General features: G+C 38.8%; 1 protein-coding gene across 1 annotated transcript; it reads right to left on the bottom strand.

The window, feature by feature from the left end:
• Positions 1 to 44,588: 44,588 nt before the first annotated feature.
• Positions 44,589 to 66,880, bottom strand: LOC113915911 (cell surface glycoprotein CD200 receptor 2-like). The gene is made up of 7 exons (XM_027581823.2): positions 66,814 to 66,880; positions 63,502 to 63,561; positions 58,945 to 59,259; positions 58,576 to 58,827; positions 53,332 to 53,431; positions 50,081 to 50,162; positions 44,589 to 44,786 (listed from the first exon to the last, which is right to left on the bottom strand). The coding sequence occupies exons 1-7, from the start codon at positions 66,878 to 66,880 to the stop codon at positions 44,589 to 44,591; spliced, it is 1,074 nt and encodes a 357-aa protein (XP_027437624.2).
• Positions 66,881 to 72,089: the final 5,209 nt, after the last annotated feature.

Genomic DNA, 72,089 nt, shown 5'->3' with positions numbered 1-72,089 from the left:
CACTACTCTGCACCTCCTACCTTGCAGAAAGTGTTCGCTTTTCTATTCATAGAGTTGCAGCTATTCTTTGATCTCCAGTTGAGTTCACAGGTGTTCAGAATGATTTGAGAGCTATCTAGCTGAATTCCTGGGACCAGATGAAATTAAGGTCTCCTAATCCTCTGCCATCTTAGACACTTCCCCCTGCTCTGAAACTTTAAAGCCAGAAGCAAGTCAGTAACAAGTGGGAGTCCAGAAGATCTTTGACTCTGGCAGACACTACACACTTTCCATTCCCCACTCTTAATTTGCCATCTGAAATCTTGCTTTGTTTATACTGGCATTATGCACAACTTCAGAGGGTGAACCATAGTTGGTCTAAGCCAATTATGACCACCCTTTTCCCAGTTTCTCAGTCTTTCAGTCTGATCAGTGAGAACTCAAGTGGAAGTCAACCAGGCATATTCTAGAAAATGAAAATTAATTTTTCTGATAGAGACATAAATGATTGCATGGCCCTTCCCTCTCCTTCCTGTCTTGCACATAGGACATAAGAAATGGAGCTGCACCAGCCATCTCAAGTGACTAAGGGAAGGTCAGGAGAATTTCAGGTTCATCTGCTTTTACCTTATAGACACTGAACCAACACTAACAAGTATCTATCTCAGGATCTCTTATTAAATAGGAAAAATAAATTGTCCCTATTTAATCCATTATATTAGTCATTTACCTTTTATTCTCAAATTTATTTTATATCCTTCTCTTTAAGTGGTATTTCCAAACTCTCTTGCCAGGTGATGTCCAACTAGATATAGTCCATAGGCAGACTAGCAGGGGATTGGAAAATGAGAAGACAAGAGAAGCCAGAGAATTTCTCCTCCTGTTCCTCTGCTTTAGGCTTTATCTCCAATCTCCAGCACTGGCTGTATCTCCTCCATAATATTAGCTCCTGATGATCATTCCTCTTCCACGGTCCCATCTTCTATCCAGCAGCCATCTTGTAGATCCAGCTCCAGGTGGCAATGACTCCTAAGTTATAGTAAGCATCATCGACTTCTTTTGCCCCTGCATCGCTGTTAGTGTTGGCATCTTCCCCCTTTTACCAATCTTTGAGTTGTTACTCTTTGAAACACCTTATTTGGTTTCTTAGCTTTTCCAGCCCCTTTGAAACTAGTTCTCTGTATTAAATTATTATGATTGTATTACCTTTTTTATTGAAGTATAATTAATATATAATATCATATTAGTTTCAAGTGTACAACACAGTGATTTGTCACTTACATACACATTATGAAATGTTCACTATGCTAAGTGTAATTACCAGCTATCACCATGCAAAGTTATTATAATATTATTGACTATATTCCCTATGCTGTATATTACATCCCCATGACTTATTTATCTTATAACTGGAAGTTTGTACCTCTCAATCTTATTCACCAGTTTCATCCATCTTCCCACCCTCCATCCCTCTGGAGACTACCAGTTTGATCTTTGTATTTATGAGTCTGTTTCTATTTTGTTTTGTTTGTTCTTTTGTTGTTTTTTTGTTTTATTTTGTTTAGATTGTTGTTGTTTTTTTTTAAATTCCACATTTATAAGTGAAATCATGCAATAGTTGCCTTTCTCTGTCTGACTTATTTCACTTAGCATAATATCCTTCAGGTCCAACCATGTTTTGCAAATGGTTAGATTTCATTTATTTTTATGGCTGAGTAATATTCCTGTGTGTGTGTGTGTGTGTGTGTGTGTGTGTGTGTGTGTGTATCACATCTCTTCTACCTATTCATATAAATTATTAATATTGGATTACCTGGCATGGACTGGGCTTTCCTGACTGGATCCTGACTGATATAGAGCCTTAGTTAGATTTTCCCTTACCTGAAAAATCACCTTCTGAATTGATTCAAACCTTAAGAAATAATTAGAGCCCCTTTACCTTGAAGATGTGTATATTTTAGTAAAGAGCACCTTCCTTTTTAATATATCTAACCATACCAGATCATTGTCTTTACTGTCTCCTCACCCACACTGAGGTCACAGTCACCTTTTAAAAGTCATGTTGCTCCCTGCCTGGAATCTGAGAATTACTCCAAAATTTGACTTTCCTACACCATTTTTGGAACATTCTTTCTTATTTGATCTTTAACTCACTCTATCCCAGTGGCTCTACCCTGATTCACCCTCTCTACCAAGACACTTAAGATTGATAACATATATACATATATAATCTCCCCAATTGCTTTCTTGGGTATGCTCACCTTCAGCCATTAAGCAAATGAGGTGCTGCTCTGGATCCAACCAATGGTCTGCAGGAATCAAAAGCAGTCTGGACCTAAAAGCCTCCGGCCTGCTACCCCCGCAGAGAAAGATCCAAACTCTGTACTCTGTGTGTGTGTGTGTGCATGTACGCATGCATATACATGTATGTGTGTGTGTGCATATGTACTACGGGATGAATTTAGAAATCTCTTCTTCCAGTGGGTGGTGGTCAGGATAAGAAGTTTGGACCATAAATAAATTCATTATTCCAACCAATATATATTGAGCCATTTTTTGTGCTCAGCCTTATTCTATACGCAAGTGATATGGCAGGTAACATAGCAGAAAAGTCCCTACTCTCTGTCCTCCTAGAGTTGTTTCTGACTCTCCAGAATAGCAAAGAGAGCCACTTACAGCCAGCAGATCATGTTATTAAGGTTATTAAAGTAACGTTTTCACAAAAGGCATAGTCAAAGCCTTGATATCAAAAGGAATATTTTCATCCTATGAGATTAGGTTATGTTTGCTGTCATCTCCTAAAATGAATGTTTATCCTGGCAAGGTATGTTTACTTCCAGGGAAAATCAGCAAGAAAATAAACCAGAACTCTAGATGATAGGTGGACCAAAATCAAATAGAGCCCCCACTTTTGCTCTCTCACTGACTAGAATCCAAATCTTCCCCCAACGATAGTCAGCAATACCTAAGTTGAAGAGTCCCCATCAGCAACCAATCCAGACTGAGGCACCTAGAGCATGCAGGATGCAAAAAGGATTTAAGTGGTAGGGAGGGCAGAGACCGAATCTCTTCTTTTGGAAGTGTGGAATTGTCAGAGGAGAGAGAGACAGAGACAGAGAGAGAGAGAAGGACAGGGATTGAGGGTGGTGGCAAGAGAGATCAAGTCTTCATGGGTCTTCTTCTTTTTGAAGACTTAAATATGTCAGATTCTGCAGCACACCTGAAAAAAAATGTTTTTTAAGTTTCCATTTAGCATTAATACTCCAGGATTCTAAGATCTAAAGCAAGATTAAAAAAAATTCATTAGTTGGATTATATCGCAGTTGATAATACTCAATTTTTCTTAAGGAAGATGTGTTATATTTTTATTAGTGCTCACAAAGAAATAAACAGTAAATTCTAATTTTCAAAATCAGTTGTACATAATACTCCATTGTGTGTGTGTATATATATATATATATATATATATATATATATATATACCACATCTTCTTTATCCATTCATCTGTTGATGTAAGACTGATGAATCACAGACCTGTACCTCTGAAACAAATAATACATTATATGTTTAAAAAAAAAAAGAAGATAGTAGGAAGGGATAAATGAAGGGGGGGAATCAGAGGGGGAGATGAACCATGAGAGACTACGGACTCTGAGAAACAAACTGAGGGTTCTAGAGGGGAGGGGGATGGGGGAATGGGTTAGCCTGGTGATGGGTATTAAAGAGGGCACGTATTGGGAAAAAAAAAAAGCAGTTGTACCTTTTAATGTATTATGCTCCTCAAGAAAAATCTAAGTTCAGCTAACACCACACCGGTCTATATAATCAAGATCAAAATTCTTTCTAAAAGTAAAAAGTATTTCTGCATTAAACTGAAGTGAGATTCTCAAACTATTCTAACAATACTAACTTAATTTTATGATCTGGTTTAAACTTCACATCCACCCTATCAGGTAAGTACTATTTTAAATCCGACTTACAGATGTGGAGATTGGGATGTGGAAAAGCTGAGTAACCTGTTCAAAGTCACCTGGCCAGTTAAATGACAGAGCCAGGAGTGGAACATTCAAATCTTATAGCTATTTAGTTCACTATCCTATAGTGCATCAGATTGACTAGCAGATGTTACAGGAACAAAAGACTAAGAAAAATCTTGAACTCTCCTTTCTTAAAAATCTTCCCTAAGAAATTTCAAACAAAAAATACTTTGTGACTTTTTTCTTAATAAATATATATTTCCCTCCTTTGTAAAATTCATACTTGTGATATAGATCCCAATCCATTTTCATCAAATGATTGAAATCATTTTGCATAAGAAACTGTTTTCCTAAACACACAAAAACTAAATTTGAGCAGTTATAAAGCTAAGCACAACTCAAGAAATTGTTTCCCTAAACAGACGTCACACCCTACATATGCCTCAACCATATACAAAAACAGCTATGTGTATAAGTTTTCCAAAAACAGGATCACAGTTTTGTGCTTTTAGCACTATCTTTGGGAGAGGTTAAAAACAGGGTGGAATACCTTCTCCAGGCTTCTGAGGAGAGGCAAGAATCTTAGCAATTACTTCCATTTGAAACTTCTGCCTAGCTAGCTTAGCATAGGATTTTCAGCATGTGTGGTATATAAACTTTTTGGATCTTGAGTTGTTTACTGTTTCTCCCTCTGTAAGTGAAAAAGATGGTTTCCTGGGTGAAATAGATGGAAAGATAACAGATGTGTTCCAGGACCTACAGCAAAGGCACTTGAAGACTGGAGTTCTGTCCGTTATTTAGTTTATCAGGGGCCAGACTCAAGGAACTAGTCTAACAGGACACCAAAGAGCTTCCAACTCTAAAGGCCCTTGTTTTCCAAGCTCTTTATCTTTGATGTAGGAGACAAATAGCAACAAAACTGTGTATATCACTTCCTCCAGCATCCTTTCTCCCTTTCTTCACATCCCTTTATCCAGTTCCAAAAAGAAATACAATGGACTTTATCACTCTCACTCAGTGGCCTCTTTACAGCTCAAAACATGATTGTCCTCATTGATTATTGGAACAGATCCGCCTTCCACATCTTTGTGAACACAACTGCTGACTGCCTTATCAGAGGGACAAAGAATAGTCAGCACAGCCCACAAATTTATTTTTCTTAGTTAAAAATAAGAGCATAGCCAAACAGCAATCTGGGGTTGGGCAGTGAATGGAAAGATGTAGAACACCACAATGGAAAGGGAGGAGAAAAATGGCAACATTCAGCTCTTTGGAGCCTGGCCTTTTTAATGTCTGTGCACTGATAGCTATTGATGGAGTTTGTGAGTTCAGCTGATTCCAGCTGTATTGAATTTATAGTGAGGATCAGTCCTATCCTAAGTTCCCAAACTCCTATGTATAGTACATTACCCCAGACCTTACCAGGGCCCTCCAAAAAAGTCCACCTGCCAACAGGTTAGGAGACTGAGAGTGTTGATTCTCCAGCATTGAATGTAGAACTTGAAAACGGTGTTCTCAACTTGAATTGCCTATTGGAACCCCTTGACAGCTTTAAAAACTACTAATGCCTGAGCCCTGGTCCTCAGCATTTCTGATTTAATCGAGTTAGGTAAGCCTAGGCATGGGAATTTTCTCATTCATCGGTTTTTCTCATTGTAGACAAGACTGAGACCCACTGCTGTGGAATGACACATTTGAGGTTCTGCCTGCACACCAGAAGATTCCGGAGGATGGGGAAGCAGGATTTGACAGAGTGCCAGTGAATATCGTCTTGGCCATGTGAGGCTGTCTGTGGCCCTGCCAATCACTTCTTTAAATGATGACTAGAGCTCAAGGATGGAAGTCTACCCTAGCACACCCACATGCCTCACTTTCCAACAATACAAACCCTCACAGATTTGAGTCAAAAGTACAAAGACTCATCAAAGCCTCTCTTTCCTCCTACTGACCACCAATACGTAGGATTAGTGGGCCAAGGATGAATTCTTCTAATCTGCTATTTGCTTCCTGGGTATGATTTTCAGTCCAACTGAACTTAAACTCAGAACTAAATCATGAGAGTACATCTTTGCCCCATAAGTCAGATATATTGGAAGATATACTACCTCTTCCCTTATTGCTATGCCAACCACATGTATTTGTCCCTCAGAGGACTAGGAAAAGGGCAAGGTCTTCAGAATTCTCAGAATTAGAGGTATATCCAATTTGACTTTAAAGATTGGCTGTAATCATGCATTGAACAAAGGCCTTAACATCTCTCCCTCTGGTGCCCTTCTGAATATGTGAGTAATAAATTTATTACCCATGTTACATGAAAGTCCTTTGTGGACTTTTCCAGAGTCTCAAATCTAATCATGGTTAAGCCAACAAAGGGATTACAGCCTTATCAAGAACTTATTTTGCAAAACTGCCACATAGCTTTGCCAGAGAGAGTATCCTGTTGTTCCCACTATGCTGAGCTCAAAGATCCCATTAAATAAAGTCGAACTCTTCAGTTATGCAGAAATATAAACAGACTGCTCAGTGTGATTTGGAGTTATATTTTCATTTAGGAAAAAATAATGTCCAAATACTAAACAGTGTTGACCTCCATAATTCAGAAATCTGGATATGATAGAAGAAGAAGTTCTAAAATTTCTCCACTGGAAAAAAGGCATTACATATTCAAAGCACGCACACACACACACACATTTTGCCATTCTCTGCATCCTAACCATGGAATCTACTTGATAATTAATGATGCCTAAAGAGTTTTTCAATGGATAAACTATTAAGAACAGTGTATATTCCTTTGTATCATGGGACAAACTGGGTAGAAACTTTGTAAAATCAAGTCTTAATCTTTCTTTTTTTTAAAGATTTTATTTATTTATTTGAGAGATAGGGAAAGTTCGAGAGAGGAGAGGGTCAGAGGGAGAAACAGACTCCCCACTGAGCAGGGGACCTGAAGCAGAACTTGATCCTGGGACTCCAGGATCATGACTTGAGCCAAAGGTAGATGCTTAACCGATTGAGCCACCCAGGAGCCCTAAGCCATTCTTCTGATATACAGTTAGTTTAGCCTAATCTGAGCATATGGTATTTTGTGGGCTTGGTGACAGGTAGCTTGAGAAAAATATTATAGATAGGGTGAGGTGGCTGTATTGTGTAGATTTCTATAGACTAAAGACCTAATACTGCCTTAGTTGTAAGTAGGACAAACTAGTGGAATACAAGGTCCATGCCCACATAGGACTAGATCCAATCACTTTAACTAAAACAAAATAATTCCCATTTGTATGTAAAATTATGAACTTAAATTGCAAGGAAGAAATCAACTGTATATCCTCAGATGTCTATACTGTTTTTCTACTGACAGATGAAACTCAAGCCACATCTCCTCAGGTGCATTTCTGACAGTGCAGTGATGAATGATTTAGTACAAGATGGTGGCAATGAAGAGGGTTGTGGAATTCACTCTTCTGAAAGGACATTGATAACCCAATTCCACATTGCATTTTTGTCCACTCACATTGTGGCTATAAAAGCAGCATGGTTGAGCCTCTGGCTGTGACCCCCATGTAATCAGAGAGATTGATTGCACTTTCAAAAATGGTTGCAACAATATCCCCCATTCTTCTTGCTCTTCTAGTATATGACCTTGCCACTCCCCTATCAAGAAGGGAGTCTAATTCCTCCTGGTGTGAATCTGGGCAGGGCTTGTGGCTGCTTCTACTAGTAAAGTATGGTAGAAGTGATGCTGTGTGAGTTCCAAGATGGGTCATAAAAGATAATGTAGCTTTGTCTTGTTCACTAGAATACTTATACTTGGAGCCTGGAACTGTCATGTAAGAAGTCCCAGCTCCCATGAGGTAACCATGCTGCCAGGAAACCAAACCACATGGAAAAGTCACGAGTAGGTGCTGCACCCAGCAATCCCAGTGACACTCCCAGCAAACAGTCAAAACCAACTGTCAACGCTATGAGCGAGTCATCTTGAACATCGAGCCCCATTTAGCCTTCAGATGATAACAGCCCAAAGGACATCTGATTCCAACTGTTTGAGAGACCCCAAGCCAGAACCATCTATCCAACCCCTTCCCAAAATCCTGACTCAAAAAAAAAAAAAAAAAAAAAGAGCAAAATAAAATTGCTGCTTTAAGCCACTAAGGTTTGGGGGTAATTTTTAATGCAACAATAGCGGCCAGAACAGAATCATTTCAGAATTACCTTACTTTCTACTATTCAGACTATTTTAGAATGTAAGAAAATCAGAAGTTTCTGGCCACCTTCAAGAAAGGAGCATCTTTTTGAGACACTTGACCCTGAACTTCCCAACACCCTGCTGTTCCTAGAATTTTCTAACAGCTAATGGCCCTGACAGGCAGTCACAATCAGGTAGAGAAAACTCTATTTATCACAACTCTTCTAAGAGAAATTGCTCTATATATTTGGGAAAATACACTTTGATCACTGAATTGTGGGAATGAGATGAGAGTAAGGCAGAGAGAGACATTTAAGTTCATGTTCAAGTAGTAATAAATAGTTGCTAACTTCCTTTTATGGGGGTGGAGAGTCCTATTCACTGTAGTAGACCTTTTTGCTTTGTTAAGCACCTAGCTGAGAAGAGATTTCAAGTTTAGGAAAAGAACTGAATTGCTCAGCAAAATAGAGGAAACTGGACCATGTTTGGGAAAATGAAAAAGAGAACACCCTGTTTGCTGAGTAACCAAAATGAGAACTTTGGGGAACAGAGATATTTAACAATGTGTTAAAGGAGTTTGCTATTGAATGTATAAGGAAAATTTATCCCCTTTCAACCTTACCAGAATTTTTGTAAACAATATGTTGCTCAATAATTCTCTCATTGCTAGTGGTTTAGAGAATTAAAGAAATGTTCAGATTAGCAAGAGGTTGAAAAATAGAGTCCATATAGCACCAGCTGGTGGCTAGGGTACCCACATACTGGTAAGGATGTAGCAGGGAAAAATTATTTTTTGAAAAGGGAAAGAAAACTGCCAAAAAATAATTTACCCTAGCTATCACCCAGTCATGGAAGGCCCATTTTTTTTAAAGATTTTATTTATTTATTTGAGAGAGAGACAGCACTAGTAGGAATAGGGGAAGGGGGAGGGGAAGAAGCAGACTCCCCACTGAGCAGGGAGACTGACAGGGTGTTTGATCCCAGGACCCCTGGGACCCTGGAATCATGACCTGAGCCAAAGGCAGATCCTTAACCTACTAAGCCAACCAGGTGCCCCGGAAGGTCCATTTTAAAGGAAGAGTTTTACACACACTCTTGTTCCCTAAAGATTGAGAAAAAGGACAGGTACACAAAGGAATTCCTGAGCACTGTTCAGTGTTTGTTTTGCTTTGTTTCTTCCCCAGTGCTAACAGTTGTTTAGTTTTGAAGAAGAACTTGTGGGAAAATTTGAGCTGTGGATATACGAGCAGACCTCGTACTTGCTTCACACAGGGTCAAGTGTCTCAAAAAGATGCTCCTTTCTTGAAGGTGGCCAGAAACAACAATATGGGTCATTTACCCAAGTCCCATAAAAATGGCCCAATGCTTTTACCAACTGCTGGCAAGTGAGGTTTGTCTCTTGCTATCAATTTCAATCCTTTAAAAATTTTCCTCTCATCTGTCCCATCTGTTCCTCTCATCTGTTCTATTTTTAGAACAAGTTCTAATGTGTTTTATTCTGATTAACAAATTTGTACTGATTATTAATAACTGGCAATAAACGAGTGTATTTAATGTAATTTAATTCCCTGAGTCATTTGCATTTGTAACCTATTTGAAATTTGCCCCACAAACTTGGGCATGAGGAAAGGGTACCATTTCTTTACTTTCTTCAAATTAAAACCAAGTTTGAGTCTCTTCCCTCCTGAAATTGTAGAAAAATTCTACTTCTGTCATTATTGTTATTGGTGGAGAATTTTTTCCTTCTTAGGCTCCAATTACAATCTAGGAGCTTGATGTGTTTCCTTAAAATAGAGGGAAAAGTATGAGCCTTCCATCCCTCCTAACCTGCTGATACACACTGTTCAGGTCCTGTTGCTCTCTGCAGTCTGGTGACCCCACAGTTTCCTCCACTGTGTATGGATAATGTAGCTAAGGCAAGAGCCCTGTACTAAGGTCCAGCCTCCTCGGGTGCAGCAGTCCTGCCTCGAGCCTGAGTTTCTTTCATGGGGCAAGATTCTCCATGGAGAGTTTCATTCCCTCCAGTCTTGGGAAGTCTCCTTTCCCAAAGGAAATTCACTTCACTCCCATCACCCTAGCATAATCCTCTCAAGGATTGGTCCCTGGGGACATAAAAGCCAGGAAGCTCTTCTGCTACTGTCCATACGTCATTTTTCCTTCTTGCGCCCATATCACAAACCTCCCAGAGGCAAAGGAGGGGCTCAGAGGGTAAAACTACCTTCTTGGGAGAGGGAGAGGAAAACATACTGCAAAAAGAAAACACAAATTGATGTTTCAATAAAACACTCCAACATGTATTTAACAAGACACTGCAGAAGCAGTAATATTTTTACTCAAAGGAAGGGAACTTTTTAAATGGGTCCTCTAGTACTCCTCAGGGCTGGGCAGTGGTCCCCCTCCAGACAGGGTCTACTAAAGTTCAAAGCACAATGCATTTGAGAAAATCCTGAGTTTAAGGATATTGTTCTTGGGGTTGCCCCTTGGGAGAAGAGACATGCCTAAAAGGACACAGTCCTTAGGAAGACATTTTCCTGTCCCAGCCCCTGCCCTTCAGGAGAGCATCAGCAATAATTCTGGGTTAGTTAGCCAAAAGGCAGACTCTGCACTACGTGACTCCTGCCAGAAACAACTCTCTTTGAAAATAGCTTTCTGTGTCAGGAGGAAGCAATAGGACTCTGGCACTGAGCAGACCTCGTACTTGCTTCACACCACTTGTTTACAGGCAGCACAGAGAAGGGAAAATGAGGTCACGGAGTTGTTGCTATTTCCCTCTTTACTGGGGAGGGGCCCCGGTGACCTGGCAGATGATCCTCAGCGGCAGATACCTTGATCCACTGCCTTGGTGCCCATGAGACTGTTTAACCTGACATGTGACTTCGAAGAAGTTCTACTGAAACTCCCTGTTATTCTTCTGAGAATGGCAAACTTAGAAGTCTAAAGGGATATAGATCTTCATATCCAAACTAAGAGAGGTATTCCAGAAAATCACAGGTTATATTTTTCATAGGACATTTTTTTCTTTTGCCTTTCACTTTGATTAGGCAACCATCAGCCCAAGCCCTTATTCTCCATTTTCTTATTTCTTTTAGCAGCCTCACTTTACAGATCAGATAAACTGAGGCTCAGCAGGATTAGATGACTCATTTCTGGTCCCACACCTAGTAAATAATATAGTGCAGGACTGCAAGCTAAGAATTCTGGTTGTTTTTACCCATTTGTGGTCTTTTTGGGTGAATATTTCACAAAAACATTTTTAGGTTTATTTGTTCTTAAAAGTTAGATGCTTGAAGAAGACTGAAACTTCCTAACTTTAAGAGAGGTTGAATCCCTGTTAGGAAAACCAGACAAGTATTTATGAAATTTTAAGTAAATTGTTTGTCTCTGGCAGACACCAGTAGATCACAGATGGCAAGGGAAGTCTAAACAGTTTTATCAATTACTTTACAAAAAGTTCCTTTCTGTTCATGAACTGTTAGCTCAATTTAAGCATTAGTGTGTATATTGGGTGTGTGTGTGTGTGTGTGTGTGTGTGTGTGTGTGTGTGTATTAGAAGTATCCAGGGGGTAGACAAATAAGCTTTAATATAGAGCTGGAAAAAGCCAAATAATAAGCACCTTGTATATAACAGAACAACTAGAGTGCTCTGTAGCTTTGAAAAACATTGTGGCCAAAAAAATGTTCTGCCAGGGGCAACATGGTTAGCTTTCTATCATTTCAATATGAACAGGTTATATTTTCAGGTTCTATTGACCTTCAAGGCCCAGCCTAATTAACTCTGTTCTTTGGTTGTTCAGTAAGACCAACAGTTACATTTGGGGAGCTGAGAAAGGAGGAGCTAATGTTCAGTTCCCTACATAGAACTGTACCTTTTCCAGAAAGATTCTTAGTCCTCAAAATACCTTCTAAAGAGGAGGGAAAGAAAGATGTTTCCTTTAAGAAATTATAACATTTTAAAGCACTTTTTCAATTGAATGAGGGTTTCATTAGGACCATGTAATAGTAACTTAAATGAGCATTAATTAGTAAAGATTAATTGAATGTTTACTACACACAAGTACTATACTAACATGATCTCATTTAATCTCCAAGAAGGCTCAGGACAAAGGTAGCATTTGTCACACTTTCAGACACAGAAACTGGGGTTCAGAGATTTTAAATAATTTGTTTACAAAAGTGCTGTAGAAAGTGATGAAACTGGAGAAGGAAAGATGGCGGAGGAGTAGGGGACGCTATTTCAACTGGTCCTCGGAATTGAGCTGGATATCTACCAGACCACTCTGAGCACCCACGAAACCAGCCTGAGATGTAAGATCTGGATCTCTAAAAACAGAATATTGCAGGAGGTTGGTTTTGAGGTATGAACTGGGGAGCCATGAGTCCGTGGGCAGATATCGGAGGATAAATGGCAGTGGGAGGGAGCCTGGCTGTGGGGATCCTACACCGCCGGTGAGCAACAGCGTCACACGCTGGGGACGGGTCACAGACTCACAGACCTGTACCAGCGGGGAAAGGACTTTAGGGCAGCCCCCCGGGGCGGAAACCCAGAGCGTCGGGGTCACGCGTGTGAACTGGGGGCGGCAGGCGGTTTTAGAAGCACAAAGGGCAGAGACGTGCCCCAACCTGGAGGCAGGACTGGGGGCACTGCGGAGGGGCGCACAACCCAGGTCGCTGCAGTTTATAGCAGCACAGACAGAAATGGAGACAGTGTGGCCTGGAGAGCTTACTGAAGAACAGACTACGATCTCTCTGCTCTGAGGCAGAGGGTTGGAAATGGTCTCTTCTGCTCTGACTCGCAGAAAAGACACGGAAAGCCACCAGGGAAAGCCACCAGAGAACAAAAGCCCCCAAAACGGATTCCGGCTGAGCCCATTCCCCCACCACAGGGGTGCAGGGCAAGTCCGCCCAAACAGGGTTGCCTGAGTAACAGCATGGCAGGCCCCTCCCCCAGAAGACAGGCTGGGAAAACAAGAGGCCAGCAACCCTAAGGTCCCAAGAAAACAGTTGCATCTTGCTTGAGTTCTGGTCAATTATTTGGACTCTATACATTCCCTCAAACACCCATCAACAGAATGACTAGGAGGAGTAACCCACAAAATGGAAAAGACTCAGAGATTATGACTTACGCTGCAGATTTACAAATGGATGCAGATATAACCAAGATGTTGGAGACAGAATTCAGGCTAGGAATTGTGAAGACAATGGCTAGAATGGAGAAATCAATTAATGGCAACATAGAGTCTCTGAGGGCAGAAATGAAAGCTGAATTGGCAGGACATAAAAATGCTATCAGTGAGAGCCAATCCAATCTAGATAATCTAACAGCTAGGGTAACTGAGGCAGAAGAACGAATTAGTGACCCGGAAGACAATATAATAGATAAAAAGGGAAAAGAGGAGGCCAGGGAAAAACAACTCAGAATTCATGAAAAAAGAATCAGAGAAATAAGTGACACCATGAAGCATTCCAATGTCAGAATAATTGGAATCCCAGAGGGAGTGGAGAGAGAGAGAGAGAGGACTAGAAGATATATTTGAGAAAATTGTAGCTGAGAACTTCCCTAATCTGGGGAATGAAACAAACATTCGCGTCCTAGAGGCAGAAAGGTCCCCTCCCAAGATCAAGGAAAACAGGCCAACAACCCGGCATATAATAGTAAAACTTGCAAATCTTAGAGCCAAGGAAACCATCTTAAGGGCAGTTAGTGGGAAGAGATTCCTTACGTACAGAGGGAGGAACATCAGAATAATGTCAGACCTATCCATAGAGACCTAGCAAGCCAGAAAGGCCTGGCAAGACATATTCAGGGTACTAAATGAGAAGAACATGCAGCCAAGAATACTTTATCTGGCAAGGCTATCATTTAGGATGGATGGAGAGATGCAGAGCTTCCATGACCGGCAGAAACTGAAAGAACATGTGACCACTAAGCCGGCCCTGAAAGAAATATTAAGGGGGATTCTATAAAAGGAGAAAGACCCCAAGAGTGATTCACAACAGAAATTTACAGGGACAATCTATAAAAACAACATCCTCACAGGCAACATGATGACAATTAATTCATATCTTTCAATAATCGCTCTCAATGTGAATGGCCTAAATGCTCCCATAAAATGGCACAGGGTCGCAGATTGGATAAAAAGACAGGATCCATCCATATGCTGCCTATAAGAGACTCATTTTGAACCTAAAGATACGTCCAGACTGAAAGTGAAGGGATGGAGATCCATCTTCCATGCCAGCGGACCTCAAAAGAAAGCTGGGGTAGCAATTCTTATATCAGACAAATTAGATTTTAAACCAAAGTCTGTAGTTAGAGACACAGAAGGACACTATATCATTCTTAAAGGGTCTATCCAACAAGAAGATCTAACAATTGTAAATATCTATGCCCCCAACATGGGAGCAGCCATCTACATAAGCAAACTGTTAACCAAAATAAAGAGTCATATTGATAACAATACGTTAATCGTAGGAGACCTCAATACTCCACTCTCAGCAATGGACAGATCATCTAAGCAGAAAATCAAAAGGAAACAAGAGCTTTGAATGATACACTGGACCTCATAGATATTTACAGAACATTCCACCCTAAAACAACAGAATACTCATTCTTCTCGAGCGCACATAGAACTTTCTCCAGAATAGACCACATACTGGGTCACAAATCAGGTCTCAATCAATAGCAAAAGACTGAGATTGTTCCCTGCATATTCTCAGACCACAGTGCTTTAAAACTGGAACTCAATCACAAGAAAAAATTTGGCAGAAATTCAAACACTTGGAAGCTAAAGACCACTCTGCTCAAGAATGTTTAGGTCAATCAGGAAATCAAAGAACTTAAACAATTCATGGAAATCAATGAGAATGAAAACAGGTCGGTCCAAAACCTATGGGATACTGCAAAGGCGGTCCTAAGGGGGAAATACATAGCCATCCAAGCCTACTCAAAAAAAAAAAAAAAAAAAAAGAAAAATCCCGAATTCACCAACTAGCTCTACATCTTAAAGAACTAGAGAAAAAGCAACAAATGATGCCTAAGCCACGCATTAGAAAAGAAATAATTAAAATTAGAGCAGAAATCAATGAATTAGAAACCAGAAGCACAGAAGATAAGATCAATAAAACTAGAAGTTGGTTCTTTGAAAGAATTAATAAGATCGATAAACCACTGGCCAGACTTATCCAAAAGAAAAGAGAAAGGACCCAAATTAATAAAATTATGAATGAAAGGGGAGAGATCACGTCTAACACCAAGGAAATACAAACAATTATTAGAAATTATTATCAACAACTATATGCCAATAAACTGAGCAATCTGGATGAAATGGAGGCCTTCCTGGAAACTTATAAGCTGCCAAGATTGAAACAGGAAGAAATTGACAAGCTGAATAGGCCAATAACCAGTAACGAGATTGAAGCAGTGATTAAAAACCTCCCAAAAAACAAGAGTCCAGGGCCTGATCGATTCCCTGGGGAATTCTACCAAACATTCAAAGAAGAAATAATACCTATCCTCCTGAAGCTGTTTCAAAAAATAGAAACAGAAGGAAAACTTCCAAACTGATTCTATGAGGCCAGCATTACCTGAATCCCTAAACCAGGCAAAGACCCCATCAAAAAGGAGAATTTCAGACCGATATCCCTGATGAATATGGATTCCAAAATCCTCAACAAAATCCTAGCTAATAGGATCCAACAATACATTAAAAGGATCATCCACCACGACCAAGTGGGATTTATTCCCGGGATGCAAGGGTGGTTCAACATTCGCAAATCAATCAATGTGATAGAACACATTAACAAGAGGAGAGAGAACAATATGGTCCTCTCAATTGATGCAGAAAAAGCATTTGACAAAATACAGCATCCTTTCCTGATTAAAACTCTTCAGAGTATAGGGATAGAGGGAACATTCCTCAAGTTCATAAAATCCATCTATGAAAAACGCAGGCGAATATCATCCTTAATGGGGAAAAGCTGAGAGCCTTTCCCTTAAGATCAAGAACACGTCAAGGATGCCCACTCTCGCCACTATTGTTCAACATAGTACTAGAAGTCTAGCAACAGCAATCAGACAACAAAAAGAAATAAAAGGTGTTCAAATTGGCAAAGAAGAAGTCAAACTCTCTCTTTTCGCAGATGACATGATACTTTATGTGGAAAACCCAAAGACTCCATCCCCAAGTTACTAGAACTCATACAGCAAATCAGTAATCTGGCAGGATACAAAATCAATACACAGAAATCAGTTGCTTTCTTATACACTAACAATGCAACTGTAGATAGAGAAATTAGAGAAATGATTCCATTTACAATAGCACCAAAAACCATAAGATACCTCGGAATAAACCTAACCAAAGAGGTAAAGGATCTATACTCTAGGAACTACAGAACACTCATGAAAGAAATTGAGAAAGACACAAAAAGATGGAAAAATATTCCATGCTCATGGATCAGAAGAATAAACATTGCTGAAATGTCTATGCTACCCAGAGCAATTTATACCTTCAATGCCATCCCGATAAAAATTCCAATGACATTCTTCAAAGTGCTGGAACAAACAATCCTAAAATTTGTATGGAATCAGAAAAGACCCCGAATCACCAAGGAAATGCTGAAAAAGGAAAACAAAGCTGGGGGCATCACGTTGCCCAATTTCAAGCTCTATTACAAAGCTGTGATCACCAAGACAGCATGGTACTGGCACAAAAACAGACATATAGACCAATGGAACAGAATAGAGAACCCAGATATGGAACCTCAACTCTATGGTCAAATAATCTTTGACAAAGCAGGAAAAAACATGCAATGGAAAAAAGACAGTCTCTTCAATAAATGGTGCTGGGAAATTGGACAGCCACATGCAGAAGAATGAAACTCGACCATTCTCTAACACCATACACAGATAAACTCAAAGTGGATGAAAGACCTCAATGTGAGACAGGAATCCATCAAAATCCTCTTTGACATTGGCCACAGCAACTTCTTTCAAGATACATCTCCAAAAGCTAGTGAAACAAAAGCAAAAATGAACTTTTGGGACTTCATTAAGATAAAAAGCTTATGCACAGCAAAAGAAAGAGTCAAAAAACAAAAAGGCAACCCACAGAATGGGAGAAGATATTTGCAAATGACACTACAGATAAAGGGCTGGTATCCAAGATCTATAAAGAACTTCTCAAACTCAACACCCAAAAAACAAATAATCAAATCAAAAAGTGGGCAGAAGATATTAAAAGACACTTCTCTGAGGAAGACATACAAATGGCTAACAGACACATAAAAAAATGTTCATCATCATTAGCCATCAGGGAAATTCAAATCAAAACCACATTGAGATACCACCTTACACCAATTAGAACGGCAAAAATGGACAGGGAAATAACAAATGTTGGAGAGGTTGTGGAGAAAGGGGAACCCTCTTACACTGTTGGTGGAAATGCAAGTGGCAACAGCCACTTGGGAAAACAGTGTGGAGGTTCCTCAAAAATTTAAAAATAGACGTACCCTATGACCCAGCAATTGCACTCCTGGGTATTTACCCCAAAGACACAGATGTAGTGAAAAGAAGGGCCATATGCACCCCAATGTTCATAGCAGCAATGTCCGCAATAGCCAAACTGTGGAAGAGCTGAGATGCCCTTCAAGAGATGAATGGATAAACAATATGTGGTCCATACATACAATGGAATATTACTCAGCCATCAGAAAGGATGAATACCCAACATTTACATCAACGTGGATGGGACTGGAGGAGATGATGCTAAGTGAAATAAGTCAAGCAGAGAAAGTCATTTGTCATATGGTTTCACTTATTTGTGGAACATCAGGAATAGCATGGAGGACATTAGGAGAAGGAAGGGAAAAATGAAGTGGGGGAATCGGAGGGAGAGATGAACCATGAGAGACTATGGACTCTGAGAAACAAACAGGGTTTTAGAGGGGAGGGGGGTAGGGGTAAGGGTTAGCCCGGTGATGGGTATTAAGGAGGGCACGTACTGCATGGAGCACTGGGTGTTATACGAAAACAATGGGTCGTGGATCACCACATCAAAAACTAATGATGTACTGTATGGTGACCTACATAACATAATAGAATTTAAATTTTTTTTAAATAAATAATTTTTTTAAAAGAAAAAAAAAGAGAGTGATGAAACTTTCTGATCTCAACTCAAGTCTTTCTGACCCCAAAGTCCTAACCACTAAGCACATTGCCCCCTAACTTTATACAAGGGAAATTATATCCTCATGGGAGAGGTAGGTGTAGGTACTAGATAACCAAGAACCAATCTGTGAGCAGGTGTCCTTCCAAATTAGAGGACACTTGTAATCTTGGTGTTCACTTTGAAGGGAACTCCCTTCCGTAAACACAGTCTGTTCTTTTCCAGTTTTCAGCTGGGTCTATTGGGGGAAGAAAAGATACTAAAATTAATTGCCTTTCAGGAAATACTACTTTTTTCATCTTCTGGGGCATTAAAAAGAACAATCCAGCCACATAAAATTAGATCAAAATTATGCACATGTAAAAACTTCTGAGCTAATCACATAAATATTATTTTCTCCTAAAGGAAAATTACATGGAAGTTAAATTGTGTCTAAAAGAAAGGTCAATATAGAAAATTTTGATAAAGTACCAGTGACATCGATGGCTTTAAATCACAGTAGTCTTCATAGAAAGCTCATTTGAAAGTTCTTGGAAAGTAAAAATGGTAGCACCAAAAATTGTGAAATTGTGATTGGTTTTGTCTGCTTGGTATTACCAATGCTAAGGTCAAGTAGACAAATCACAGATAGGAGAAATTATTTGCAATGCATTGACAGACAAAAATAATGTATATCCATAATATACAGAAAATACCTATAAATTGATAGGAAAAAACAATAATGCAATAGAAATATAATCATAAATATGAACAAGCAGAGAAACAAATGGCTTACGAACATATGAAAAGCCATTCAAACTCACTAATAATCAAAGATATGCATTTTAAAATCATGAAATACTTCTTCAAACATTTAGATTAGCAGAAGGTAAAAAGCAACGATTGCAAACATTGGAGATAATTTATAAAAATAAAACTCTTGGTGTGTAAGTTGGCACAACCAGTTAGAACAATTGGTTGTATTTTACTAAAATTAAATATGTAAACCTATTGCCTAACAATTTCATTTTGAAGATTATCCCCAGAAGAACTCTCAACATACACATGATGAGACACATGGAAGAATTAGCAGCATAATTTGTCATAGTCAAAACGTGGGGAAATACATCAATTGTAGAATGTCTAAATAATTGTGATATATTCATATGATGGAATACTATATAGCAGTGAAAATGAATGAACTAGAGCTAAACACATTAACATGGATGAATACTGTGGACATAATGAGAAGTAAAACAGAAATTTCATGAGAATACATAAATATGAGTCCATTTACATAAAATTCAAAATATGTAAAATTAAATAATATATTTTATAAGGATACAAACATTTGAAAGCTATAGAGAATTTCATGACAATGATACACCCCAAATTCAGGACAGTGATTATCTCTGGAGGGGAGGGGAGGGAAGGAAATGAAATCAGGGTGGGTACATAGAAGGCTTTAAGTGGGTTTCTCAGGTTTTATTTCTTAAGCTGAGAGATGGCTGAGTTGTTTCTTTTATACTGTTTACATCTTTTGGTTTTTTGAAACGTTTCATACTTTTAAAAGCTCCTCAGTGATCAACATTTCACTCCAGATGAGCAGAGCAAAGGCCTGCTCATCACCTTTAGAACACATTGCCTTCTTTTGATCATGGCTGTGACTGAGTTTCTGAGAACTTACATTTCAGATGAAATAATGAACACAGCTCAGAAGATCCCATTCTGGAAGAATGTGAAGCTGTCCCAAATTTACAATCTGGGGCCTATTCAACAACACTCAAAAACTCACTTAGTATGGATTCCATGCCCTCTCCCTCTGCCTGGAGCCAGTATAGCAGGGACTCTGACTTTCAAAACAGAGCTAGATTTGGGTTTGAATTCCACCCTTGCCACTTTCTGGCCTTAGTTTCCTCACCTGTAAAATGGAACTAATAAACTATCTCATTGAACTTTTATAAGGATGAAATCAATTACCACGTGCAAAGTGCCCATTGTGCAATAAACACTCATAAATAATGTCATCATGGTTTACAGAAATTGCCAGGCTAGGAAATTCTGTTCTGGTTCTCTTTCTTGCTCTCACTTTCTCCCAGATGTCTGCCATTTTGAAATTTGCCATGTAAGTAAATATTTTCAGTCAAATCACTTTCCTGAGGCTTATAGTAACATGCATCCTAATTCATTGTTTGGAAAGTCAATTTTCTAGGTATTTCTGAACTTAAAATTAAAATGTTCTATTTATTCACATTTCTTTCTTCCTTAAAAGCCCTGGTTGAGATCATGGGACCATTACCCCAGAGAGCTCAGACATTATTAAAACACATCACTCTGGGTCAGTGTAAGGGAAACTCTAACACTCACTTCTACAGAGGAGGCTGGGAGGTCCCTTGAGAAGGAGTGAAAGAATGGATCTCTTGTTGGTTCACACATGACATTATTAAGAAATAGCTTGTTTTGTTAATATCAGCAGATGGTTCCCAGCCATATATAAAAACATTCTAACCCACAGTGATTTGCTTGACAAGTGTCCCACAACAAAAGTAGTTAAATGGACTGAAAAGCATGTGTCTATTTAGGGGCAAACCCTGTTCAAGGTTCATGTCTGCTGATGAGAGCTCTTTCTAAAATCCTAATGCTAATGAGAAAAGTACTTGCTTGAGCCAGAAATTATGCATTTGAGATTTTATTCTACTACTTCCCGGTGATGTGGCATGAGTACACTGTCTAATTTCTAGGCTGCCATTTCTACATTTGTAAAGCAGAGATAATAATATGTATCTCACAAAGTTCTAGTAAGATTTAAGTGATTATTATGAAAGAATCTTGAACAGAGATGGATCCACAGCAAGCATCCAACAAATGCTAGGTGAAATATTAGTTGACTCAGTAGATCAATCTGAATATGTGTCTTCAAATTTCAGAACCTAGTTTCAAGAAAGTGAGATGATAATGGAGTGGAAAAAGTGTTAAACTTTGAGTCAAGAAAAAAAAAAAACTGTACCTACTACTTGTTGTGTGGCTTTGGGCAAATTGCTCGACTTTCCTGGGTCTTATTTTTTTTTAAAGATTTATTTATTTTAGAGACAGAGAGAGCACTTTTGCATGAGTGAGGGAGGGGCAGAAGGAGAGAGAATCTCAAGCAGACTCCTCACCAAGCACGGCGCCCAACATGGGGCTTGATCCCATGTCTCTGAGATCATGAGCAGAAACCTGAGCAGAAACCAAGAGTCAGACTCTTAACTAACTGAGCCACCCAGGCACCCCTTATTTTTTTTTTCTTTTTTAGAGAAGGGGGGCAGACGGAGAAGGAGAGAAAGAATTTTAAGCAGACTCCGGGGGAGGGGGCCTCCGTCGGCCACTTCTGGCAAGTGATAGAGCCACGGAGCACAAAATTGGAAATTTTAGAAGTCTGCTCCACTGAGGGACATTGCTCCAGTGGCTAAGTGGGGGTGGAACCCTCGCGGGACAGTGTGGTCTCAGGACCCTCGGGGTCAAAGACCGGTGGTGCCTGAGTGCGGCAGAGCTCCCAGGTATTGGAGCGGGGAAGCGGCCTGCAGAGACAGAGCTGAAACGTGGGCTCTCAGCTCGGGGTTGCCATAAACTGTGGTCTGCAGCACAGTCGGGCCACTGCTCCTCCAGCAGGGACCCAACAAGCGGCAGATCCGGGGAGACTCCCCTTCCTCCCCCGGGGGGAGCGGTGCAGGAGCGCACCACTGGGATCTGCTGGGTTTGAAGACTCCACGCGGGGTTGTGTACCAGAGAGAGAAACACTCAGTCACAGGCCAGGTGAGCATGGAGTGCAGCAGGAGACCGGGAAGAGGGGAGAGATTGACTGCTTTTCTCTGGGGGCTCACTGAGGAGCAGGGCCCAGAGTTGTCAGCTCCTTCGGGTGGAGATTGGGAGGCCACCATTTTCACTCTCATCCTCCAAAGCTATATGGAAAGCTTGCAGGGAACAAAAGCTCCCGAGAGCAAACCCAAGCAGATTACTTAGCCCAGACCAGGCAAGGGTGGGGCAATTTCACCTCCAGCAAAGACATTTGGGAACGACGGCAACAGGCCCCGCCCCCAGAAGATCAGCAAGAACAGCCAGCAAGCCAAGACCAAGTTTACCGATCAATGAGAATGGCAGAACTCCAGCGCTAGGGGAATACTTCACATAAAATTCATGACTTTTTTACCATGATTCTTTAGTCTTTCAAAGTTAATTTTTTTTAATTTCTTTTTTTTTTGGAATTTTTCTTTTTCCCTTTTTCAACCAATATCTTATCAATCCCTTTTTTTAAAAACCTTTTTTATTTTTCATTTTTAGAGTCATATTCTATCCCTTCAGAGTAGTTAACCTTATTTTTGGTATATATATAAGTTGTTCTCTCTTTTAAAATTTTGGGATTACAGTTTCTTCTAACAAAACAAAATATACCCAAAACCTCTAGTGTATGGCTTTGTTCTAGTCTCCTGCCTGATCACAGTCTCTCCCTTTAAAAAAAAAAAAAATCTCTTCTTTCTTTTTTCAATCAACTTCTTATCAATTCCTTTTTTTAAATTTTATTTTATTATGTTATGTTACACCATACAATACATCATTAGTTTTTGATGTGGTGATCCATGATCCATTGTTTTCATATAACACCCAGTGCTGCATTCAATACGTGCCCTCCTTAATACCCATCACCGGGCTAACCCATCCCTCCACCCCCCTCCTCTCTAAAACCCTGTTTGTTTCTCAGAGTCCATAGTCTCTCATGGTTCATCTCCCCCTCCGATTTCCCCCCTTCACTTTTCCCTTCCTTCTGCTAATGTCATCCATATTATTCCTTATGTTCCACAAATAAGTGCAACCATATGATAATTGACTTTCTTTGCTTGACTTATTTCACTTAGCATAATCTCCTCCAGTCCCATCCATGTTGATGTAAAAGTTGGGGATTCATCCTTTCTGATGGCCAAATAATATTCCATTGTATATATGGACCACATCTTCTTTATCCATTCATCTGTTGAGGGGCATCTCAGCTCTCTCCACAGTTTGGCTATTGTGGACATTGCTGCTATGAACATTGGGGAGCATATGGCCCTTCCTTTCACTACATCTGTGTCTTTGGGGTAAATACCAAGTAGTGCAATTGCTGGATCACAGGGTAGCTCTATTTTTAATTTTTTGAGGAACCTCCACACTGTTATCAATTCCTTTTATAAAATCTTTTATAATTTTCACCTTTACAGTCATATTCCATCACTTCATCATATTTACCCATATTTTTGTACATATATAAGCTTTTCTTTCTTTAAAATTTTCGGAGGCAGTTTATTCTAACAGACCAAAATATGCCCAAAATCTGGTGTGGCACTGATCTATTCACCAACCTGATCATATGTGATCATATTCTTTTTTTGTTTTTCTTTCTTTCTTTCCCTTACTTTTCCCCCAGTTTTGGGTCTCTTCTGATTTGTTTAGCGTATATTTTTCTGGGGTGATTGTTACCCTGTTAGCATTTTGTTGTCTCATTCATCTATTCTCCTCTGGACAAAATGACAAGAGAGAAAAACTCACCTCAAAAAAAAAAATCAAAACAAGAGGCAGTACCGACTGCCAGGGACCTAATCAATACGGACAGTAGTACGATGTCAGAATTGGGTTCAGAATGATGATTATAAAGATACTAGTTGGGCATGAAAAAAGCATAGGAGATACTAGAGAAACCCTTTCTGGAGAAATAAAAGAACCCAAATCTAACCAAGTCGAAATCAAAAAGGCTATTAATGAGGTGCAATCAAAAATGGAGGCTCTAACTGCTAGGATAAATGAGGCAGAAGAGAGAATTAGTGATATAGAAGACCAAATGTTGGAGAATAAAGAAGCTGAGAAAGAGAGATAACAACTACTGGATCATGAGGGCAGAATTCAAGAGATAAGTGATACCATAAGACTAAACAATATTAGGATAATTGGGATCCCAGAAGAAGAAGAAAGAGAGGGGCAGAAGGTATATTGGAGCTAATTATAGCAGAGAACTTCCCTAATTTGGGGAAGGAAACAGGCATCAAAATCCAGGAGACACAGAGAACCCCTCTCAAAATCAATAAAAATAGGTCAACACCCTGACATCTAATAGTAAAACTTGCAAGTCTCAGAGGAGAAGAGAAAATCCTGAAAGCAGCTCAGGACAAGAGATCTGTAACCTACAATGGTAGAAACATTAGATTGGCAATAGACCTATCCACAGAGACCTGGCAGGCCAGAAAGGACTGGCATGATATATTCAGAGCACTAAATGAGAAAAATATGCAGCCAACAATACTATGTCCAGCTAGGCTGTCATTGAAAATAGAAGGAGAGATAAAAATCTTCCAGGACAAACAAAAACTAAAAGAATTTGCAAACACAAACCAGCCCTGCAAGAAATATTGATAGGGGTCCTCTAAGCAAAGAGAGAGCCTAAAAGTAACATAGACCAGAAAGGAATACAGACAATATACAGTAACAGTCACCTTACAGGCAATACAATGGCATTAAATTCATATCTTTCAATAGCTACCCTGAATGTAAATGGGCTCAATGCCCCAATCAAAAGACACAGGCTATCAGATTGGATAAAAAAAACAAGACCCATTGATATACTGTCTGCAAGACACCCATTTTAGATCCAAAGACACCACCAGATTGAAAGTGAGGGGGTGGCAAACAATTTACCATGCTAATGGACATCAGAAGAAAGCTGGGGTGGCAATCCTTATATCAAACATATTAGATTTTAAACCAAAGACTATAAGAAGGGATGAGGAAGGACACTATATCCTACTTAAATGGTTTCTCCAACAAAAAGATCTAACAATTCTAAATATCTATGCCCCTAACATGGGAGCAGCCAATTATATAAGCCAATTAATAACAAAATCAAAGAAACACATCGACAAAAATACAATAATAGTAGGGGACTTTAACACCCCCTGCACGGAAATGGACAGGTCATCTAAGCAACAGATCAACAAGGAAATAAAGACTTTAAATGACATACTGGACCAGATGGACTTCCCAGATATATTCAGAACATTCCATCCCAAAGCAACAGAATACATATACTTCTCTAGTGCCCAAGGAACATTCTACAGAATAGGTCACATCCTAGGTCACAAATCAGATCTCAACTGGTACAAAAAGATTGGGATAATTCCCTGCATGTTTTCGGACCACAATGCCTTGAAACTAGAACTCAATCACCAGAGGAAAGTCAGAAAGAACTCAAATACATGGAGGCTAGAGAACATCCTACTAAAGAATGAATGGGTCAACCAGAAAATTAAAGAAGAATTTTAAAAATTCATGGAAACAAATGCAAGTGAAAACACAACTGTTCAAAATCTTTGGGATGCAGCAAAGGCAGTCCTAAGAGGAAAGTACATAGCAATAGAAGCCTTTCTCAAGAAACAAGAAAGGTCTCAAATACACAACCTAACCCTACACTTAAAGGAGCTGGAGAAAGAACAGCAAATAAAGCCTAAGCCCAGAAGGAGAAGAGAAATAATAAATATCAGAGCAGAAATCAATGAAATAGAAACCAAAGGAACAGTAGAACAGATCAATGAAACTAGGAGCTGGTCCTTTGAAAGGATTAATAAGATTGACAAACCCCTGGCCAGACTTATCAAAAAGAAAACAGAAAGGACCCAAATAAATAAATTCATGAATGAAAGAGGAGAGATCACAACCAACACAAAAGAAATACAGACAATTATAAGAACATATTATGAGCAACTATTTGCCAGCAAATTAGATAATCTGGAAGAAAAGGATGCATTCCTAGAGATGTATCAACTACCAAACCTGAACCAGGAAGAAATAGAAAACCTGAGTAGACCCATAACCACTAAGGAAATTGAAGCAGTCATCAAAAATCTCCCAAAAAACAATAACCCAGGGCCAGATGGCTTCCCAGGTGAATTCTACCAAACATTTAAAGAAGAATTAATACCTATTCTTCTGAAACTGTTCCAAAAACTAGAAATGGAAGGAAAACTTTCAAACTCATTTTATGAGGCCACAATTATCTTTATCCCAAAACCAGACAAAGACCCCATCAAGGAGAGCTACAGACCAATATCCCTGATGAACATGGATGCAAAAATTCTCACCAAAACTCTAGCCAGTAGGATGCAACTGTACATTAAAAGGATTATACACCACGACCAAGTGGGATTTATCCCTGGGCTGCAAGGTTGGTTCAACATCCGCAAATCAATCGATGTGATACAATAAATTAATAAAGGAAATAACAAGAACCATATGATCCTCTCAATAGATGCAGAAAAAGCATTTGACAAAATATAGCATCCTTTCTTGATCAAAACTCTTCAGAGTATAGGGATAGAGGGTATATACCTCAATATCATAAAAGCCATCTATGAAAAACCCACAGCGAATATCATTCTCAATGAAGAAAAACTGAGTTTCCCCCTAAGGTCAGGAACACGGCAGGGATGTCCACTATCATCACTGCTATTCAACATAGTACTAGAAGTCCTAGCCACAGCAGTCAGACAACAAGAAGAAATAAAAGGCATACGAATCAGCAAAGAAGAAGTCATGCTCTCACTCTTTGCAGATGATATGATACTTTATGTGGAAAACCCAAAAGACTCCACCCCAAAACTGCTAGAACTCATACAGGAATTCAGTAAAGTGGCAGGATATAAAATCAATGCACAGAAATCAGTGGCATTCCTATACACCAACAACAAGACAGAAGAAAGAGAAATTAAGGAGTCGATCCCATTTACAATTGCACCCAAAACCATAAGATACCTAGGAATAAATCTAACCAAAGAGGCAAAGAATCTTTACTCAGAAAACTATAGAATACTCATGAAAGAAATTGAGGAAGACACAAAGAAATGGAAAAACATTCCCTGCTCATGGATTGGAAGAACAAATATTGTGAAGATGTCAACGCTACCTAGAGCAATCTGATGCAATCCCTATCAAAACACCATCCACTTTTTTCAAAGAAATGGAACAAATAATCCTAAAATTTGTATGGAACCAGAAAAGACCTCGAATAGCCAGAGGAATGTTGAAAAAGAAAAGCAAAGCTGGTGGCATCACAATTTCGGACTTCAAGCTCTATTACAAATCTGTCATCATCAAGACAGTATGGTACTGGCACAAAAACAGACACATAGATCAATGGAACAGAATAGAGAGCCCAGAAATGGACGCTCAACTCTACGGTCAACTAATCTTCGACAAAGCAGGAAAGAATATCTAATGGAAAAAAGAAAGTCTCTTCAACAAATGGTGTTGGGAAAATTGGACAGCCACATGCAGAAGCATGAAACTGGACCGTTTCCTTACACCACACACAAAAACAGACTCCAAATGGTTGAAAGACCTAAATGTGAGACAGGAATCCATCAAAATTCTAAAGGAGAACATAGGCAGCAACCTCTTCGACCTCAGCCGCCTCAACTTCTTCCTAGAAACATTGCCAAAGGCAAGGGAAGGAAGGGCAAAAATGAACTATTGGGACTTCATCAAGATAAAAAGCTTTTGCACAGCAAAAGAAACAGTCCACAAAACCAAAAGACAACTGACAGAATGGGAGAAGATATTTGCAAATGACATATCAGATAAAGGGCTAGTATCCAAAATCTATAAAGAACTTATCAAAGTCAACACCCAAAGAACAAATAATCCAATCAAGAAATGGGCAGAAGACATGAACAGACATTTTTCCAAAGAAGACATCCAAATGGCCAACAGACAAATGAAAAAGTGCTCAACATCCCCTAGCATCAGAGAAATCCAAATTAAAACCTCAGTGAGATATCACCTCACACCAGTCAGAATGGCTAAAATTAACAAGTCAGGAAATGACAGATGTTGGCAAGGATGTGGAGAAAGGGGAACCCTCCTACACTGTTGGTGGGAATGCAGGCTGGTGCAGCGACTCTAGAAAACATAATGGAGATTCCTCAAAAAGTTGAAAATAGAGCTACCGTATGACCCAGCAATTGCACTACTGGGTATTTACCCCAAAGATGCAAATGTAGGGATCCGAAGGGGTACATGCACCCCGATGTTTATAGCAGCAATGTCCACAATAGCCAAACCGTGGAAAGAGCCAAGATGTCCATTGACAGATGAATGGATAAAGAAGATGTGGTATATATATACAATAGAATATTATGCAGCCATCAAAAGAAATGAAATCTTGCCGTTTGCAACAATGTGGATGGAACTGGAGGGTATTACACTGAGTGAAATAAGACAATCAGAGAAAGATATGTATCATATGATCTCACTGATATGAGGAATTCTTAATCTCAGGAAACAAACTGAGGGCTGCTGGAGTGGTGGGGGGTGGGAGGGATGGGGTGGCTGCGTGATAGACATTGGGGAGGGTATGTGCTATGGTGAGTGCTGTGAATTGTGTAAGACTGTTGAATCACAGAGCTATATACCTCTGAAACAAATGATACATTATATGTTTTAAAAAAAAAGAAGATATTAGGAAGGAAAAAATGAAGGGGGGGTAATTGGAGGGGGAGATGAACCATGAGAGACTATGGACTCTGAGAAACAAACTGAGGGTTTTAGAGGGGAGGGGGTGGGGGATGGGTTAGCCTGGTGATGGGCATTAAGGAGGGCACGTATTGAATGCAGCACTGGGTGTTACACACGAACAATGAATCATGGAACACTACATCAAATCTAATGATGTAATGTACGGTGATTAACATAACATAATAAAATAAAAAAATGCTAAAAATAAGAAACATTGTAACAGGGGAAAAAAGGATATATTATACAATAAATGTAATAAATGGGAAAAAATGTAAATCCTTTAAAGTTTAAGTCTCTTTCATCACCACTTCCCTTCTCAAATGTAATTACTGTTATCAGTTCATTGTGTATCTTTTATTTTTTATTCATTTCTTTATTTTAGAGAGAGATAGAGATCATGAGGGGGTTGGAGAGGCAGAAGGAAAGAGAGAGAGAGAGAGAGAGAGAGAGAGAATCTTAAGCAGGCTCCACATCCAGCATGGAGCTTGACACAGGGCTTGATCTCACAACCCTGGGATCAGGACTTGAGTTGAAATCAAGAGCTGGATGCTTAACTGACTGAACCACCCAGGTGCCCCTCATTGTGTATCTTCTGTGGAGCCCAACACAGGGCTTGAACTCCTGAGATCAAGATCTGAGCTGAGATCACGAGTCAGACACTTAACTGACTGAGCCACCTAGGTGCCCCTGTGTATCCCTTTAAAGTCTTTTATCTGACTTTTCTTTAATATGTAATATATATAGAGAGAAACACATAATTTTATTAGTGTGTATTTGTACATATAATACAGACTGTCCTGTGACTAGCTTTTTACTCTACCATGTGTATTAGAGATAGTCCCGTGTCAGTAGGCAGATATCCACCTCATTTTTTTTAACTGTTACATAGTACTCTGCAGTATGAATGTGTTATCATTTGTTTAACCATTTAACTATTGATTTACAAGGGAGTCATCATTTCAAATGTTTTGCTCTTATAGATATAACTGCAATGAATATATTTGACCAATTCTTAGACATATGAGTAAATATAAAAAAGTAATTTCTGATCATAGGATATATACATTTAAAATTGTAACACTGTCAACTTATCTTTCAAGATGTTTATGCCAGTTTATACTTTGACCAGCAGTGTTTCATGGTAACCACTTCCCTATTCTTTCACCAACATTGGATAAAAATATTTCAATGTCTTGCTTAATGGCAGGAAAATGGGATCTCATTGTTGTCTTTATTTGTATTTCTTTGGTTACTAGTAATATTGAGCATTTTTAATGAATGTATAGGTTGTTTGTACTTTCTCTTAAATACACTACTGCTAATGCAAGCGGTCTTTCTGTACTTTATTCTACTCTTTTAATCTATTTTCATTTTCCTAAACAGATGGCACATGTGTTTAATCTAGCTTTTTAATATGTTTTAAACCTTCAGAGGAGGGGCTTCTTTTCCATAGACATCTTTATTTGCAAACTTCTTATGCAAGGTAATAGCTAATCAGGCATTGCACCTGTGGCCAACTGATAGCTATTACTCTATTTCTTAGAGATGAGGAAATAAAACCACAAAATGTACAAAATCAGATCTAAACCCCAGATTTTTGGGTCTGGTGTCTTTCCTTCTAAAGTTCTGCAATTATGTCCAGGTGCCAGAGAAACCTAGGCTATTAGACGGGAAGTAGAATCATCTATTTAAGCTCCTCATTTTACAGATGAACAAACTAAGGTATGGAAAAGCTAAATACCTATGACCTGATACTAGAACACAGGTCTACAGGCTCTCAGTTGGGATTCTGTTCACTAAACCATGTAGATTTACATAATGGCAGCATTTCACAAGCAAACTCTAGTGTTTTAGCCCTACCAATCACCTGGAAGGGGAAAGGAATTGAGAACTCATTGTCAGACTTTTAATTTTGTTTCCATTCTCTTAACTCACAAAATAAAGGGAAATAAAATTGTTAAAGTTGAAACTGAACACATGAAAGTTAAAGCTCAACAGTCATACATGTTCACACTGGCTCTGTGAAAAAGACAAAGAGAATAGGAACATCCTCAGTTACAACAATATATTCTGTTTATCTACTGTCCACCTACTGAGTATCTCAAGTATTTCATGAATAATGTTGCATTTATAAGCAAAGATGGGCAAACATGTTTGGAATGAGCAGTCTTAAGTTTCATGAGGACTTCCTTGGAACAAAAGGTGATCCAAACTCTTCCCTTGATCAGGATCTTTCACACCCTGGTTTTCAGTATCCTCAGTTGGGAAACACAGGAACACTAGATTTCAACAGCTCTCTGGTTTTACCTGATAGCACTTTTGTTTGCCTGGACAAAGGACAAGAATAGATGACCTGTGTCACAAACTTCAAAATTTTTGTAACTACTCTTGGAAAAACAGATATTTAAGACTGCCCTTAAATAGACAGCAATACAATAATACTAGGGGATTTCAATAACCCACTTTCAATCTGGCTAGATTATCCAGACAGAAAATCAACAAGGAAAAGTTGGACCTAAACTATACATTAGATCAGGTGGACCTAACAGGCATTTATAGAACATTCCATCCAATAGCAGCAGAATACACATTCTTCTCAAGCTCACATGGAATGCTTTCCACATGTTAAGCTACAAATCAAGTCTTAGTAAATTTAAGAGCATTGAAATCATATCAAGTATCCTTTCTGATGGTGGTATGAAACTGGAAATCAATTAAAAGGAAAAAGAATAAGAAATTCACAAGTGTATGGAAATTAAACAACATGCTCCTGAATAACCAATGGGTCAAATATAAAATCAAAATCAAAATCAAATAAATCTTGAGAAAAATGAAAACTGAAACATAGCATACCAAAACATGAGATTCAGCAAAAGTGGTTGTAAGAGGGAAGTTTGTAGTGATAAAGGCCTATATTAAGAAAAAAGAGAGATTTCAAACAGCTTAACTTTACACATCAAAGAACTAGAAAAAGAAGAACAAATGAAATCCAATGTTAGTAGAAGGATAAAAAACTACAAAGGTCAGAGCATAAATTAATGAAATAGAGACCAACAAGACAATAGAAAAGAACAATGAAACTAAGAGCTGTTTTTTTTAAAGATAATCAAGATAGATAAACCTTTAGTTAGACTTACCTAGAAAAAAAGAGAGAAGACTCGAGTAAATGAAATTATAAGTGAAAGAGGAGACATTGCAACTGATACCACTGAAATACAAAGGATCACAAGAGAATACAATGAACAATTCATGCCAACATATTGGACAGCCTACAATAGGATAAATTCCTAGACACACACAACCTACCAAGACTGAATTATGAACAAATAGATAAACTGGACAGACCAGTTAATAGTAAGGAGATTGAATCAGTAACCAAAAACCTCACAATAAAGTCCAGGACTAGATGGCTTCACTGGTGAATTCTACCAACCATTTGAGGAATAACTAATACCAATCCTTCTCAAAATTTTCCAAATTATTAGAGAGGAGAAAATACTTTCAAACTCATTTTATGAGGTCAGCATTACTCTGATACCAAAGCCAGACAAAGACACTACAAGAAAAGAAAATTACAGCCAATAACTCTCATAAACATAGATGTGAAAATTCCCAACAAAATATTAGCAAGAATTTGGGTTGCCTGGGTGGCTCCATCAGTTAAGTGTCTGCCTCCGGCTCAGTTCATTTTCCCAGGGTCCTGGAATCGAGCTTCACATAGGACTCCTGCTCAGTGGGAAGCCAGCTTCTCCCTCTCCCTCTGCCTGTTGCTCTGCCTACTTAACATGTGGAAAGCATTCCATGATATCTCTATCTCTCTGTCAAATAAATAAATAAAATCTTTTTTAAAAATTTAAAAAATATTAGCAAGAATTCAATAGTATATTAAAAAAATCATACATCATGACCAACTAAGTTGATTCCAGGGATGCAAGGATGGTTCAACATCTCCAAATCAATCAATGTGATACACCATGTTAACAAATAAAAATTACATGATCATCTCATTTGGTACAGAAAAAGCATTTGACAAAATTTGATACCTTTTCATAATAAAAACTCTCAAAGAAATAGATATAGAGGGAACATAACATAACAAAGGCCATATATGACAAGCCCACAGCCCTCATACTTAATGGTGAAAAGCTGAATGCTTTCTCTCTAATATCAAGAACAAGAAAAGGATGCTTATTCTTGCCATCTTTATTCAACATAGTACTGAGAGTTCTAGCCAGAGCAACTGTACAAGAAATAAAAATAAAAGGCATCCAAATTAGAAAGGAAGAAGTAAAATTGTCCCTGTTTTCAGATGACATGATATTAAAAGATTTCATGATATTAAAAGATATTAAAAAGGGTCCACCTAAAAACTGTTAGAATAAATGAATTCAGTAAAGTTGCAGTATATAAAATCAATATACAAAAATCAGTTACATTTCTATATACTAACAATGAATTATCAGAAAGAGAAATTAAGAAAACAATCCCATTTACAGTAGTGTACAAAAGAATACAATACTTAGAAATAATGTCAAGGAGGTGAAAGATTTGTACATTGAAAATGATGACGTTGATGAAAGAAACTGAGAAAGACACAAATAAATGGAAAAATATTCCATACTCATGGAGTTAATATTGTTAAAATGTCCATGCCACCCAAAACAATCTGCAGATTCAATGCAATCCCTATCAAAATTCCAATGCTATTTTTCACAAAAATAGAAAAAACAATCCTAAAACTCATATGGAGCCACAAAATACTCTGAATAGCTAGAGCAATCTTGAGAAAGACAAACAAAGCTGGATACATCAGAATTCTTGATTTCAAACTACATTACAAAGCTATAACAATTGAAACAGTATGGTATTTGCATAAAAACAGACACCTCGATCAATGAAACAGAATAGAGAACTCAGACATAAACCTAGGGCCAATTAATTTATGACAAAGGAGCCAAGAATATACTTAGGGGAAAGGATAGTCTTTTCAGTAAATGGTGTTGGAAAAACTGGACAGCCACATGCAAAAGAATGAAAATGGACCCCAATTTTACACTGTAAGAAAAATCTACTCAAAATGGATTAAAAACTTGAACATAAAACCTGAAACTCTGAAACTCCTAGAAGAAAACATAGAGGGTAAGCTCCTTTGCATTGGTCTTGGCAATGATTTTTTGGATTTGATACCAAAAGCAAAAGTAACAAAAAGTAAAAATAAACAAGTAGGAATACATCAAACTAAAAAGCTTCTGCTTAACAAAAGAAACCATAAACAAAATAAAAAAAAACTTTTGAGACGAAAGAAAATATTACAAACCATACATCCAATAAGGGATTAATAGCCAAAATTTACAAGGAAGTCATACCACTCAATAGCAAAAACATAACCCAATTAAAAATGGGCAAAGGATCTGAATAGACCTTTTTCCAAAGAAGACATACAAACAGCCAACAGATACGTGAAAAGTTGCTCAACATCACAAATCATCAAGGAATGAAAATCAAAACAACGAGATATCACCTTTCACCTATTAGTATGGTTATTATCAAGAAAACAAGAGATAATAACAGTGCTGGTAAGGGTGTGGAGAAAAGAGAAACCTTGTACACTGTGGTTGGGAATATAAACTGGTAGTCACTATGGAAAACAGTATGGAGATTCCGCAAGAAATTAAAAAATAGAATTACCGTATGACCCAGCAATTCTACTTCTGGATATACAAAAAGGAAACAAAATCATTATCTAAGACATAATGTATTCCCATGTTCATTGCAGCATTATTCACAATTCAAAGTATGGACACAACAATTATTCATTATTCAAAGTATGGAAATAACCTAAGTGTCCCATCAGGGGTGATTGGATCAAGAAAATATGGTATATACATGCAATGGAGTATGATTCAGCCTTTAAAAAGAATTCTTGGGGCACCTAGGTGGCCCAGCTAGCTAAGTTGCTGACTCTTGATTTCAGCATAGGTCATGATCTTAGGGTCATGAGATTGAACCCTGTGTTAGGCTCTGAACTCAGCAGGGAGTCTCCTTGAGATTCCCTCCCTCTCCCTTTGCCCCTCCCTCCCCTCATGCTCTCTCTCTCTTTCTCTCTAAAATAAATAAATAAATAAATCTTAAAAAAGAAGAATTCTTATCATTTGTGACAACATGGATGAAACTGGAGGTCATTCTGCTAAATGAAATGAGCCATCACTTACATGTGGAATCTAGAAAGAAAAAGAGAGGGGGAGAGGGAGGGAGGGAGGAGGGCAAAAAGTCAGGAAGGAAGGAAGGAAGGAAGGAAGGAAGGAAGGAAGGAAGGAAGGAAGGAAGGAAGGAAGGAAGGAAAGGAAGAGAAGAAAGAAAAAAGAATGGGAAAGGAAAGGAAAGGAAAGGAAAGGAGAGACGAAGAAAGAAAGAGAAAGAAAGAGAAAGAAAGAAAGAAAGAAAGAAAGAAAGAAAGAAAGAAAGAAAGAAAGAAAGAAAGAAAGAAAAGAAAGAAAGGAGAGGAAGGGAGGAGGGGGGAAGGGAGGAAGGGGGGAGGGAGGAAGGAAAAGAAAGATAAGAAAAGAGAAGGGAAGGGAAGAAACCTAAACTCATAGAAATAGTAAAAAAGTGGTTGCCAGAGGCTGGGTGGTGGAGGAAATATAGAGAAGAAGGTAAATGGATATAAATTTCAATTATAAGGTCTGAGGATCTAATGTATAACATGGTAACTATAGTTGATAACACTGTATCACATAATTGAAATTAAGAGAGTAAAAAACTTAAATGTTCTCACACCGCACACACACAAACTTAATATGTGAGGTGATATATATGTAAATTAACTTGGGGGGATCCTTTCATAATGTATATGTATATCAAATCATCACATTGTACACTTTAAGTATGTTACAGTTTTGTCAATTTTACCTCAGTAGTGCTGGAAAAAGAGGAGTGACAAAGAAGGCTGCCCTTCTCTCAATATCTTCTGCATTTTGAGCCAGAATGAAAACAAAACAAAACAAAAGTACAATGCTTGAAGTTTTAACCAAGTTTGCACCAAAGTTCTTAGATCCTCTGCAGGGTAAGTTACACAGCAGGAAGGGAAAAGTCCACTACAGGGTCATGAGCCACATAGCTTGAATGAATAATTCCTGCTTATTCCTGGGTTGCCACATTTCCATCTTACAGCCTGCATGTGCTCCATTTGTAGTCCTCAGGCAAATTCTTTAAGCCTTTTGGTTGCATTTTCCATTTCATTTTGTTATAAATAATAAGTCAGAACACATGTCTTGAATTGCTTAAGATCTAAAACATATGTTTGTGTAGTGAGACCACAGAGGTAGAACGACAGAACCTGAAGCCAATTTTGTTTTTAGCAGAGACTTTAGATGTCTGTTTAACACATTTATTGAAAAGTAATTTTTGTTCATCCAATATGCCATGCTGTCAAGAAACATACCAAAGAAGAAGACCAACTTCCTGTCCTCCAGGAGCATATAATCTTTTTGGAGAGCAAATAGTCTCATTCTTCAGTGCCCTTCTTCATGCACGGTGAATACCAGTTTAAGGAACTAGAGGTTCAAAAAACGTAATCAGAGTAAAGTTAAGTTGAAGAGGGTTGCACTGTCCCCCTTTAGGTCAGTTCCAAGCCTAAGAGGAATTTTTACCTATTATCTTTGAGCCCTTCAGTAAGGGCTATGGATCTGTCAACTGAGTATGATGGCTCAGATCTAATTTATAAAAATGTTCCTTTGGCCCCTACAAGAATGCAGTTCTCCTATTCATGCACATAGTTACCTGGCTCTACAGCAGAAACTTAGATACAAAACCCATTTCATAGGTCAGCCTATCTCCTTTTGGTGAAGAAGGTTTTGTCTGCTCAGATATGCCTCCCTTAAACTTCGTGTCTTTCACCACTAACTTGGAGACACCTTCCTGCTCTTTCTGGAAATTTCTGATCCTTAAACCATTATACTTCTTCTTTTCCTGTTCACAGTTTGCTTGAGGAAGGTCTGGGAGGTAACAGTATTGTGGAACAACCCTGAGTTAGAACTTCGGCTCCCCACTACTTACTAATTGGAGCCCCAATGTTCTTGATTGTAAAATAGATAAAACCATTAACAACTGCCTTCCTGGGCAGATTGATGAAATGATTACAGCATGTAAAGCTGGTGCCTTTATAAGTATTGGCTTCTGTCTCCTTTTCCTAATGAAACCTTAAATTCTTCCTCTAGGCTGTAGATCATCCCATGCTGATCCGCAGTCACCTTTACTTTTTTAAAAAGCCTTTGTGGTTCTAGATCCTAAATACATCCCTGAACCAGTTCTCTTTGTTCTGTGAGCATTGCCCTCGCTTGGACCAACCAGCTTTATTTCCAGATGAAGCTCAGCTTTTTTTTTTTTTTTTTTAATCACTATCACCACCACTACCACCTACTGTTATAAACTAAATCATGGTACCACCTTTTCAGGGGGTCACCATTGTAAACATCCTACAGGTCCCAGGAAACTGGTGAATTAGTTTGCTAGGGCTGCCATAACAAAAATACTACAGGCTGGGTGGTTTAAACAACAGAAATATATTTGCTCCCAGTTCTGGAGGCTGGAGGTCCAAGATCAAGATCAATAGGTTTGATTACGTCTGAGACCTCTCTCCCTATCTTGCAAATGTCCACTTTCTCACTGTCCTCACATGCTCTTTCCTTTATGCATACATCATCCCTGGTGTCTCCTTGTGTGTCCTATTCCCTCTTCTTATAAAGACACCATTCAAATTGGATTAGAGCCCACCATAATGGCCTCATTTTAACTTAACTGCCTCTTTAAAGGCCCTATCCCCAATACAAACATGTTCTGAGGTAGTAGAGGTTAAGGTGTCAAGATATGAATTTTGGGGAGAGATAATTCAGCCCATAACAACTGGTTCTTTCACAAGGTGCAGGGGAGTGAAGAGGGAGCCCTGAGTTGCAGCATGGTGTAAGTATTCCCACTGTAGCCTACTTCAAGCTACCAATAGTTGAGCAACCAGTTCCCAAATTTCCTGAACATTTGGTATTTGATCTTACAAGCTAGTAAAAGCTGGCTCCAACACATGGCTTGTACAGATTCCAGCCAAATGTTCCTTCTTTTATTGGGATGGGGGGGGTCTTCCTGTATTCTGTACACCTCATCAGACTTTGTAGGACCTTCTACTATGTCCTTCTTTCAGCAGAGGGACGCTTCCAATTTTTAGCCCATTTGCAGTGCTAAAGTGATTGACATCCCCTTGAGCTCAATCAATTCCCCAGCCCTTCTAGGATTAGATTATAAATTCACTCACCTCCTGAGGATGGTAACCCATTCTCTCTACCCTTGAGAAGTTGGTGATCAGGAAGTTTTCCTTCCTTTCTCCCTCCCTCCCTCCCTCCCTCCCTCCCTCCCTATCTCCCTCTCTCCCTTTCTCTCTTTCTCCCCTTCCCTCCCTCCCTCCCTTCCTTCCTTCCTTCCTTCCTCCCTCTCTGTCCCTCCCTCTCTCCCTCTCTCCCTTTCTCCCCTTTCCTTCCCCCTCCCTCCCTCCTTCCCTCTCTCTTTCTCTTTCTTTCTTTTTTTCTTCTTTCTTTTTCTTTTTCTTTCTTTCTCTCTCTCTCTCTTCTTTCTCCTTTTCTTTCTTTATTTCTTTCCATCTGAAGTGCAGTGATATTTATTTAAACCCAAAGCGACATATATACAAATAATTTCACTTAGGGCCAAAGAAGGAAAAACTCGTTAAATTTGCTCCATTTTCTCCATTTCTTAACTGATTTGTGGGAGCAGTGGAATAAGAAAAGAGTAAGTCAAGCTTGGGAGAGTTAAACAAGAAAAAGATTTAGACATGCCCTAGCATGGAAAATAATGGTCTTTATCTTTTACCATTCATGTCCAACACTGCATGACTGCTCATAATTCTAGGTAAAGAGAATCTAATATTTTAAACAATTTAAAAATTTTCCAATAAGGTAGCACTCCAGCCAAACAATGCACCAAGAAGAACAAATCCCCTTAATTTTCTAATTTCTTATTTGATTCTGACAGCTTTGGAAGAGTAACAGGAAGTATCTTTTGATGAAGAAATTCCAAACTGGCTTCAATTGAAAAAAATTCTTGAATCTACTTTGTGAGACACTTTTAATTTCTGGCTTTTGTTTAATCATCATAATTTAATAGATTCAGGAAAGTTTTTGGCCTTCAAGTCAAATAATTATGATAACCTCATTCCAAGTTTGTGTCTGCATATCTCAGAGTCAAATGGATAGCGAATCTGTTTGATTTTCTACTTTGATTATGAAATTAACCAGATAGTTCCCAAATTTCTATTTTGTTTAGTGTGATGTCCAGCCTCCAGTGATCCTCTCCTCCTGGTGTTCATGCCCCCAGGGAAGTTTTTCCTATATTGAATGGGACTAACCTCTATTAGCAGTAGAATACTATGCAGAAGTATCATGGAAAACAGTGCAACTTCTGTTTTGCTCTTTCTTAGCTTACTAACAGCTTCTGTGTCCGAAAGCACTCAAACCCTGTAGAGAGGTTTATAGGGGGAGAAACAGAAGCCTCCCGCCAACTGTTGGTATTAAGTGTCAGCCTGTAAATAACCCCTGGAAGTGGATCCTCCAGCCCCAGTCAAGCCTTCAGAAGACTACAGTATCAGCTGATACCTTGACTACAACCTCATGAGAGCTCCCAAGCCGGAACTGCCCAGCTAAGTTGTCTCTGAATTCCTGGCCCACAGAAACTGTGTGAAAGAATAAATGCTTCTTTTGGTTTTAAACTGCTAAGTTTTGGTATAATTTGTTATGTAGCAATAGAAAACTAATATACTCAGTTAGGCATTTAATACCTAATATTCAGAGATCCAGTGTTTATAAATCTTTCAGGTTCAGGAAACGAACAAAAGGCTCCACTTTAATTCCTGTGATAAACATTTATGAGTTTTTGCAATTCCTGGCCTTTGAACTCCCCTCTTGTGTTTGTGAATTTTCCACCTTCTGAGTCTTGGTGAGATGTAGAGCATTTGCTTCCACTCTAGACCCAGAAAATGCAGAATACTTACTTTGCCAGTCTGTCTAGAAGTTGTTGGACAAGTGCCCAGGCATGATTTGTCAAGCACACTTGCTCACCGTAATGGTGGTATTGTAAGCTATGGCATCCATTGTGGTCCGGCAGTTATGACAGCAGTGCTACTCCTCATTAGACTGGTTTGTTCCTGCCCATCTCCCAGTGCTGGTTTTCCAGCTACAGAGATTCCTTCAGCTACCCAGTATTACTAATTTTCTTTTGTGCGTAAATCATTTTTTGTGTGTAAATCATCATGATGCAGTATGCATATCCAATGGAAATCACAAGGGCATCAGATACATCCAAAGGTCAATTGGAACTGCCTGAGAGAGAGGATTACTTCATTCTGGCCTTTTGAATCAGTCTTCAAAGGCACAACTTAACTGGCAGAAAGTTGAAGCACGATACAGAAAGAAAAAGGTTAAGGGGACAGAGTAGCTTTAAGATAAATCATTATAGGTAAGCATCAGTGCACCCAGAGTTTGGGACCCTCAAACACTGATGATTTATGAATGAAATGCTTCTCAAAGTCCAAGTTTTTCTACTTCAGTAGTTTTATAATTACATGCTTACTAACTTACTAAAAATTACTTCAAACTGTTCATTAACTTCAAGAAACAGAGGCATCAAGAAATGAAAAACAAAATTAATTTTAAAGTGATACTAGTTAAAGCAAGGACACAGACAATGAAATTTAAGTTGCACACAACTTAATATAATTGAAACCAGCTATAAAAGTATGAGACAGTCATAAATATCAGACTGTTAAATTGTTTTCCCAAGTAATTAAAAAGCCATATCCATGACAGAACTTAGTTTTAATGTTTCATCTTTTTCCTCATAAGCCTTTGATTAATTCTTGAATTACAAATTCTCATAAACTCTGGCATTTTTAGGATGGTAGACAAGTCTGTAGGGAGGCCAGAGGAATTACCTACATGAAGAATAAGTAAAAATGCAGAATCACAGCTTTCTATAGGTTAAACTTAGACAACTCTGCCCCAGCCTTATTGGGTTTCCTCTTAGAAACCTGTCAACTCTAAACTCAATCCCTCTACATGGCCTTAGCAAACCTGATAATTCTTACCCCACCTTTTGGCAAGCAAGTACATTGGGTTGTCTTTGTATCTTTTATCTTTTGGAAATTTTTATTTTTAATTACACTGACTACACGAACACCTTCTTGGTACAAAATCCAAAACATTACGGATCAAGCCAAAACCTCTCTTCACTACTAACCACAGTTCGAGTCCCCTGTACATGCTTGCAAACTTCCAGATGTTTTTCTATGTACCTACTGGATTATATAGATACAGGTGTAAAGCTCAGCCTCCACTCTGAGTTGCAAGGTAAATCATTAATATTTAGAGTACTTGGGGCGCCTGGGTGGCTCAGTAGGTTAAGCGTCTACCTTTGGCTCAGGTCATGATCCCAGGGTCCTGGGATCGAGCCCTGCATCAGGCTCTCTGCTCAGCAGGAAGCCTGCTTCTCCCTCTCCCACTCCCTCTGCTTGTGTTCCCTCTCTCGCTGTTTCTCTCTCTGTCAAATAAATAAATAAAATCTTTTAAAAAAATATTTAGAGTACTTATTCTGGTAGCATAAAAAACATTGTTCCTAGTTCATTGGCCCCTTTCCTCCTCTCTTCTGCTATGGCTGCATAATATTCTACATATATATATATATGTATATATATACATTATAATATTCCATTTTATATATTCCATTATAATATTATAATATTCCATTATGTCATATTATTATAATATTCCATATATATATATATATAACACATCTTCCTTATCCATTCATCTATCAATGGACTCTTAGATTGCCTCCCTATCTTGGTTATTGTAAATAATGTAATAAACATATAAACATAGGGGTGCACATATCCTTTTGAATTCGTGTTTTTGTTTTCTTTGGGTAAATACCCAGTAGTGGAATTATTACATCATATGGTAATCCTATCTTTAATTTTTTGAGAAACCACCATACTGTTTTCTGCAGTTGACTTACCAATCTACATTCCCACCCACAGTACACAAGTATTCCATTTATGACAATATGGGTGGACCTAGAAGGTATTATGCTAAGTGAAATGAGTCAGACTGAGAAAGAAAAATACCACGTGATTTCACTCTTATGCAGAATCTAAAACAAAAAAAGAATAAACAGACAAAAAGCAGAATTGGATCTGTAAACACAGAGAACAAACTGAGGGTTGCCAGAGAGGAGAGGTGTGGGGAGGATGGGCAAAACGGGTAAAGAGGAGTGGGAAGTACAGGCTCCCAGTCATGGAATGAATAAGTCACAGGAATAAAAGGCACAGCATAAGGAATATAGTCAATGACATTGTAATAGCATTGTATGGTGACAGATGGTATCTACCCTTGTGGGGAGCACAGCATAATGTTTACACTTGTGGAATCACTATGTTGTGCACCTGAAACTAATATAACATCATGTGTCAACTATACTCAAATCAAAAGGTTAATTAAAATAAAATAGGATAAAAATAAGGTACATTTGGTGGCAATTAGGGAAGCATCTGGTCCTCTAAGTCATCTGTCTCACAGGCATTTGTGGAGAAAACCCTTGTTTCCCTCTGCCTGGCTCCTCAGAACTGGAGCCTGCCTTTGCCACATCAAGATGGGAAGAGTAGGAATCAGTCTACTGCTACTGCCTGTTAAAACAAGAGAATCCCTGCAAAGTCATCCAGGTTCTCTTCCTCCAAAATTCCCTCTGCCTTTCACCTCCTAAGCTCTGCCTGGGTGAGATAGCCCCCCAGAGTAATCTGTGTTCTCATCACTTACCCCATTTTCCCTTCTCTGCTCAGCTCAAGGTTGGTTGTTGCTGTTGTTTAGGTTCTGGGGAGGGTGGAGGGAAAAGATTCAGAATTCTCTCTGTTTCCCTAAAAGAATTTACGCTATTGAAAACCAGAGTTAGGAAGGAGCATAGATGTAACATTCTTACCTTCTGCCCAAATATGTCTTTCTGCTAAGGTGATGAGCCTAAGATGGCCAAGCTTGAAATGAAAGGGGATACAGAGAGAATGGAATTATTAAAAAGACACTGAAAAAAAGTTGGTTTTTATACTTACTGTATATAAATTATATCATCCTAGATGTATTATTCTATAACTTGCTTTTTCTTCTTGTTCAATATGCCTTGAGGATATTTCCATGATGCTACATACAGTTCCACAAAAGTCATTCAATAACCAATTATTGAGTCCCTATTATGTGCCAGAGGCTGTATATATAGCACTGGAAAAATAGACTAAGTCTCTATTCTTGTCAGCTTACATGTTAGAGAAGAAGAAAGATAATAGTCAAATGAGAATATGCATGAGTAATATAATATGAAGTGATGGATAAAAGGAGAAAGAAAGTGGGGTAAAGGGACAGAGACAAAGGTGGTGTTTCAGACAGTCAGAGAGGATCCCTCTGCAGGGACAACCTCATTCTTTATAGCTAGCATGACAAAGCCCTGCAGAAGGATAGCAAGGTTTGTTTCCTGTTACAAATAATGCTGTAGTATTCCCTCCTTGTGCACATGAACAATAATACTTCGAGTAGATGCTGAAAAACAGAAATATTGAACCATCCTTGAAAATTGTTATCTGAAATGGTTATACTGATTTTTACTCCCATCAGAAACTGTTTGTTCCCCATAACCCTCTTAGTTAATACTATCAAAATTATTGATTTTACCAATCTGATGTACCCAAAAAATGGCATCTTGGATTTTTTTTTTTTTTTTTTTGTAATTGACACTTCCCTTTATTACTGAGGTTGACTATGGTTTCCTATGTTTATTAGACATTTATATTTCCAGTCTTGTAAAAATAGCTATACATATCCTTTGCCCATATTTCTATGGGATTTTTTTGTCTTTCTCTTTTGATTTGTTGGAGTTAATGTACTCAAGCTAATGAAGATTGTCTTACATATGTTGTAAATATTTTCTCTTATTTTATTCATCCTTTTAATACTCATACCTTCATCGGTCTTTATTATTTTAAATTTTTAAATTCAAATTCAGCACACATTTATTGAGTACTCACTACATAAAAGACACTGTGCTAGGCCCTTTGGAAAATATAAAAATAGTTGAGACCTGACATCTGCCCTCATGGATCTCACAATTCAGTGTTGGGGACACATGTACACAAATATCTATAAAACCAAGGGTCTTAATAATCTACAAAGTACTGTAAAAAGAAGTACTATGGTGGGGCAATAACTAGCTCAGAACAAGGCACGTGGAAAAGTTTCACAGATGCAGTAGCATTGAAGAGACAGCGGCTGTTTGAAAGGCAAGGATAGGTAAAAGTCTTCATCACAGGAGGAACAGCACAAGCCCAGCAGAAATGCAGCCAGGAAGGGTTGGGGAGAAGTTTATGGGAAAGCTGGATAATGGCTTTCTAGGTAGGAATAAGAGGAGTCAAGTCAGTGGAAGACCAGATTGAAAGGGTCGGGTGGAACTATCTTAATCTTCTATCTATAAATAAGAAATAAGTGATAACTTCTACAATTCATAATCTCCCTGAAAGGTAGTCATTAACGAAATGAAGAACATTGTTGACTGTGAGACGTTAAGTAAAGATTTGGAGTGACTGGGAGAACATGGATGGCCTCGTCCGAAAGCTTGACAACAGCCTGAAGATGGATGCTCTGCAGCCCCTAGCGTGTGCGTGCACACTGCTTGTGTGTCTGCTGATGGCCGCAGGCTGGAGAGAACCCTCGCCTGAGAACAGCTGCAGTTGGCAAGTCTTGGGTCTGTTTTACCATCCTGCAGAGGTAGGAGTTGGATAGCTTATGCACTATGACTTCACAGTCCTCTGGGGAGGCTGCCAAAAAAAGCATGTTTTGGATAGGAATCTGAAAAAAAGTAAAAAGAAAAAAAAATAAAAATTTGAAATACCCGAGAGGAGTTTGGCATAGGGATAAGGTTTCACATCCAGCTCCTCCCTAGGCTCTGCCATTTAATCATCCTCCAGGACACAGGGGCTGCCATGGATAGTGTTTAGGCCTCCTTGGGCTGCATCAGCAAACACCCTCCTTTGATAGGCAGTTGGAAAGTAACGGGATTTGGGTTTTAGTTGCAAGGGAATGGTGGAAAATGTTACAAACAGCCGACCTCCTTTGCCCTCACTGAAATGGCTGCCTGTCTCCACACATTTTATGTTGCTTTGGGGAGAATGACAAAAGACAGATGCTTCTTGCTGGAATGGGAGTTGTTTAATCTTTCTTTCGAGTCCCAAGACAGTTACTGTAGTTTCTTGGAGCAGACATCTTGGGCTACTCCTTGGTTTTCAATGTCTTATAAATGGTGTTGTGTTGTGATTTTCCATTATATGGAATACAGAAAAATCTGTAAGAGAGATTTTTTTTTTAAGGTGTTATGTAGTAGATGGTGTCCTCGGGCCAAAAGCCTTAAACTGGGTGTGTATAAATTGTAAATAAACTGTAAGCTGTTTTAGTCAGACACAAAATACATAACCTGGTCTGGCCTCATCTCCTACAGAACATCAGCTAGGTATACAAAGATGCTTATGTCCATTTCAAGGGTCGCTAGGAATATCCAGAATCATCTTTCCACTAGCATGACCTATTTTCACAGTACCCACAAAAGAGAACTGCTTTCTCTCCAGGTTTTGCGGCCCCCATGGGACCCCAGAAAGCTGCACAGTAGACAGAAATGCCCTTCAGAAACATAGTAAAACTCATATGTTAGCACCAACCACCCTGCTCTCTGCTCCTCTCTCTTTTCATAAAGACAATGAGTTTCATAAAGGTAATGAGATAAAAGAGAAACTAACAGGATGTGATGTACTCAAGCATTTTCATCATGTTAAGGCACAAGAGCAAATAATTAATCTCATACACAACCTCACTTTCCCAGGAGGAGCACATTCTTATTAACAGGCAAATCATGACAGCAATTTGGAAAGTGATTCATTTCTCCTAAAAGTCTTAACATTTGATGGGACTTCACATATCTTTTTGTTTTAGTGAATCTTGCTTAAGTTTGTTTGTTTGTTTTTTTTTATTTTGAGCCTGTGTATGTTTTTTTCTCTCTTTCTTTTGTTAAATTTTCAAATTGCCTTGATTAGGCTCATGGCCTCCTCCTACCTGCGCAGAGATGATCCCTTCTTCCCTCCCTAGTGATTTTCATACCTCAACAGAGCTCTCTCCTCAGTGTGTAGGAACTTCAAGGTAGACAACACAGCTGGAAATGGAAATCTATGTCTGTGGTTGTCTGTGTGTGGGGTCTCTGTGTTTTAGGTAGGAGAGATATTTTAGGGCAGAGCACACTGCCTTTTTTTTTTTTTTTTGCTTTCCTATGTGTGCATAAAAGACATTTGAAAGCTGGGATGAATAACAAGAATTTGTGTTTCTATAGCATTTTCCCCAAGGACATTTATAAGTTTATAAAATTATCCTCAAAAACCTTCTCTTCAGCTGGGTTAAGAGCAAGAATTATTTTCATATTTCATTAGAGGAAACCAGGATAAAGAGAAGCATCTCAACTCTGTCAGCTTTACCCTGCTCAGAAATGGAACCCCGCCCTTCGGAGATGAGTGACATCATCCCGCCAACCCACTGCCTCTCTAGGCCGAGCTCCCCTGCCTTTCTTTGGTTGTCCGCTGTGTATAAGCCAATGTTCTTGGCTCCTCATCTGATCTTAAAATCAGTGTTGGGTGAATCAGAAGATTTGGACATTCTGTTCAGAAAATGTTATAAATTCATCAAGATTTGCTCGATCTGCAAAACTCTTCTGGCATTCTCAATAAAATAGCAGTCTTGTGTCCCCAGATGACTTCCTGAAACACAGGACTTGTGTGGGATGATATAGTTACCCCATGACCTGGTAAGAGACACGCTCTGTCACAATCCCCTGCCTTTACCCATGCTGGCTGTCCCCTTTCTTCCCTGCTCTTGTCCACCTGCAGCATTCCTGTGCATCTTTTAGAACTCAGCTTGACTGTTACCAACTTCTTCACTAAGGCTTCTCAGGCATTCTCCTCACCGAAGCTCCAGTTTTTGTTCAGGTCTCTCTATTCATTCCTCTCCCACTAGGATATGTGCCTGGTAAAATGTGCTGACTTTAGCCCAGCTCCACAGAAGTCCTGATCAATGCAAAGAAAATCTCAGTCTTTGCCAGAGATTAGATAAAGAATTGTCCTGTGGCTTTGGCCAATTAGGCAAGAGTAGAAACGAATGTGGGGCTGTTGGTCCTCATGAGTAAGATGGGATTTGAGGAAGAGATGGTCAATCCTCTTCCTCTGAACATGACATATGGCCTTGGGGGAGCTGCCGCCTTCTCATTTCCAGCCTGAGGATGAAGCAAACACTGAAAATGGCAGAGCACAGATGAGGATAAAATCCAGGCCCTTCAAGATTTCATAGAGCCATTGAAACAACCAGATTGAAGTTGGTTCTACTTCTGGATGACTTCTTCTTCTTCTTCTTCTTCTTTTCTTCTTCTTCTTCTTCTTCTTCTTCTTCTTCTTCTTCTTCTTCTTCTTCTTCTTCTTGTTCTTCTTCTTCTTTTAAAGATTTTATTTATTTGAGAAAGAAAGAAAGAGTGAGAGAGAGAGAGCATGAGTAAGGGCAGGGGGCAGAGGGAGAGGGAGAAGCCGACTCCCAGCTGAAAGGGAGCCTGATGTGGGGCTAGATCCCAGGACCCTGAAATTAGGACCTGAGCCAAAGGCAAATGCTTAACTCACTGAGCCTTCCGGGCGCCCCTTCTGGATGCCTTCTTATGTAAAATAATAAATGTTTTTATTGATTAAGTCAGAACCCTACTTTCTGTTTATTGCTGCTGAAAGCTTCCTAATTCATCCAATGCTTTTCCTGACCTTCAACCTACAAGTTGAGCCAGAATTGAGTATTCCTTCCTTTGATTGCTCTGGCACTGTGTACTTACCTCCATTACAGCATCAGTATTGGGTTTTCATGATCTGTCTTTCCTTGCTGGTTTCTTGTTATCTTTTACTTATAAACTTTAAATCCCAGACCAGTTTCTTGGTCACCCTTGGTTTCTCATTACCCAAGCGGCAACTGCTGCCTTCTGTGTACTGTTTTCCCCAGGATGTGGGTAGGGTTCCCTCTTCCTTCACTTCTAAATCACTATTAATCAAATGAAGGCTGTTGTATATATGTATATATGTATATATGACTTTAACTAAATGCTAACAGAAAGGCATCCTTAATTCGAGAATTCTCTAGCTACCCCACCATGGAGAATTTACAACCACCCAACTTTCTTTTTGTAGCTAAGGCCTAGTCTACTTCTTTTACCTGATTCCTCAAGGGTCCCCAAATTCTCATCTTTGGAGCCCAGAAACAGAACTTTTTTAAAAAAATTATGCTGACCATTTTAGTTCCCTTTATTTTGGTTTTCCCAATGAATTTTACGACCTGAGCTTTACCTTTGCTCTCTAAACTGTTGGTGTATTTCCCTAAACATAAAAAATTTCCCCTTCTGTCTCTTTCTGCTTCCAAATTGTAGAAAGGACTGAAGTAAGATTTAAACAAGTGATTTTTAAAATCTCTCCATTGCACTTGTATTCTCAAAGCTTAAATGTGGGGGCACCTGGGTGGCTCAGTTGGTTAAGTGTCCAACTCTTGATTTCGGCTCAGGTCATGACTCAGGGTCATGAAATCGAGCCCTGCATTAAGCTCAGTGGTCAGCCGGGAGTCTGCTGGAGATTCTCTTCCTCTCTCTCTGCCCCTCCCCCCCTCAAAAAAATAAATAAATCTTTTTTTTTAAAAAAAAAAGCTTAAATGTGGTATCCTTGACATGTGGTGACACTCAGTTTTTAATAATATCCAATCCTTCCTTGAAGATAGTAATTAATTTCATGAATATTTCATGTGTTATTTCACTTTTTCATTTTGTCCTTTTTTTGAAGACTCCCATAAATTCCCTCTTGCACCCCAATTCTCACTCCAAACAAAACAAACTATAAGGTCCACTTTGCGAGTGCTCTCATCAGCAAGCAAGGCAGGTCCACACTCCAGCTGGCTTCTTAGGAACACCCTACAGTCACTGAACTCTGAGTGTCTTAGTTTCTTTTTTGTAAATCGAGGAAGTTGGTCTACTTATCTGCAACTTCCTTCCAGCTTTAAAATACTACATAGGCCTCAAAGTCCTGGGCCATGAGAAACGGGGCTGGACCCAAGAAGTAGAGGAGGCCGGCTAATTTTATTTGTAGCTCGAACCATCTGCTGCCGTTAACACTAACAAGCAGCTATTTGGTTCTTTAGTGATCGAAGATCTCCACCCTCCATTTAAGAAATAAGAGAATACTGATCTTGGTTTAACCACCAAGAGATTCTCACATTTCCTCTTTCCCTGAAACTAGACTATTAATATCCACCCTTATCTCATTTGATAAACAAAATGTTTCTACCAAAACTGAGTGGCAGGAGTTGTACAATTCAAGTTTGGGAACCAAACATTTTTTTCTCTTTAATTTTGACAATTGTTTTCTTCCTTCTGTAATTGTCCCAAAATTACCCCCAGAAAACCTAAAGAATTAATGAATGTAGAGACAGTTGAGTGGAAAAATTAAAGAAAAAAATACAGGATCACTATCTGAGGCTAGATTTTAGCTGTCTTCAAAATGTTAAAGAATTAAGTTGAAGCACCATCTAGTGGCTCTCAATTATGTTTTGCTAAAGGTTGCTCCCAATTTTCCTCAATTTAGGGCCGCAATTAATTTGTTGTGCATGTATATATATATATGTATGCATATGTGTGCTTAAGAAAGAAAAATGTTTTTTATCTTTATGCAGGGCTAAGAGGTTGAGAGAAAGTAGCTAGAGCTTTTTACTCTTCCAATCTGACATCACATAGAAAATCATGGCAGTGAAGAAGCGTGAATTCAGATAAATCTCTTCCATGAAAAATGGAGTCCTTTCATTTCAATGATGGCAGAAAAAAGCATTAACACAATAAAGCCCCACAGATTTCAGTTCCTCTGTTTCTCCTGATCAGATCCTCTCTTAAGAGCCCACAACAGTGTCTTTATCTTCCCAATCTGTAATGCAGACATGTCCTCACATGTGTAGGGATTGGCTGACTATTAGATGATTTTGCACATCTCCAGATTCCCAAGCCCTTTCCTATCACAAGCCCACAGTATCCTTCAGCTTTACATAACCAGCAATTCTTCTGGAACTATCATGGAGATGCTCTTATACCTATGATTGCTATCTTCTGAAGTTATGTCTGTTTCATAATCTCTATGGGAAGAATGAAAATAGAACATGAAAAATGCACATGAATAGAATATAACCTGTGTTGCAAGATTAACAGCAAACTTTGAAATTGGCAAAGTAGGTACTTGTGTTAACCAGGGTTAAATTCAACTGTGTATGGAGTAAAACTCAAAATAACAGTGGCATGAACACAATAGTGTATTTTCTCTTACATAAAAGAATCTTGTGGTAGGTATTCTAGGGTTAGTATGGTAACTCCATGGTCATTAGGACCCAGGATCCTTCTGTGTTTCTTTTCCATCATCTTAGTGTATGGCTTCCATCCTCAATGCTACCCATGGCCCAAGCTGGCTGCTGGACCTCTAGTTATTACACCAGTGTTGTAGTCCAGGAGATAAGGAGGAAAAGCAAAAGAGGATCTCTTCTTTCTCTTTAAAGAGATATCCTAAAAATATCACACAAGATATGTGCTTACACCTTATTTGAGAAAATTTTAATGGGTAGTCATATTCAGTTGCAACGGAAACTGAGAAATGTCTTTTAGTTAAATGTGTCTCCATACAAAATAAAATTGGAATCATGTCTTTAAGCACTGTATCAGAGATCTAATACTGCAATAATGCTGTGTAACAATCACAAAACCTCTGTGGCAACAATTGCTTAAATGACTGGGATCATCTGAGGGTCAGCTAGGCAGCTCTTCTGACCTTGACTGAGCTTCTCCCTTGTCTAAGAGATGACTAACTGTTGCATTCTCTAGGCTGGCTTCAACAGTGAGGTGGCAAACGGGACTAGGATGAGCCAGCTCTGCCTTGCATGTGTCTCAACCTCCAGCAGACTAGCCCAGGCATGTTCTCATGGACTAGCAACAGAAACACACAGGACTTCTTGAGATGTAAGCTCAAAACTGGTACACTGCCATTTCTGCCTCATTTGATTGGCTAAAGCAAATTCCATGTGTTAGAGAAACATGCGCTTACTTTATGTTTCCAACTCAAAAATCACTGACCGATTACATGGACTGAGGGAGGGAGAAAGATCTGGAGTCATGAATACAATCTACCACAAAGAGAAAGGGGAAGATGAGCATTGGCTCAGGCAACTAGCAATCAGTGCCTTGGTGTTTTTGAGTCTGTGACAGAACTATGGTACTAGACTTTTCCATTCTATGCCATTTTAAACACGAGGAAGTTATAATTTAAAAAAAAAGAGAGAGAAAGAAAAGAGCTAATATAAGTTATATATGAAATTATTTACTAGTTTATTTCTTGGCTCATGTTCAGTTACTAATGAAATAGGTATTAATCTTAGCACTTGTCCTATTCTTTACTGTAGGCAGAAACTAGCTAACTGTACCCAAACCCCGACTCTATTTTGTTGAGGCAGCTACACTACATTCTCCAACTTCCATAAAAGTGTGGCCATGTATCAAATTCTAGCCAATAGAACATAAACAGATGTCATTACTTCTCCAGGCCTGGTTCATAAAAACCTCCTACATAAAATCCCTCACTCTCTCTGTCTCTTTCCCATTCACCAGCTGGAGAATACTCTGAGAAGGGCAGAGCTAGAGGGTAAAATGGTACCTTAGAGCAGAACCACTCCTGTTCCCTGACCTAGATCCACCAACCTGCCCTGGGATATGATGTGAGCAAGAATTAAACTTTTGTTATATGAATGCACTGAGATTGGGAGGTTGTTTGTTTCAACAATTAGACTATCCTACTTATATGTTATCTTCCAGATAGTAGCCTCCATTCATTTTCTCCCTTTGAGCCTTCCTAAAAATAAAAGTAATAGCTTGAGGGGCGCCTGGGTGGCTCAGATGGTTAAGCAACTGCCTTTGGCTCAGGTCATGATCCCAGGGTCCTGGGATCGAGCCCCACATCGGGCGCCCTGCTCAGCGGGGAGCCTGCTTCTCCCCCTCCCTCTGCTTCTCCCCCTGCTCATGTTCTCTCTCTCTCTGTATCTCTGTGTCTCGAATGAATAAAAAAAAAAGTAATAGCTTGAATCACCTGCCACCTTACACAAGAAATTTTTCCTTTAAATAAAAGGATACTTTTTACTATAGGATTACCATATGTACCAATGAAGATAGGGTTCCAGTTTACAGTGGCCCTAGAAGTTGTTGGGGTTTCAACAAGAACTCTTACCACCATTAATCCATTCCAACCTGGAGTACAGATGAGACAGAATTGAGACAGTGGAGCTCTAAAAGTTGAGGGGACATTCAGCACTGTCTCCAAAGACTCTAAGAGCTCCTCATTTGGGATCAACTTATAATTTCTTTGAAAATAAAGGTACTGCTAAAAATGACTCCTGGCCATTTATTCAATGATCAGGACAAACATGCACTAATTGCTAGCAAGCAAGAAAGGGACGGAAGGTTGGCTACAGGTCAACTGGAAGGCAGTGTTTGTAGTGGCTTCTGACATTGCAACATTATTTAGCATCTTAAAAGGGCAGAGGAAACAAGAAGCACTATCCAAAGAACCCAAAGGGGTGGAGAAAAACTGCAAAGCCTTGTAATTTGCCATTTGCTGAGCCATCTTCCTCTTTAGGCTAAGAAGCATGGCTATTTCTTGTTTGCAAATAAGAACTCAGTAAGGCAAAGGAGAAAGTAGATGATTCATCCCAGGCATTTATAATGGCAGGCAGCAAGCTTTGGCGTGTGTATAAATACACATTTGCTAAGACTTTGAAAGAGGATTTGCCAACTATCACAGTGATTCACATAAACACAAAGGTATCAATTAGTAATAGGAGATTTGATGTCTCATCAAATCTAAATTGACTTCCAGATTTTTCAATTTTCATGCTCTATGAAAAAAGCATAAAATATATAATTAGTGCAATGAATACAAGCCTTCAGAGGCATAGAAACTAGGGAGTAAACACCTAAGAAGCACCAGTTGAACTTCATTTCCCCCACAGAATTCTTGAAGGGTGTCCCAGGACAGGTTATGTCTCAGGAAAGCACCGTAATGAAACAGAAGCTTTTGCCCCAGTGCTGCAGCCATCTCTGCCTGGGCTCCCAGGTGTTAACAAAGCTTATACATCAAAGAAAGAGCTAGGGGAACAAACAATGTGCCAAAAAATGCATCAAGCTGTTCCCAGGACATTGTAAACTTAAAGCCTTCTAATGATGTTTTCTTTCTAAGGAGTCTATATTTTTTTAGCCTTCATTGCCTACCTGCAATCATTTATTCTCTGGAAGTAGATGAATCCCACGATGACCAGGATAACCAAGAATAGAGAGAATTTCACATAGAGAATGATCAGTAAGGCTGATGCTGGAAATTCCAGAATTATGACACGTTAAAATACAGGCAACACAGCAGAGATAAAGAGCCATTTCAAGGATTCTTCTAATGAACAAAGTGGGGTCAATTGTTTAAAAGAGACCTTTAAAATATTCTTAAAAGGTCACAGACTATCATAATCAATACACCGTCTAGACTACAATTCAAATGCTGTTAAGGTATTCTTTCAGGACAGAGTTTAGGAACTGTGTCTGTGTTTTATAAAATGGCAGATTTTCAATATTTTCTAAATGAATAAATGCACAGTAAATGTTAATACTTCCCAATTTTATAAGAAAAAAGGAAATATGCTTTCTAACTTCCTGTGTAAATGTTAGTCTTTTAGGGTACTGTTATTAATATTTTGAGCACCATCTGCTATTTTCCACACAATGAAGTAATTTTGTCACTGAGTTGCTGTCACCCCTTTAATAGGGTATTTTATGTCTTCTTACTTTCATTTATTCACCTGTAAAATGGCCCCAAGAATTGTTAAAAAGATAAAATGAGACTAAGTAGGACTATCATTCTGAAGTTTATTTCTGCTATGAAAATGGCAACCAAAAGTAAACTTTAAGTACTATTCTGACTCTTGGCTCCAAAAGTCATGTCATCCTGTTAAATAAACTGCTCAAATACTAAACTAGAAGAATGTCAGACAATCTCCTTCCTATGCACTGTCAAGGAAGAAGAAGACATGGTCTCAGCCTGAGCTGAAAAGACTCACAATCCAGCTGGAGACATCAGATCCATACAGATGAAAAGATCACTTATAAGAGAGTGAACATTGCTAACTAAGTGAGCATTACAGACTGTAAATCATCTCAGGAATAATAAAACTGAGTCAACTCCAACTGGGAGGTTAGGGTGAAGTGGGACTTCAACTGAGCCATGCCAATAACAGGATTAAATAAGTTAAGAAAAGAAGAAAGAACTTCCCAAGGGAAAGAAACAATTTGAACAAAAATTTGAAGAATTCATTAACAAATCAAATATGATAAAGCATAGAGTCGGGTACATAGAGATGAAGTCTGTGATGATCTGAACCTAATTCTGTAGCTATTTGTGTATGTCAGGCACTGTGTCAGACCCTGGATATAGAAATGAAGAATATGGTTCTTACTCTCAAGGAGTTTACATTGCACTGGGAGTCAGAGAAGTTAGTCAGTTACAGGACTATGAAGTACTCAGAGGCATGCATGAGGTGTTACATGAGCACAGAGTAGGAACAGCTAAACCAAACTGCAGGGTGAAAGAAAATTATCCCAGTTTTTATTTTATTTTATTTTATTATGTTATGTTAATCACCATACATTACATCATTAGTTTTTGATGTAGTGTTCCATGATTCATTGTTTGCGTATAATACCCAGTGCTCCATTCAGTACATGCTTTCTTTAATACCCATTACCAGGCTAACCCATCCCCCCACCACCCTCCCCTCTAGAACCCTCAGTTTGTTTCTCAGAGTCCATAGTCTTTCATGGTTCATCTCCCCCTCTGATTTCCACCCCCTTCATTTTTCCCTTCTTGCTATATTCTTCTTCTTCTTCTTCTTCTTCTTCTTCTTCTTCTTCTTCTTCTTCTTCTTCTTCTTTTTTAACATATAACGTATTATTTGTTTCAGAGGTACAGGTCTGTGATTCAACAGTCTTACACAATTCACAGCGCTCACCATAGCACATACCCTCCCCAATGTCTATCACCCAGCCACCCCGTCCCTACCCCCCATCACTCCAGCAACCCTAAGTTTGTTTCCTGAGATTAAGAATTCCTCATATCAGTGAGATCATACATGTCTTTCTCTGATTGACTTATTTCGCTCAGAAAATTATCCCAGTTTCTAAGCCTTAAAACTTCAATAGGAGGGGTGCCTGGGTGGCTGTTAGTTAAGCGTCTAACTCTTAATTTCAGCTCAGGTTCTGATCTCAGGGTCATGAGATCAAGTCCTGCAACAGGCTCTGTGCTCAACAGGGATTCTCTCCCTCCCTCTGCCTTCCCCTCAACCTTACTCTTTCTAGCTCTCTCTCTCAAATAAATAAATAAATCTTTAAAAAAAAAACTTCAATAGGAATTGAGCAAACAGAAGAAGAGAGTATGAGGAAAGAAGTATGTTGTGGAGAGGTAGAAATTGCATGTACAGAAGAATAAGAAAGGAGAACACCTTTGAAGAGCCCAAAAAGGCCGACATGCATGGGGCACAGGCTGAAGATTGGCAAGACATGAGGCTAAGGAGAGTGGCAGATTAAAGGGGTTTAGCTTTCTAAGAGACAAAGAGAAGCGACTGGGGGTATTTAAGTAGGGAGGGGCATGTTTTTCATTTTAGAAAAGTTACTCTGGTAACAGTGTAGGTGATAAATTGGAAGGAGTCAAGTTAGGAGCCAGAAGACCTGTTACAAGAATATTGTAATAATTCCGGTGAGAGATGACCACGTGTTTAACTAACACGAAGGAAAGAAAAAGGTCTAGATTTAAGAAAAAAATTTAAGATAAAATCAACAGAACATAGTGACTGATTTTGAATATGGGAAATAGGAAAGAGTGATGTTGTAGGATATCTTCAATTTTCTGGCTTGAGTCATTTATCAAGATAAAATATAAGTATGGAGCTTATGAAGGGGTAGAGAAGAGGAATTCCTTTTGAGGAATATGCAAGTTGAGATGCCTTTGATTCATTCAAGTGCATGTGAAGCCATTCATTTGGAAATTGGTTCTGACCATGGCATAGCCAAGGAGAGAAATCTGGGCTAAAAATACAGATTTGAGGGTCAAGAATTAGGCAGCAGTTGGAGCCATAGGTATGGATGAGATCCTTCAAGGAATAGGGGTAAAAGTGAAAAGAAAATAGAGTCAGTGATGGAACTCAGAGAAATTCCTTCCTTCATGGAATGAATAGATGGAAAACTAAGAACTAAGAAGTTTAGTGAAGGTTAAGAAGAGAACCAAGTGATTATGGGAGGAAATTGGTGAGAGAGGAAAGACCATATCAAATATCACAAAGAAGCTAATTAGTAACTATGAATTAAAATTTTATATTTTGTTTGGCACTTGAGAGATCTTAAACTTTTCATTAGAACATTTCCTGTGCAGAGAGATGCAAGAGAGTTAAGGAGTAGATGTGAGGTGACATAAAAGAGACAATGTGTATAGACCCCTCTTTTTAAAAAATCTTGGATGAATGAAAGGCAAGAGGCTAAGAGTTTAAAGAAGTCATAGCATCTACTTTTAAATTCAGAAGGAAAAGAGGCATGTTCATATAATCAGCCTTAGAGAAAGGATTGGTGGTATAAAAAAGACTGAAGAAAGGAGAGCAAGGGTAATTAGTGAAGCAAAGCCTCTTGGGACATGGGAAGGGAAAAACGAGTATAGGGTAGAGGTTGAATGTTTGGTCTATGGAAGGGAAAGTCAGGTGGGACTGCAGATAAATGCATATGTCTAGAGACAAGAACTATAAAATAAGAACCTAGAGTTGGTGGGAGATTGATAATGGAAAATAACGACTAGAAGTGAACGTATTAGTACCTACTACAGCATGGATGATGCTTGAAAACATTACCCCAAGTAAAAGAAGCGAGTAACAAAAAGCACATAATATATGGTTCCACTTACGTGAAATGTCCAAAATAGGAAAATCTATACACAGAAAGTAGATTAGGGGTTACCTAAAGCTGGAGGATTTCTGATAGTAGGATAGCTAAAGGGTAGAGGTTTCTTTCTGGAGTGATGAATATATTCTAAAATTGATTGTGGTGATGGCTGCACAACTCTGTGCCAAAGACCACTAAGTGGTACACTTTAAATGGGTGAATTGTATGGTATATAAATTAGGTATCAATAAAGCTGTTGCAAAAAAGGTTAATATGAGAGATGTTATGAAGAATAATTAATAGGATATGATTATTTTAATAACATAATAATGAATGTAATAGTTAATATGTATTAATATATCAACACAATAACTAATATTTATTAATATGAAAGCTAACATTTGTTAGTATAGTAAATATAGTAGCTAAAATTTATTGAGTACCAACTATGTGATAGCCACCATGTTAAGTAAGTATATTATTCTTTTAATTATCATGACAACTCTGTGAGGTGGATCCTATCATCCCCTCAACAACTGAAGAAACCATGAGACATTAACAAAACAAATTGTAGTGATCATTTTGCAATATATACCAATATCAAATCATTATGTTATATACCTAAAACTAATTTACTATTATATGTCAATTACATTTCAATTTTTTAAAAAGCCATGAGACAGAGAAATTAAATATTGTTCCAAGTCACAGAGCTGGTAAAGGAGAAACCATTTTATTCTAAAGACTTTGCTCCTAACCACCAGGTTATACTGCCTGGAATGATATAAAGACATGGACCTTTTCTTTTTTCATCTTTACATGATAGCAGCAAACACATAAAAACATTCAATAAATATTTGGCAAATGAATTGATGTATAGGTTTCAGATGACAAGGGAGAGGAGGAAAGAAAACTTGTCTCTTAAAGTAACAAAAAGAGGTGACTACTACAAGAACTATAAAAATCCAGAAGGGAATAATTATTATTCTTGTCTGTCTACTGAATCAGTATTATTATATTATGTAAAAGTATTACCATTTTTTTAAGATGTTATTTATTTATTTGACAGAGAGAGACACAGTGAGAGAAGGAACACAAGGGGGAGTGGGAGAGGGAGAAGCAGGCTTCCTGCCGAGCAGGGAGCCCGATGCGGGGCTCGATCCCAGGACCCTGGGATCCTGACCTGAGCCGAAGGCAGACGCCCAACGACTGAGCCACCCAGGTGTCCCAAACTATTACTATTTTATATGACTATTAATCTCAAAGTAAAAGTCAATAGATACTAAGTTAACAAAATTTTTGTGTCTCCCAAAATACAAGATATTTAGAGAATGTACTGGTAAGAAGTTATTAAATTTATTCCTTCCATTTGATAAAGGAATAGGAATTATTTCCCTAGCATACTAAGGCATTACCCAGTTAAGTTTTAGAGAATATCTTCAAATGAGTAGCATAAACTTCCTGACTTTGTTCTTGGTTACTCATAATCTATGGAAGAAAATGCTAAGCATCAAGTTCATCTCTCAAGTAACAAAAACAGGTGATTACCTTGATTCAGCTCTAAGGACAGAGTCTTGTTGCTGGTCACGTGGGAGACAGAACAGGACACGTTAGACACCTGGCGGTCCTCCCAGCGGCATGTACTCAGGACGGTCACTGTGCCATTGCCCAACTGTTGTTCCGCAGTGTGACAGTCTCCCCCTGGGGTCCAGGAGATCTGTGCAGCTGGCTTCCCTGCAGCTGCCCTGCACACGAGGGTTCCATTGCTGCCTCGAGACAGGGTCACCTCGGGGGGCACTGCAGAGGTGCAGGGGAAATGCTTCAGGTTTAACACATGGGGTGTGGAATAGAGAGAGATTTGGTTCAGTCCCAGATCTGCTTCTCTGACGTACCACAATATGTCATGCTCCTTAACTAACACTTGGAGGTGATATCCAAGACCGAAATTCCCATCAGGTGCGGCCACTTCACACCTGTAATATCCATCATGAGTGGTGGCCACGGGATCAATCTGAAGGGCAGGATTCTGATCGGGTCTGGACTCCCAGGATATTCTCTCGTCGGTACAGTTTCTTTCACTGGTCTCATTGTTTTCTCTCCTGTAGGCTCTAATGCAGGAAGCCTTGTCTCTGAGGTTTATTTCCCACCTTATTATCAGCACATTTGTTAAGCTGGCAGAAGGGCAAGTGAGCACAGCCTTTGTAGCCACAGGTACAGACCGAGAAGTGTTAGCTGGACACACACACAAGGAGAATGATGAAAGAAAAGCTTGATAAAAAACTTCAGGTGTTCAATTTTCCACAACATATTACATAAAGTAGTACTAGAACATGACCTTGCTGGTGATCCTATCCCAAAATATTAGGCTTACATAAAATTTAAACATGAGTCAAATGTATATAACACATTAAACCTAATCCAAAGATGAAACCATTTGTCTCTTATATTCTGTTATTAGATAAATTATATTTTTATATGTATGAAAAATATTTTAAGGGTCTAAAATTGCTGCAGAAGTTTTGTAAAAAAACAAACAAGAAAACACAATATAAATTAAAGGACAAAGTCATCTAAATCTAATCCTTCTGTCATAGAAACTATTAGATTTATCTTATAACTGATGCTCCTCAGGATAGAAAGTGGAAAAACTGGCAATGTGGTTTTTCTCCTCCTAAGTTTTGATCAGAGAGACTAAATCAGTAATATCAGAATGAAATGCCTATCCTGAAGGGTGCCACTTCGGACAAACATAAGTAAAAAGCATAAGATGGCATTCAGGTTGAACAAACTGGACTTTTTTAAGCTACTTTTTATTTGGAGAATCACAAAGTCAGTAAAAGCAACAGATCCTCCTTTCTACCTATTGAGTCACACATATACTGCCAAACAGTCCCACTATGAACTTTGCTCACAGATTTTATTTCTGTACGTTCTACCTAATTATGAGGATTAAATGAAGAAGTTCACTGCTTTTGCCCATCGTTAGTGTAAAAATTAAGCCCTGCAACCTATGATTTTTCTCCAATCTAGAAGCTTCAGCTCTCCCATAAATACACATCAGGCATCCATGACTGGGAGGGCTTTGCTGAGAGAGGATTAGGGGCATCAGGTACCACATACTGTAACCCAGGCAAGTGGCAGGGAGCTCATCACTTTAACATGAGCAGAACCAGCTGTTGGGGGCTAAGTTGTTATGTGGGTGAACCTCGTTGTGCTAAACTCTGTATGTGAGATCTCTCCTCTCCTCTTTTGGTATCACTTGCCTCTTCTGTGATGGACTCAAGACCTTACATTTCACAGCCGAATCAAGATCCCACAACTGCAGGAAGCAAGGGGGGGAGGTGGATTTTAGAGCAGATCTGAGGGGCAGTTAAATCCATGCTCCTTCCACCACTGCAGGTGGCTCCCCGCCCCCTCCCCCCCATTCCAGGCAACTTGGCCAAGGCTCAGAGGCCAGCAGCAACATAGCTGCTTGGAGAACAGCTAGGGGTGGGTGTGGGTGAGCACACATGTGCCCAAGGGCAGGATGCTGAAGATGAATGCAGAAAGAAAAGAGGCTGTAAGGAACATGTCTATGAGTGCTCTCTGTTTGCACTTCAGCTTATGAACAGTCTAAGGCTTTAATATTTTGCTTGATACTTATTCTCAAGATCTCACTGTTCTTTTAAAGGAACCTACGATGTCAAAGAGGTTACTGCCTATGTTCTCCTCTAGGATTTTGATGGATTCCTGTCTCACATTGAGGTCTTTCATCCATTTTGAGTTTATCTTTGTGTATGGTGTTAGAGAATGGTCGAGTTTCATTCTTCTGCATGTGGCTGTCCAATTTCCCAGCACCATTTATTGAAGAGACTTTTTTCCATTGCATATTTTTCCCTGCTTTGTTGAAGATTACTTGACCATAGAGTTGAGGTTCCATATCTGGGCTCTCTATTCTGTTCCATTGATCTATGTGTCTGTTTTTGTGCCAGTACCATGCTGTCTTGGTGATCACAGCTTTGTACTAGAGCTTGAAATCAGGCAACGTGATGCCCCCATTTCTGTTTTTCTTTTTCAACATTTCCTTGGCGATTCGGGGTCTTTTCTGATTCCATACAAATTTTAGGATTGTTACAACACCTTGAAAATGTCATTGGAATTTTGATCTGGATGGTGTTGAAGGTATAGATTGCTCTGGGCAGCATAGACATTTTAACAATGTTTAGTCTTCCAATCCATGAGCATGGAATGTTTTTCCATCTTTTTGTGTCTTCTTCAATTTCTTTCATGAGTGTTCTGTAGTTCCTAGAGTATAGATCATTTACCTCTTTGGTTAGGTTTATTCCAAGATATCTTATGGTTTTTGATGCCATTGTAAATGGAATCGATTCACTAATTTCTCTTTCTAGAGTTGAATTGTTAGTGTGTAAGAAAGCAACTGATTTCTGTGCATTGATTTTGTATCCTGCCATATTACTGAATTGCTGTATGAGTTCTAGTAATTTGGGGGTGGGGTCTTTTGGATTTTCCACATAAAGTATCATGTCATCTGCGAAGAGAGAGAGTCTGACTTCTTCTTTGCCAATTTGAATACCTTTTATTTCTTCTTGATGTCTGATTGCTGTTGCTAGACTTCTAGTACTATGTTGAACAATAGTAGTGAGAGTGGGCATCCTTGTCATGTTCCTGATCTAAGGGAAAGGCTCTCAGCTTTTCCCCATTGAGGATGATATTCGCTGTGGCATTTTCACAGATGGATTTTATGAAATTAAGGAATGTTCCCTCTATCCCTATACTCTGAAGAGTTTTAATCAGGAAAGGATGCTGTATTTTGTCAAATGCTTTTTCTGCATCAATTGAGAAGACCATATTGTTTTCTCTCCTCTTGTTAATGTGTTCTATCACATTGATTGATTTGTGAATGTTGAACCACTCTGGCATCCCGGGGATAAATCTCACTTGCTCAAGGAGCGGGGGGGGGGATGATCCTTAGAGAGGAGGGGGGTGGGGAGTGGGGGGATGGGCTAGCCTGGTGGTGGGTATTAAGGAGGGCACCTATTGCATGGAGCACTAGGTGTTATATGAAAACAATGAATCATGGAACATTACATCAAAAACTAATGATGTACTATATGATGACTAACATAACATAAAGTTAAATTTAATTTAAAAGATAAAAAATAAAGGAACCCACAAGCTGATCAATTAAACATATGCATTTTAACAAGGACACAGACCCCAGAGAAGTAACTCCAAACATGAGGATCCCAAACACCATGGATAGACTCTGTTCCTTCACCTTGCTCTGCTCTAAGACCCTCCAGCAATCCCCCTTCACCTGGGATAAGACTTCTTATGTGAAGGCGGTTATTCACCCTTTCCTAATCCTCTTCTTTCTCTTTTCATATCCCTCCCCCACACTCAGTGGGTTGGTACCTGTCCAATAAATAAAATCTCCACACACCCTGTGATCAGCTATGGTGATTTCACCTCCTGCTTCACACAGAGAGACAGCGGGTAGTTTCCCATATTTGTTCCAGAACCAGCACTGATGTCCCAGCGTTGCTGCATCCTGTGACTATGACTACATCCCAGTCTCCTGCAGCGTTCTGCACACAAACCCCTTTTCCTTTCTGTTCTTAGTGCCATACCCTAGTTTAAGACCCCATCACCACACACCTGGATCACTACAGAAGCCTCCTACCATCTGTCTCTCTCTCAAAATTCTCCTCTCCTCAGCTCATACCTTACCTTGCAGCCAGGTACATGATTCTGTAACACAGGGGTGAGCCTCTCCACTCTGACACCCTTCAGAGCTCTCTCACTGCCTGAAGACAACACTTACATGTTTTTGTACTGGCTTTGAAAGCCCTTTTTTTGACATTGACTCACCTTGGCAAGCTTATCATCCCTGTGTCGCCCCCACACTTCAGAAAGGATACAGCAAGCACAAGGGCATATCTAGGTCTTCCCTCAATGGTTCTTGCAGTCTGGGATGCCTACACAGCACCCTCTGTCTATGAAAACGCTCTTCTTCCTTCAAGAGCCAGTTCACATGTTGCATCCTCCTTGAAGTCTTCCCAGAGCCTTGGTGCTCTCTCTCCCTCCTCTACATTCCCGGCACACTTGCTGTGAGGGCTTATCTTCTCTATTTTATAGGGTATCTGTGCTTATTTCTGGGCTCCCCCACAAAACTGAACCCCCTTAGGGCGCTTTGGCAGTCTAGCTCACCTTGCTCATCTCTGTGCTCCCCACAAAGCCTGGCACAGTGCCTGATAGAGAGAGCTCCATAATCTTCCCATGGAATTGAACAGTTTGGGGGGAGGAGGACCAGGGTCATTCAGGGTCCCCCACACTGCAGCATTCAGATCACCATACTCTTCAACTGGGCTCAAGGCTGGCCCCCTGACCAGACAATCAGCTATGTTTCTAAAGAAGTTCCATACTTCCTCCCTTTAGTTCTGGCCTCTAGAAAAAAATTAAATATCATATTACCTTCCAAAGGAGCTGTGAGCCTGCTCTGCTTTCCTTCCACAGATGAACTATATGGTGAAGCTAGAAAATATTCAGACAAGAGTAAAAGAAATCAATTTTAGGTGCCTAAAAGGAGTGCAAGCCACTGTGTATTCACAAATCTTACAGACACCATGATAGAAAATCAGTTAACTATAACTAAATTCCATTAAAAGCTTTGCAAAGCAGAAATTAGAAGTTATTCCATCATTAAGTGAAAACAACATGTTAACACTTGAAGCTTACATTATAATTTCTTAATCAAGATTTCCCTTTTATGAGACACCTTGCCGTAATTGACAACAATTTTGTCCAAGGTAACCCTGCTTCCACCTCTTTCCTAGCCACAGTGGATTGGTCCGTCCTGGGTACCTCACATGAGATGGGCTGAGTAGTGCTTTCTCCAGATGCCACCCTCAGGATTAAAGTTGTTTAATCCAGTGGTGGCTTCACCCAGCTGCACAAATGATTTACTTTCAGGAGAATTTGGAACCAAATTGAGAAGTATATTTCATCCCTCTTTTCCCCCATTTTTCCTGCTGTGACTGTTAATTTTATATGTCAACTTGGCTTGGACATCATTCCCAAGTATTCAGTTAAATATTATTGTAGATGTTTCTGACATTCTGATATTTTTTTAGAAAAGATTAACATTTAAATGAGTAGACTTTCAGTAAAGTAAATTATCCTCCATACGTGGATGGGCCTTTTCAAATCAGTTGAAGGCCTTGATTGAAAAAAAAGTGACCTGCTGGGAAAGTGAGTTCTATAGCAGACTGCCTTCACACTCAAACTGCTACTCTTCCCTGGGTCTCTAGGGCTGGCCCACCCTGCAGATTCTGGATTTGCCAAGCCTCTGCAATCATGTGAGCCAATTCTTTAAATCTCTCTCTCTCCCCCCTCTTCCTCCACCCTGCTATCTCTCTGTGATTCTGTTACTCTGAGGAATGCTGACTAATGCACACATCTTGGAAAGAATGAAGCAGAGCAAAGAGAGATAGAATGATACTCCTCACCTAGTTCAAGTTTCTAACACCATAGTTCCTGAGACACACATGCATTTCTTACCTTGGGTTCTACAGAGTTTCTGACAAAGTAATCCTAATTTACTTCAAATATGGGTTCTGAAAAAAATTCTGTATTGAAGTAATTCTTGTAAAAATAACATTCTTTTTAAATTATGATTTATTCCATGGAATATTCTCTGTGTGCTTGAGAAGAATGTATTGTGCTGTTGTTGGAGGAATGTTCTGTACATGTCTATTAGGCCTGTTTGTTCAAGTGCACTGTTTCCTTATTGATTTTATGTCGGAATACTCTATCCATTTTTCAGTGTGGAGTATTACAGTTCCCTACAACTGCTGTAATTTTTTCTATTTCTCCTTCAGTTCTGTTAATATCTGCTCTACATATTTAGGTGTTCCAATGTTGGATGCATAAATATTTGCAAGTGTTATATCCTCTTGATGAATTGACTCCTTTACCATTAGATAGTGAAATTCTTTGTCTTTAAAGAGTTTTACTTAAAGTCTATTTTCTCTAAGTATAGCTATCCCTACTTTTTTTGGTTTTCATTGACATAGAACACCTTTTTCCATCCCTTCACTTTCAGCCTACGTGTATCCTTAAAGGTTAAGTCAGTCTCCAGTAGGTAGCATATTGTTGAATCTTATCATCCATTCAGACACTATGTACCTTTTGATTGGAGAGTTTAGTTCATTTATATTAGGATAACTAATAAGGATGTACTTACTATTGCCATTTTGTTGTCATTTTGTTCATTGCTTTCTGACTCTTTTGAAGTTCCTTTCTTCCCGTCTTGCTGTTCCTTTGTGATTTGGTCATTTTTTGTAGGATATGCTTTGATTCCTTTTTCTATATTTTTTGTGTATTTATCACATGTTTTTCTTTGTGGTTACTAGGAGGCTTACATAAAACACTTTATAGTTATTTTAAGCTGATTACAACTTAGTGCATTACATACAATACTCAATACTCATACATTTTAAGCTGATTACAACTTAGTGCATTACATACAATACTCAATACTCATACTTTTACATCTCCTCCCCCCATTTTACTTTATTGATGTCACAATTTACACATTTTGGTTTGTTTATTCGCTAACAGATTACTATAGCTATAATTATTTTTCATATTTTTCTTTTTAGCATTTATTCTAGAGTTAAAAGTGATTTACACAACACCATTACAGTATTAGGCTGTTCTGTGTATTTAATTATATATTTGCCTTTACCAGTATGTTTTATTTTTCATATGTCTTTATGTTGCTGATTAGCATTCTGTCATTAAATTTGAAGAGCTCCCTTTAGAATTTCTTGTAAGCAGGTCTAGTACTGACAGATTTTATCAGCTTCTGTTTTTTTTAAGGAAAGTGATTATCTCACCTTTATTTCTGGGTTGTCAAGTAGAGTATTCTTCCATGGCAGGCTTTTTCTTTCAGCACTTTGAATATATCATCCCCCTCTTCTGGTCTGCAAGGTCTCTGCTGAGAAATCTGCTAGTTTTATGGGGCTCCTTTATATGTGATGAGTCACCTTTCCCCTGCTGCCTTCAAAAGTCTCTCTTTTCCATTTGGTTCTAATGTGTCTCAGTGACGATTTCTTTATAGTTAGTCAAGTTATTTGGGCTTCTGGATTTTGACATTCATTCCCCACACCCACTGCCCCCAAATTTTTAGGAAGTTGTCTCTCACAATTACTTTAAATTAGCTTTCTGCTCCTTTCTCTTTTATGTCCATCTGGAGCTCCCATAATGCCTCTATTATTTTGTTTGTTGGTGTATCGTAAGACCCATAGACTTTCATCACTCACTCATTTTTTTGTTCTTGCTTTTTATCTCTGACTAGATGATTTCAAATTATGTCTATGTGTTCACTAATTCTTTCTTCCATTTGAAGCTCTCTGTTGAATTTTTCAGTGTAGTCATTGCATTATTCAGCCCCAGAATTTGTGTTTGTTTCTTTTCATGACTTCTATCTTTTCTTGAAACTTCCTTTTGTTTACATATTGTTTTCCAGATTTTATTTAATTATTTATCTGTGTTTTCTTGTAGCTCGCTGAATTTCCTTACATAGACTATTTTTTATTTCTTTTTCAGGCATGCAGATATCCCATTTCTTTGAGATCAGCCACTGGAGCTTTATTTTGTTCCTTTGGTGGTGTCACGTTTCCTTGATTTTTTTTGAAATTTTGCATTGCTAGTGCCTTCACATTTGTAGAAGCTGCCACTTTCCCCAGTCTTTACTGACTGGCTTCAGAAAAATATCTTTACCTGGCAGCCCAGTTAGAGATTCTGGGAGGTGTTTCAGACCTTTCCTAAAGATGCATTCCTTCTCCATACTCCTGACTCCTTCTTGGGGTGGAAGTCTTAAGATTGTGTGTCTTCTCTCAAACCTACAAACCAGACAGAATTCTGAAAGTCTGTCATTTATTTACACTAGGGAAGTGCCCTGAAGTTTTCAGGGCTGTGTGCCATCTCCCAATTCAGCAGAATAAAGTTACTGCTGTTACCCATGCACACTATCTAAGGAGGTCCACATCATCTGTGGTATCGTCGTGCTGGTCACAGAGAGGATGATACAATTCTGTAGTACCAAGACAAAGTGACAGCACTTAACAGTCACAGGCAAAGTAGATAATCATAAACACTAGCAAGGCCAGAATGGCAAACAAGAGACTCTGATCTGATGGATTTTGGCAAAAGCTAAGTAAGCCTTAGTGTTCTTAGGGCTAAGATAAAAGAGCAGCCAAAGAGGGTGTGATTATATATAACTAAATCAAGGATAAGTGAGTATCTTAGTCAGTTTTGTCAGCTGCAACAAAAACACCGTAGAGTGGTTTAGATAACAAACATTTTTTTTCTTACAGTTCTAGTGGCTGGGAAGTCTAATATCAAAGCACCAGCAGATATGGTGTCCAGTGAAAGTCCACTTCCTGGCTTATAGACAGTAGCCTTCTCACTGTATTCTCACATGCGAGAGCCAGAGAGAGAGAGAAAAAGAGAAAGCAAGCTCTCTTGGGTGTCCTCTTATAAGGGTACTAATCCAAGAGCTCCACCCTCATGACAAAATTCCTCCCAAAGCCTCATCTCCATCTCCAAATACCATCACCTTGGAGATTAGGCTCCAACATATGAATTTTGGAGGACACATTCAGTCCATAGCAGTGAGTAAAGACTCAGGTTAGTTGCCATAATGGAAAACGATGATCCTTCACCAGGTTTCTATACGCAAACCAGTTCTCAAAACCACATAATTATGAGTTCATATTCCAAAATTACAAAACACAGGGGAAAAAATGCAACCACAAAATGAGATAATACATTTTTTATCGGCTGCCCTCTTTTATTCCTTAACAGAAGAATAAGATTCAGAATTCAGAATTTGGAATTATTGAATGTAGGGTATAAAATAAATGTATTGAGAATGTTTAAAAAATAAAGCAGAATTTTTTTTAAAAAAAGAAAAAATACATGCTATCCCCACCTGCCTTCACTCATGAAAACTATGCAGATTAGGAGAACACAACAAAGTTCAATTTACTCATTGATTCTCTACTTACCCAACCTGGAAAATGATAGAGAACAACACAAATGTACATGAAAGGAGAAAGGCAATAGAATTTCAGAAAGTACTTTATGACATCTTCTTCCAATATAAGATGGTTTCATCTCCATTAAAAATCTCTTATTAGGGGCGCCTGGGTGGCTCAGTCATTAAGCGTCTGCCTTCAGCTCAGGTCATGATCCCAGGGTCCTGGGATCGAGCCCCGCATAGGGTTCCCTGCTCAGTGGGGAGCCTGCTCCTCCCTCTCCCACTCCCCCTGCTGTGTTCCCTCTCTTGCTGTCTCTCTTTCTCTCTCTCTGTCAAATAAATAAATAAAATCTTTAAAAAAAAAATCTATTGTTAATGAAGAGTGACCTCAAAGCAAAAAAAAAAAAAATCTATTGTTTATTGTAGCCACCTTCTTCATGAATTATCTGAGCTAGATCTTCTGGATGACTTGCTGCAGCTTCTACATCAGCACCTGCTCCTTCATCTGGCACGTCTATGTTTTGGAGATGGCTTCTTGCCTTAAAACTCATGAACCAACTGCTTCTAGCTTCCACTTTTCTTTTGCAACTTCCTCATCTCTCTTCACCTCCACCTAATTGAAGAGAGTAAGGCCTTGCTCTGGATTAGGCCTTGGTTTAAGAGAATGTTGTGGCTGGTTTGATATTCTTTCAGATCACTCAAGCTTTCTACATATTAGCAATAAAGCTGTTTCACTTTCTTATCATTAGTGTGTTCATTAGAGTAGCACTTTTAATTTTCTTCAAGAATTTTTCCTTCACATTCACAGCTTGGCTACTGCTTGGCACAAGAGGAGTAGCTTTTGATCTATGTCAGCTTTCAACATGCCTTCCTCACTAAGCTTAATCTTTTCTAACTTCTAATTTAAGGTGAGAAATATGTTACTCCTCCTTCTTCATGAATATTTAGACGTCATCATGAGATTATTAATTGGCCTAATTTCAATATTGTTGTGTCTCAGGGAAGAAAGAGGCTTGAGGAGAAGGAGAGAGACATGGGGGGATGGCCAGTTGGTGGTAGAGCTAGAACACACACACATAGGTGTCACTTGAGTTCACCATCTTCTATGGGCATGGTTAGTAACACCACAAAACAATTAAAATAGTAACATCAAAGATCATTGACCACAGATCACCATAACAAATATAAAGTAATAACAAAGTTTCAAATATTGCAAGAATTACCAAAATGAGACACTGAGAGGCAAAGTGTACAAGTGTTATTGGGAAAAATGGTGTTGATAGTGTTACTCCAGTTTCCTCACCCTAGATTCCCACCTTTCTCTCTTCTAAGAACTGGTTCTCTTCTCCCCTAACTAGACATATTATGAAAATGTGGAAGCCAATGTTTCTCAGAATGTTTTGGAACTTCTTTGGGATGATTGCAAGGAAACACAGAATGGATTCAAGTTTGTTTCCACCTGCCTAAGACTGCTCTAATTTTAGTCACTCCACTCATTTCTTCGAGTAATTATTTGTCATTTATATATTCTTATGTTCTCCGATCCACATTTTCTGAAGCAACTTTTACCCATTCATTTTTTTGCCTCTATTTTAAAATTTAACAACCCCAAATAGAAACTTAGGGTTTCCTTCTTAGTTTGTGTGCTAGAAATATTAGAAATATCAAAGAAGAAAAAATAATTACACATCAATCAATATAAGGTCCAAAAAATAAGAATTCAAGGAGACAATAAAAATACAAACCAAGAAACTGGAGGAAACACTACATTTTGTCTACTCACACAAGTTTGGTTTCACTCCACTCCAGGGCCTCCAATATTACCCTGGACTCAGCTAGACAACTAGTCAGTGCACCATTGACATAAGGTAAATATGAGGGTTTGCTGGATACTATACAAATGTATCATTGCTACTAGAACAAATTTTAAAACATTTATGAGTTAAAACTTGGCACTATTGAAAAACAGCTTTACATTTTGCTAAAAATGTCACAGCATCAGACTTACCGGATACCATGATATTGATGGAGATCACTACCATCAAAGTTGAAATCCTCCCCAGAGTATGCATTTGGAGTGGTTAGCCACTGACTAGCCACAGACAGGAAATGTCACTGAGTTTTGTTGAGCAATAAAGCAAAAAAGCCAATACTTAAGATCACTGGTTCTCCCACTGTACCGAAGTGACACAATAAATTACATAGCAATTTATTTAGGAAATAGCATTTTGGGAAACATAAATTACATATGGCAAAATGCACAAATCTTTAGTGTACAGACTTATGAATTTTTATGTATGTATGAACTCAGATAATGACCTCCGAAATCAGGTAAGACCATTTCCACTATTCAAGAAGTTTCCTTCATGCTACTTCTCTGTCAGTGGTCCTTCTCCAGAGAGAAACACGAATCTGACATCTATCACCATTTTGCCAGTTTTTTAACCCCATATAAATGAAATTATTTACATAGTTCACTTTTGTAATACTGTGTAGTGGTTTTCTAGTCTGACCATGCCATAATTTTATCAACTATTTTGCTGTGTATTTGGATTTTCCATTTTAGGACTAATAAATCTTTATTTATTAGTCTAATGAATCTAATAAAATCTTTCCATTTTAGGACAAATAAATCTTCTGTGAACATTTTTGTTTTGTACATATCTTGTGGTCTACTTATACATTTGTTTTCTTGCATATACACCAAGGAATAAAATCAGTGGATCACATGATAGGCACAATGTGTGGCTTTAATAAATACTTCCTGTTATAAGTTGACTTGTGTCCTTTCAAAATTCATATGTTGAATTTCTAACCCTCAGTACCCCAGAACGTGACCTTATTTGGAACAGGGTCATTGCAGATGTAATTAGTTACCGTGAGGCCACACTAGAGTAGGATGGGCCCTAATCCAATGACTGGTATCATTATAAAAAGAGGGAAATTGGACACAGATACACACGCAGGGAGAATGCCATATAAAGATGAAGGTAGAGATCAAGGCAGACCCTCTGCAACCCAGTGAACTCCAAAGATTTCCAGCAAACCACCAGAAGGTAGGAGAGAAGCAAGGAAGAGATTCGTCCTTCCTGCTCTAGGAGATTTCAAGATTCTTTTGATGGTGGTGGGACAGAACACAAAACGTCTGAGTAGATGAGAAGCAGAACTTTGTTACTTATAGTTCCAAAAAAGAGAAGGCTGTCAAATAGGGCCACACAGAACTTGCCCTCATGGACAGGGTAACACCAAGCTGGAACTGTAGAATGCGAGTATGTATGGCATGTGGAATGGGGTTAGGTTTGAAGGGCTCCCACACAGGCTAATTTGAATAATTCCCCAAGCTCCTATGCATAATTGCATATGGGTTTATTCTGGTTGTCTGGCACTTGGCCCAGGGGCCTAGGGTGTGAAAGCCCAGATAAGGGAAATAGGTGGGGTGTGGATTTAATTAGGTCTCAAGAAGGGGAACTGACCATCCTCTAGTCAGGGCCTCAAAAATGGGTCTAGATAGCATTTTGTAAAAACTAAAAACTACATTAAAATTGACTCATTGATTTCATCTGCTTTGAGCTTCATTATTTGGGGTACATATGTTGGGGTATATATGTTGGGGTATTGGAGTACATATGTTGCCCTAAACAGCATAAAAATCATTTTATTATGAGAGGAAAACAAGTAGAATCCTTGTAGGCCAGTCCATAGCCAAGTTCACCATTACATGGTATTAGCCTAGATCACAGATCTGGAATTTCCAGGATCTATAACAATACCCTGGTTGAGTTGTAAAGCATGTTACAAGTATGAGTCGTATTTTTTATGACAATAATATCTTGGTGTGTTCCTTGGTTCAAGGTGGCAAGTCCAGCAGTTACATTGGTACGAACTACAGTTCAGTAAGGAATATGTAATGGTTAATAACATTTGTAACCAAGGGATCAGAGATGTAGGGTGGGAGGTTGTGGTGACTACTGGAGGTGTGAAGCAAGGAGATGGCGAGGGGGATTGGGAGGTCCTC

Source organism: Zalophus californianus, chromosome 1, assembly GCF_009762305.2.
Source record: "Zalophus californianus isolate mZalCal1 chromosome 1, mZalCal1.pri.v2, whole genome shotgun sequence".
Taxonomy (NCBI): domain Eukaryota; kingdom Metazoa; phylum Chordata; class Mammalia; order Carnivora; family Otariidae; genus Zalophus; species Zalophus californianus.
This window is presented reverse-complemented; position numbering and strand designations above follow the sequence as displayed.

What these genes read in the sequence shown, in the direction of transcription:
- LOC113915911 (XM_027581823.2), bottom strand. Translation starts at nt 66,880, where the DNA reads ATGGAGAAGGAATGCATCTTTAGGAAAGGTCTGAAACACCTCCCAGAA. An exon ending in GTCCTTAGAGCTGAATCAAG is followed by an intron (nt 53,432 to 58,575) that starts GTAATCACCTGT and finishes TGGAATTTCCAG; the next exon opens with CATCAGCCTTACTGATCATT. An exon ending in TAGTTCCAGAAGAATTGCTG is followed by an intron (nt 44,787 to 50,080) that starts GTTATGTAAAGC and finishes ACTTTTTTTCAG; the next exon opens with ATTCCTATCCAAAACATGCT.